Source organism: Lolium perenne, chromosome 5 (assembly GCF_019359855.2).
Source record: "Lolium perenne isolate Kyuss_39 chromosome 5, Kyuss_2.0, whole genome shotgun sequence".
Classification (NCBI taxonomy): domain Eukaryota; kingdom Viridiplantae; phylum Streptophyta; class Magnoliopsida; order Poales; family Poaceae; genus Lolium; species Lolium perenne.
The window spans coordinates 148,622,505-148,693,194 of NC_067248.2; the positions used below are offsets into that span (position 1 = coordinate 148,622,505).

At 44.1% G+C, this 70,690-nt stretch overlaps 3 protein-coding genes and 1 long non-coding RNA gene across 13 annotated transcripts; 2 read left to right on the forward strand and 2 right to left on the reverse strand.

Annotated features, from left to right (window-relative positions):
* Window positions 1-1,105: 1,105 nt before the first annotated feature.
* On the reverse strand, window positions 1,106-5,821 carry LOC127300216 (uncharacterized). 3 transcript variants are annotated; one of them, XM_051330302.2, is made up of 15 exons: window positions 5,627-5,821; window positions 5,189-5,527; window positions 4,909-5,103; window positions 4,555-4,697; window positions 4,174-4,462; window positions 3,922-4,061; window positions 3,787-3,818; window positions 3,237-3,314; window positions 3,020-3,088; window positions 2,597-2,770; window positions 2,319-2,491; window positions 1,941-2,231; window positions 1,686-1,828; window positions 1,523-1,579; window positions 1,106-1,419 (listed from the first exon to the last, which is right to left on the reverse strand). In XM_051330302.2, the coding sequence occupies exons 5-15, from the start codon at window positions 4,216-4,218 to the stop codon at window positions 1,329-1,331; spliced, it is 1,293 nt and encodes a 430-aa protein (XP_051186262.1). In that variant the 5' UTR covers window positions 4,219-4,462; window positions 4,555-4,697; window positions 4,909-5,103; window positions 5,189-5,527; window positions 5,627-5,821; the 3' UTR covers window positions 1,106-1,328. The 3 variants fall into 3 exon arrangements, with proteins under 3 accessions (XP_051186262.1, XP_071676136.1, XP_051186263.1); XM_071820035.1 differs by having other exon boundaries at window positions 3,922-4,065; XM_051330303.2 differs by lacking the exon at window positions 2,597-2,770.
* A 139-nt stretch (window positions 5,822-5,960) lies between these two features.
* On the reverse strand, window positions 5,961-19,393 carry LOC127300215 (phototropin-1A). 3 transcript variants are annotated; one of them, XM_051330300.2, is made up of 23 exons: window positions 18,951-19,393; window positions 15,334-15,832; window positions 15,058-15,240; window positions 14,885-14,976; window positions 14,505-14,778; window positions 14,177-14,390; window positions 14,000-14,070; window positions 13,667-13,773; window positions 13,426-13,475; window positions 13,227-13,310; window positions 12,830-12,889; window positions 12,666-12,755; window positions 12,210-12,286; window positions 12,035-12,119; window positions 11,852-11,932; window positions 8,446-8,549; window positions 8,218-8,267; window positions 7,569-7,675; window positions 7,267-7,389; window positions 7,101-7,152; window positions 6,913-7,025; window positions 6,644-6,784; window positions 5,961-6,289 (listed from the first exon to the last, which is right to left on the reverse strand). In XM_051330300.2, the coding sequence occupies exons 1-23, from the start codon at window positions 18,961-18,963 to the stop codon at window positions 6,188-6,190; spliced, it is 2,772 nt and encodes a 923-aa protein (XP_051186260.1). In that variant the 5' UTR covers window positions 18,964-19,393; the 3' UTR covers window positions 5,961-6,187. The 3 variants fall into 3 exon arrangements, with proteins under 3 accessions (XP_051186260.1, XP_051186259.1, XP_051186261.1); XM_051330299.2 differs by lacking the exon at window positions 18,951-19,393 and adding an exon at window positions 15,968-16,336; XM_051330301.2 differs by lacking the exons at window positions 11,852-11,932; window positions 18,951-19,393 and adding an exon at window positions 15,968-16,339.
* Window positions 19,394-35,185: 15,792 nt separating this feature from the next.
* LOC127300217 (uncharacterized) lies at window positions 35,186-40,847 on the forward strand. 6 transcript variants are annotated; one of them, XR_011745091.1, is made up of 5 exons: window positions 35,186-35,719; window positions 35,797-36,447; window positions 36,551-37,256; window positions 38,445-40,430; window positions 40,551-40,847. It is a non-coding gene; the product is annotated as an uncharacterized lncRNA (long non-coding RNA). The 6 variants fall into 6 exon arrangements; XR_007850981.2 differs by having other exon boundaries at window positions 35,204-35,719; window positions 38,445-38,520; window positions 40,125-40,847; XR_007850980.2 differs by having other exon boundaries at window positions 35,204-35,719; window positions 38,445-38,520.
* A 926-nt stretch (window positions 40,848-41,773) lies between these two features.
* LOC127300218 (kinesin-like protein KIN-5A) lies at window positions 41,774-49,163 on the forward strand. The gene is made up of 22 exons (XM_051330304.2): window positions 41,774-42,032; window positions 42,539-42,668; window positions 42,762-42,920; window positions 43,004-43,477; window positions 43,586-43,683; window positions 43,766-43,922; window positions 44,016-44,085; window positions 44,967-45,043; window positions 45,126-45,179; window positions 45,256-45,336; window positions 45,419-45,530; window positions 46,023-46,109; window positions 46,199-46,374; window positions 46,851-47,012; window positions 47,151-47,258; window positions 47,348-47,506; window positions 47,597-47,680; window positions 47,829-48,034; window positions 48,112-48,213; window positions 48,307-48,416; window positions 48,500-48,651; window positions 48,739-49,163. The coding sequence occupies exons 1-22, from the start codon at window positions 41,800-41,802 to the stop codon at window positions 48,943-48,945; spliced, it is 3,198 nt and encodes a 1,065-aa protein (XP_051186264.1). The 5' UTR covers window positions 41,774-41,799; the 3' UTR covers window positions 48,946-49,163.
* Window positions 49,164-70,690: the final 21,527 nt, after the last annotated feature.

Below are 70,690 nucleotides of genomic sequence, written 5' to 3' on the forward strand. Positions count from 1 at the left end.
TACACGCTCAGTCTTGGCAGAGACGCACGCGACAAGGGGTGGCGCTGCCGGCCTCTCCCCCCGCCTCCGTTCGTGCGTCACGAGTCACGACCATGCCTACATGACCTCCTACACCACCGTGGACACCGCGGACGGCTGCGCCTCCATCTGCGTTTCGTTCGACAATGGCTTGGGCACATACTGCTTCGACACAGCCCGCCTCGACCCCAGCCACCGCTAGGATGGAGCCCCGTAGAGGAATGGAGGCACGTCGGCGAGTGGCAGATGCCGTTCGACGGCAGAGCCGAGTACGTCCGGAATCTCGACACATGGCTGGGCTTCGAGGCTTGCAGACCCTACCACCTCTGCGCCTTGGACCTCTGTGAGATGGACCGTGGCCAGCCGCCCACCGTGGAGCACGGATGGGAGGACTCGATCCTAACCGAGAAAGAAGACTGCCCTATGTTTGTCAGGCTCGTCAACCTCGGCGGCGGCAGGTTCTGCATCGCCAAGGCGTTCAATGACTACGACGACGATATTCATTTTGCTGTGCTCACCGGCATAGAGATGCTGCGCGACCAACAGGACCAGAGCCTCCGGGTTGTGAAGCACAAGCGAGTACGTTACACGTCCAGAACTGACATGATCCGGTGGGTGCTCTGATGAATAATGATTTGTTTCATTTTCTTAGATATGCGTCGATTATACTCCTTTCGTCATGAAGATTATACTCCTTTTGAGAACTGAGTTCTAGCTCAGTGGCAAGGCAAGCGAGTGCGCAGCCAGCCCACCTGGGTTTGAATCCCCATCTCGCGGTAATTTCGCACGGAGGGGCGAACTTTAAACCGGGTTATCATCCTAGCGTCCATCCGCCGGGAGAGTCTCATCCTACCTAACAACGTATAGCCAAGGGAGAGATCATTCCTCCGTTGGTCAACGTTTTTAGACGTGAAAAGTTTTCTCTCAGCATGTGCATGTCGATCCGCAACTCAGCATTGTTAATGGTCATTCAGAGTTCTCAAGCATGAATTATTTGCCAATCTTTCAAATGCTTCAGTAATGACTTTAGACCTAGTCATCTTTTTCGAAACAGGCTGAGCTGTTAGATCCCACAGACAAGCCTGCCTTATTTTAAGATTCTAAACCAGATATATGGCCCCGAGATATACATATGGCACAACGGTCATAAGAAACTCAATGGCAAGCTTCGCCACGTTCATATATTACTGGCTTTGCATAGTACAGTCCAGAAAGTAACAGTGGTACGTTATATAGGTCAACCGGAAATAAATACAACTAATTCAAGGTCTGCAATACTTGCTACATAAGCACAAGGAGAACGGTAGCATCTATTGGAGAACCCTTCCAACATAGGGGCGAAATGGATCAAGATCATCATCAAACAGAGGATGATACCAATATGCCTCAGGCACGGGCCACCTATACATCATCCAATATATTCACCAAATGTAAGTTCATAGTTGAATAAGAATTATAAAATATAGCTATGCAACCTGATGAAACAGAAAAGCTCACGGAGTACCTGTTTTTCTCAGTTGTTGTTGTGGTGTCCATCATGTTGACTGGACAGTTCAAACCTCTGTTATCCAACATATGTTTTCAGTGTGAGCTCATTTGATTGCTTATACTAAGTTAACTGGCATTGAGACCAACGTTGCGCAACAACGAAAAATGAAACTAAATACCTTTCCGATGGGAGATCAATCCCTTTCAAAACGTCAACAATTTTACTCCGTGGCAGGAAAGGAGTTCTGTGTGTGTCATCATAGAAGTTCATGCCAACAAGACGACCATCATGAGAAGTAATAAGGGGCCCTCCAATCCCTACCTAGTAGTAAGCAGTACACAAAGTAGCAGATGAAGTTACATGTAGTAGTTCAGATGCAACTATCTATGTAAACACTAAGATGCAAGAAAATTTCAACAATGTACGTAGGTACCTTCTTTATCTTACAAGTGGACATCTTAAGGTCTTGGCAGTGGAGTTCGGTAGACATCCAACGAGGCATGTCGATCACTTTACCCATTGAGGCCAAGAGTAATCCCTCTGCAGCTTCACGTCCTACAGCTACTACTTCTTTAGGTAGCTTATGTGCTGATCTAGAGAAGATATTTTCTGGACGAGCAGAAATAAAATGCTTCTCAACGCTGATGATAGCAATATTATAGTTCGAATGGTACAATTCCAGTGTTCCATCCATGCGTTGATTTGGTGGGAGAAATACCTCAATCTGCAACATTCATTGTAAGTTAACCATGATGCATATGTAACTAAAAAGACCAAGTTTGAAAATGATTGGGATCATGCACCAACTAACCCTCAAATTCTTTTCAATTTTGTCTTCATCGTCACGAGTTCTAACCAAACTGGCGGAGGTGAGAATGACTTGGCGAGGGCGTGTGCGTTTGCCCCTACACGTGCCAGTGCCAGTGCCGGCGCCAGTATGCCAACTTATAAGCAAGCCTGTGCATGCAAAAAATATCTTGTCCCCTGCGTACATTTTATATATGACTTTCATCGTGTTAGTGAAGATGAAATACTATTGTGAGCTACGATGAAAAGGCTGTAGTAGATACTGCAAGCAAATGCACGAACCAGTGAACGAAACAACTGAGACAGCTCGTCGGGATAAATTTCTAAAAACTTTCTTGGGAAGTTCTTGCCAGACATAGTTCCCCGCAGAGCGCCACATGAGGCTGTACTCATACCCTTCCCAAGCACACACTTCACCAAAATCATCTTCAAATGTATTACGCAATTGCCCATTTGCTGGGTAAAGGGAAAACAAGTTGTTAGTTATTGCTACTACAAGAGCTAGGGGGTGTTCAAAACTGATTCCGATCCAATCTGTGAAAACCGGTATTCAACTTTTTGCACTAACTTTGCCGGGCTCCTTGAGGTTACGAAATAAATTGAACTAGATCTTGCTGGTTTTTGCGAACAACCATGGACGAACATCCTTAATGCTAGCTAGGGAGAAAAATTCAGCAATATCAGTAGCGGCGACGATCGACTTACCTTCAAGCATAAGTGGTGGTGGCATGGGATGGCCCAAAGATTTTAGCATGTTAATCTTCCTCATAAATCCTGATGCAACAATTAAGGTGATCAATATGAGTTCAGGTTGATATGCACCATGATAATATTGGCATGGTACTCTGCACAGTGCACACAGTGGTTGATATATGTAGCAATCTGCAAAATATGGCTTGTAAAGATTATATATAATTCACACCTGAAGGGACAATGCTTGATACACCAGGAGGCAAGGAATATCCACGTTTCTTATTTCTGGTTCCCCCGCTTGAGGTACCTGAAATGGAGGAGAAGATGAGACCGGGAAAAGAATGTCCGGAAAGAAAACTGTGTGTATTGTCTGAAAAGACAACACAACAAATTAAAGCATGCAGAATGCATGAAGCATGTCTACTTTGCATGGTGAAACTAGGTGACCCACATCTTATTTACAATGATGAAATGTACAGTTGTCAAGTATGACTAGAAATGATGATGATGAATCCCTTCCTTTTTTTCAGATACTGACAAGCACTGGATAATAGCTCTGCAATTATTTTTTTGAATGGAATAGTAGCTCTGCAATTAATTTATTTGGCCTATAAAAAAGCTAATTTCAAAAAAAAAATCTACAAAATGTTACGTGGTCAAAGTGACGTCAAACAGAGGAACTAGAAAAATTATGAGCATGACAGGCTCACTGCCTAGCTAAACTAGGCCCGGAGGATGGATTGATAATTAATGCACAGTGGTCTTAAGAGATCATGCACCTGCATCCTCAGTTGTATCTCGGTCATCTTGCCTGTAATACAACATATAGCTATTTAGATTAATTATTTTCGTAAATAAGTAAATACATAACACGAGTGGTAGTAGCCCAGGAGCAAAACAGCCATCATACATACGTGAGTATCCCAAAATGCTTTAAGCGTAGACGAAGAAACGTTAGCGGTAGAAACGATGTCTTCTCCATGTCATGAACATGATGGTGGATCACCCCAAGAAAGTTACCATTAGCATCAGTAAGTGGCCCTCCAAATGCAGCCTAGCTAGAACTCGCAAATTAGACCATCGATCGGAACCACAATGAGATAATTATTTGTTCTGAATTGTTCATCTTGCACGCCAATTAACCGAGAAAAAAATCGTCTATATACCTCTGAAATCTGGAAAAAGGACCTCGCGAGGTTGATCAAGATCATCACTGACAATAGAAATAACCGGTGTCAGCTCTTGTACCATCAATTTTCCCGAGTTGAAGGCACGCCCAAAAGCTATCATTTGTCCAGTAAGAGTAGTAGTAGAAGGCTGGTCAGGTGACTGATGATCGAGATCTATAGGATCGATAATGATGAGGTTGTCGAAAGATGTGACAATCGCAATATGGTCGTCATATAGTCCCAAGAAGCCATCGGTAGCTCTATTATCAGGAAGGCGCACTTCAACCTACGTATGTTTATGCAGAGATAATTAAAAGCAGTAACATATATAGAGCATACAGAAGCTGCCTTGATAAACAGATTTGTGAAGATATGTACCCTCAACTTATCATCTTCGTTTCTCTTGTCAATAAATTCTCTAACCAGACGTGCCGACGTGAGAAATCTAGTTAGGTTTCTCGCCGGTGCCCTAGACTCCTCTGGCAGAGCTACGCCCGAGCATGCGAACAACATCACATCTCCTGGACAACAATGCAAGATTAATAGTGATTTAAATCCTAGTGACAAACTGATGACTGATAATAATATGTAAAAGCAAATCGCGTACTGATGACTGGAATAGAAGACCTCCTGCCTAAAACAAGCAAAATAATTTCCAAAACAATCGAAATTCTGGTTGTCTTAAGTCAAACTTCAATTATTTTGAAAGTCATTTTGAAACTGAGGAAGTACCATCAAACAAAGAAGGCGAGACGACGCTGTCAGGCACGCTTTGAGCGGCTCCGGCAGCAAACAGGGCCAGCTCGCCGTCGTCGCCCATGAAAAACTGGCCGAATGGTTTCTCCTGGTAAGGGAGAACGACTCGGTCGGGAAGGTCATGGCAGTCTCCCTCCTCATCAGTAGCCTCCGCGAGCCATAGCTCTACCTCTAACCAATAAACCAGCCAAGATGCACGATAAGCAGCAAACAAACTAAACTAAACCTGAATTTAGCTGTGACTGGGCTAGCTCACCTCTCTTTATCCTACGTTGCCACCCTTCTTCGAACGTCTCGCGTCTCCGTTTTGTTGGGCATGTAGTGATCCCGTTCGCGATCACGGACGGCGAGTCATGGCCGCGTTTGATGTTCCTGTTAATGGCTCTTTGGTCCCTGCTGCTCGAGCAGCTTGTGGGATCGATCAACTCCATCTTGCTGTTTTCCTGCATCGTCAGTTAATTCCAGTTCCCGTGCAGTCCTGGAGCAAGCAGAAAGTAGGGAATAGGGATCCCCAAGAAGTAGATGGAAACTTGATTGGTAGTAGATTCCCTTGCTGTGATTGCCCCGTGTTTGAGTTGAAGCATCAACAATTCCCCTGATTCAGATCAATGGAAACCTCATCAAATCCATGCAAATACTATGCAAATTTATCAATGGATGGTTGCTAAGCAAGCACACGAGGAAATCAGCTTACGACTTGGGTCGCGCGGCGGCAATGGCACAGAAATCACCTCCTGTGACTTCGCAGCCACGATGAATTGAGGGAATACGCGTACCTGCGGGGCGATCTGATCTAGGTTTAACGGGAGCGCCTAGCGGTTCGGTGGCGGTATCGTCTCCGATGGGATTTCAGGTTGCTCGTTCTTTTCCTGGTTTCTCCAGAGGCCATAGAATAGAAGAAATCTGGCCTTCTCATCTGGACCTAGCTTGTCTCCTCCATCGCCTGGCCGCTGCATCTCCAGGTGTGAACTTCGAATCACCTCCCAATTTTCTTACTCCATCCATCAATTTGGTCGCACGCATAGATAGACGCATCTTACGGTAATTGATTATTTTAATATGATCCAAATACATGCAGTACTATTACATTGCGTTCAGCAACCCCAGTAGTCTACATCGATCTCAAACTAGCTTAGTTATTCCATCTCCTACCTCCCTAGGTACGCTCGAACATAAACGGCAGATAGCGATAACAAAGAAACATGCGTGATTGAGCTCGACCCAGATGCTTCTTTATCTAGGCCAGCTTCTTTATTCAGAACATGTCGGTGTGATTATCAGCAGCGGCAGTAGTTGCATCGCCCATTCCCTTGTCCATGTCATCCGGAAACAGGGGAGCATCCAGCTTTGGAGGAGCCTGCACCAATTTCATTGTTAGTTAGTACATAGAAGTCTGAATTTCTGATGTCCAAGACCAAATTATTTCTTTTTGGATCTCTTCTTAGAAGAATTAAGCTTAGAAGATCACAGGGATTAAGCTGATGAGCGCGCCATTTCATATTAGAAGATCGCAAGAAATAAGTGAGAGCTACAAAAACATAAGTGAGCTACAAAAACCCAAGACAAGAAGGCCAAAACAAAAGAAAAATGGAAAGGAACAGCAAATCAAGAACAGTAGTAGCAAACCGAAACCTAGCTACCCCTACGATTAAGTCCTATGCCGGGGAACAACAAGATGGCAAATTATACTTGTTGAGAGAGTATTCATTACCGTGCCGCGCACAAGAGCCCAGTTGATGCCACGGAAGAAGGGGTGCTCTTTTATCTCATTTGATCCCTCATACGATCCCAACCTATTCGTAGGGTCACGGTGTAGCAACCTGTAAATCAGCTGCCTTGCTGGGAGGCTCACCTGCTCATTCATACAACACCCGACCGAGTAAACTCTGTGAGGCAATATATGGTTTTTCTGATTCTCCAAAGCAACCAAAATTTTGTTTGAAAGATATCATAATATATGTTAGCTGCTTGCTTCATTACCGATATACTCGCCGGAAATCTGATGTCTTTGTGAAGGATGTTGGCGAATGTCCTTTGCCTGGTTTTACCTCTGAAGGGCGTGTAACCATACAGCATTTCATAGAGAAGAATCCCTGAGTAACCAAATGAATTCATGAGCATCACCACATGTACAAAGAAACTGCACAGGTGGTAGAACAGCTGTTTACCTAGCGCCCACCAATCAACAGCACTTGTATGGCCAGCTCCAGTAATAATCTCCTGCAACACAAGGAACGATATAAGAATTAAATTCTCTACTGGAAAAACCGGGGAAAATATGAAAACATGGCAAAAAAGGTGCTGAATGAAGAAAAACCAAGATAGAATACATACAGGTGCAATGTACTCCTCTGTACCAACAAATGAGTTGGATGCTCGCATAGGTTCAGCAAAAAAGATGGGTGAACTCCTGCTTTTCCTCCTACTTTTCTTATTAGCTTCTTCTGGAAGAAATACCTACGAATAGAAAATATAATTACTTCGCCTCTCATAACCTATGATGATACTGAAGTTAACCTCCCCTTTTTTTGTCCAGCAACACATACAAATATAAGAATGCTTTATGATTTGTTTGAAAGAGAAAAAGGTTCAAGAATTGAGTTAACTTTTGTAAAATTTTACTGTTGTCATTTTACCTGCGGTCTGCAAGATGTCAGGCAAGACAAATCAAAGTCTGTCAAGGAGATGTGTCCATCTCTATGAAGTAAGATATTCTCCGGCTTTAAGTCTCGGTAGATTATACCTGAGGATAAATAATATTAAATAAAAGGAAACATACCACACTGGATGAAGTAGACATCTCAGCTGTATTCTAAGCAACAGAATGTGATAAATTATCAAAAAGTGCCAGCTGTTCTTTTATCTTGGTAAGAAAAGACACTCATTTTTAAGGCCTTACTGACATGCTACAAGGGCTAAATACTTACTGAAGGCTTGCATTCGAAAGGTGGACATAATTAACAACAGATAATGCTCACAGGCAGCATAATCAAAGAGACTTTCAGAGTTTTTCATTTTTAAGGCCTTACTGACATGCTACAAGGGCTAAATACTTACTGAAGGCTTGCATTCGAAAGGTGGACATAATTAACAACAGATAATGCTCACAGGCATGATAATCAAAGAGACTTTCAGAGTTTTTCATGTACTCCCTCCGTCCCAGAAAGGTCCCATAAAGGTTGTGTCTAGATACATCCAAATTTTGACAAATCTCAGACAACCTTCGTGGGATGGAGGGAGTACACAAAATCAGATAGGAGGATGCTGTGTGGTGTGTGTATATACCTTGGCAATGCAAGTATTCGAGTGCAATGACAACTTCAGCAGCATAGAACCTGTCACAATCATGAAAAATATTCTTATACTCTACAACATTTAGATTAGACAAAACTGAAAAACATTGAAGTACCACGCCTGCGTCTGTGAGATCAGTGACCTATGTTGTTGCTTCAACCAAAATCATGCAAATAACCCCACCAGATTTAACAAAAAATAAACAGTTTGAATTATGACCTGACTGCATCTTCCCGCAGAACCTTTAGAGGTTGTCTATCTAGGAGCAGAAAGAGCTCCCCGCCAGGGTAGTAGTCTGTAATGAGACATATATGTGTCTTGGTCTGCAAGGACGTGAACAGAAAAAAAGGTTACTCTCTGGAAGAACATTAAAAGTCATGGTGTCAATGAAATTAAAATAATCCCACCCTTACACCAACCCCACCACCTCTCCAAAACATGATAGCAAAGATAGTATTAGATTGCAACCCAGGGCTGCTATAATAGGGTTTAACAAAGTAAGACCTAGTGTGTTGTTCTCAAACAATCTTAAATTAATACTATTTAAACAACTTACAGATTGAAGGTCTATGCAGAGCCTCAAGCCCTTGAGAACAATGAATGAATAACAGCCAGGTTTCTAAACTGTTGGCTTTAAAACAAAACTAACATAATATTGATCAGGATTACCGGAACCAATCGATATACAGTACTACATTTAATAAGGAATATTTTCATTTAATAGCGAATGGTAAACACAGAAGGAAGAAAATATACCAACTTGAGCAAGAGGAAGGTACCATAGTAGGTCAGGAGAATTTGAAAACTTATATATCGGAGTACTACAAAACCCTGTTCGGACCACCTATTTGTAACACATGTGAATTGATAGAATCCAGAACCCAGGATATTAGACAGATTTCGGATGAAGAGAATAGTTTGTTGACTAAGGGCTTTACGGAAAAAGAAATTTTTGAAGCAATAATGCAAATGGAAAAAAATAAAGCACCTGGGCCTGATGGTTTTCCGGCAGAATTTTATCAATATTTTTGGGAAATTATTAAATGTGATTTGGTAGCTATGTTTGAAAGTTTTCAAAGAGGTGAGCTGCCTCTGTTCCATCTAAACTTTGGAACCATTATCTTGCTGCCTAAAAAAGAAAATGCTGTTCAAATCCAACAATACCGTCCTATTTGCTTGTTGAATGTCAGTTTTAAAATTTTTACTAAAGTTGGAACGAACCGGGTTACGGGAATTGCGGAAAATGTTATCCAGCCAACACAAACAGCTTTCATGCCTGGTAGACATATTTTAGAGGGTGTAGTTATCCTACATGAAACTATACATGAACTCCATAGGAAAAATATGGATGGGGTCTTGTTTAAGATTGATTTCGAGAAAGCGTACGACAAAGTTAAATGGCCTTTTTTACAACAAGTCATGCGAATGAAAGGTTTCCATCCTACATGGTGTTCATGGATTCAGAGATTCATTGAAAAAGGTAGTGTTGGAATTCGAGTTAATGATGACATCGGACACTACTTTCAGACTAGAAAAGGACTTAGGCAAGGAGACCCTTTGTCCCCTATTTTATTTAACATTGTCGCGGATATGTTAGCAATTTTGATTGCTAGAGCGAAAGAAGATGGTCAAGTAGCTGGTCTTATTCCTCATTTAGTAGAGGGAGGGATCTCGATTCTCCAATATGCGGATGATACCATTCTATTCATGGAACACGATTTGGATAAAGCTTTAAATATGAAATTAGTTTTATGTATTTTCGAACAATTGTCTGGGTTGAAAATAAATTTCCACAAGAGCGAGCTGTTCTGTTTTGGGAAGGCAAAAGAGGTTGAAAATGATTATAAAATTCTTTTTGGGTGTGATATAGGGTCATTGCCATTTAGATATTTGGGTATACCAATTCATTTTCGCAAGCTGAGAAACGGTGAGTGGAAACCAGTGGAAGATCGCTTTGAGAAAAAATTGAGTAGTTGGATAGGTAAAATGCTGTCTTATGGTGATCGACTCGTGCTTATAAACTCTGTTCTTACAAGTCTACCCATGTTTATGCTTTCTTTTCTTGAGATTCCGAAGGGAGTTCGAAAAAGATTGGATTTTTTTAGATCACGTTTTTTTTGGCAAAGCGACGGGCATAAGCGGAAATATAGATTGACCAAATGGAATATTATATGTAGACCGAAAGACCAAGGGGGGCTGGGAGTAGAAGACTTAGAGCTAAAAAATAAGAGTCTACTCGCCAAATGGTTAGATAAGCTTATTAATGAAGAAGGGATGTGGCAAGAGTTGTTACATAACAAATATTTGAATTCTAAAACTCTTACTCAAGTGTCGGCTAAACCTACAGACTCTCCCTTTTGGAGAGGTTTAATGAATGTTAAAGAGGAATTCTTGGCGCGGGGATCTTTTGATATTGGTAATGGGCTCAATACTAGATTCTGGGAGGACATTTGGCTAGGACAAAGGTCGTTGGCAAATGAGTATCCCTCCCTGTATAATATAGTGCATCATAAAAATGTTACTATTGCGAATGTGTTATCTTCCACCCCAATTAATATAAGTTTCAGAAGAACCTTGGATGATACTAAATGGGAAAGATGGACAAACCTTTTGCATAGATTAATTTCAATCCAACTCTCTGATTCCGAAGATACTTTTAAATGGGGGCTTACGGCTTCACATCGATTCACTGTTAAATCCATGTACAATGATCTTCTCAATGAGAATGTTGCATATCTTAAGAAATATATTTGGAAAATGAAAGTACCTTTAAAGATTAGGATTTTCATGTGGTTTCTTCAAAAGAAGGTCATACTAACGAAAGACAACTTAATAAAACGTCACTGGCAGGGTGATGAAGGGTGCTGTTTTTGTGATCAAAAGGAGACAGTTCAACACCTTTTCATAACTTGTCCATTCATCCGTATGCTTTGGAGAATAGTTTATATGTCCTTCAATATACCTCCTCCTTTGAATATTACAAATTTGTTTGGAAATTGGTTGAATGGAGTGCCCAAAAAAGATAAAGCTTACATTAGAGTTGGTGTTTGTGCGGTCCTATGGGCGATATGGAAAGTTCGCAATGATTGCATATTTAACAAAAAAAAGTTCCCATCATTTTTGCAGGTTATTCCGTTGGCTACCCACTCGATCCGTATGTGGTCTTATCTACAGCTGGAGGACGACCGACCGGCTATGGATATTGGGTGCAACCGACTGGAAACGGTGGCTCGGGATTTCTACAGCCGGTGCGGATGGTCTGCTGACCGTCGCTTGACATGATGATGCAAAGGCGCTTCATGTCTATGCTTAGTTTATGGTGGCTCACTTTGTTGAGACCATTTTTGATCAGTTTTTTGTAATAATTCTTGAGACTTTTTGCTTGTAAGACTGGATACTTTAATAATATAATAAAAGCGGCCGTATGCATCTCTTGGATGCAGAGGCTGGGGCAACCCTTTTCGAAAAAAAACATTTAATAAGGAATTTGGAAGAACCTTAAAAGATTTCGGTGTCTATGTTGGGATGCTAGGAATTAAACAAGCTTACTCATCAAGATGAATACACATGAACAAGTACGGTGTTATTTTTAATAAGTTCGCTGCCTTATATTAATGTAACAAACCTGAAACGATGCATATAATGTCGGAAGGAATGGATGGTCCAACATATCAAGGATTTGTCGTTCGGCCGTAGCTCTATGGACCTAGAGGCATTACAATGTTAGCAGAAACATGAAGCGGACTACTACGTATTCCTATGACAATGAGTGTTGGTATAATTTCAGAAGTTGAAAGAATAGCCATACCTTATTGCGGTTAAGCATGACACTTTTATCCATAGCTTTCATGGCAAAGTATTCACCTGTGTTTAACAACTCCACCAAGTGCACGCTGCAAGTTCACATGGCTTACTATTTGAAATTGCTAATGACAAGGGAACTCAACGTAATTCTGTTTCAAATAAAATATGATAGGATATACCTTCCAGTGTCACCAGATCCCAAAGGTTTCACAGGCCTGAAATGTTTCAAGTCAATGTTTTCTCCACCCTCAAGAACCTACAAAAGAAGTAACATGATCATCGCTGAGAAAATGCCATATGTATGTCTCCAACGATCTCCTGGTCTTCGCAATATAGAAATACAGTAGACATAATCACTGTTCTCTAATGGCAACTGCAGTATACAGCAAAATGCACGGTAAATCACTCTCTCAAGTTTCTTCATAAAATGAGAATAGCGAAGAGCAACCAGGTATATATTTCCATTGAACACATGAGAGTCATTTCGAAATAAAAATTAAACACATGAGAGGCACCCAAATCTCTAGTTTCTTTTTTTTTGCGGGTATAAATCTCTTGTTTCTTTACATATAGCTAGTTTCATCTATTGAGCCTAAAATGACATGTAATTAGCACTTTGGTAAGCTATATCATACTTTTTGGATGGCTCTCCATGATGCAGAATCCTTCATATGTGGCTTTGGCAAAACTACTTTTGAGTGGTTGGCCCACAAATCCTCCGGTCTCTGGAAGCAATGGATGACTGTCAGAACTCCACACACATGTTTGACGAACTAGAGGAATAATAGTTTTGCCTTACCAAATTAGCATCTGGAAGTTCTTTTGCAGCCTCATCAATATTTTCTGCAGTTTTCTTAATCTGTCACATGAACAATTCAGGTTAGTTCTTAAACATATGCTTTCAGATAACAGGAATTTAAAATTTAAGGTGTGTGGCAAATTACGTGGTTAATTTAGTTTATGCAGACCAAAACAACATAAATCTTGCAAGTAGAATGTTAAATACGAAGACTAACATGTCATGTGCATAACAATTCACAAGTTCACTGGCAGTTGGTGTTAACAAAATTTTGTACTCCAAATACCTGGTGTTGGTAAAAGAGTAGCTATTGAAGATACATCTATCTATTTTTGTTGCTTTCCATAGCATATTTACATGCACAAATAATCTAGTTTTATGTAAAATGGATACGAACCAGCATGACTCCCTCTCTCTCAGCAGCATCTCGGACATGCTCAGTTCCATCCAACTGAACCCCAATAAAGTACTGGACATCTCCCTGATCAACAGTCAAAAGTGATGCACCTCAAATTACATGAAAAGTAGTTACCACTCAATTATATGGAATAAGCTAAAAAACATTTCCCATATGACGGCGTCCATTATTATAGTACCTTCTGATCACGCATAGGCTGCAAGTGAAACAGGTTCCAGAACTTTTTACCTGTAGAAGTGATGCATGAAAGTAAGTAATTTTAGCTGGACTCGTTACCATGATGGGATACATTTCAACATGAAAATAGGAATTTCACTATGTTAATAACTGATACAAAGATATTGTATCTGAGCCAAACATTTGGGAGAACAGAAGCATTGAATGGCATGAACATGCAAAGCATGTGAAGACTAGCATACCACTCTTTGTATAATTAATCAGCTGAACCGTGACCTCTGTTTGGTTATCTATGGCATCTCTAATTTTCCTCACTGTCGCGCGGTCAGTTTCAGGACCTTGGAGAAACCTGCAAGGAGGACACAGGGAAGTAACATGGCAGTGATGCATTATTAGTCTTTTGCATGAAACACTAGCCTATACCAATCTACAAAAGTGCAGATCAATAGAGGTTCAGTATCAGGATTTTACTACACTGCAACAGTAAATCTACAAAGAGCTAAATTTACTAAAGATCAGAAAGACATTTTCAGTTAAATTGTGCAATGCATGTCTAAGGTAAGACTGTCATTCACCTGCAGTTTCTCCCCAAAATTTCTTCACGGCAATATTCTGTCAACTGCAGGAAACTATCGGACGCAAATATCTGAAACACCGATAAAATAATGAACACGTATTGAAGAAAGTTGATATTTATATGAACGAAAAGTTGAGTGGAGTAAGAGGTACAGGTGCTTCCTGATGCATCTTACAATAGGATTATCTGGTAATCTTGGGTCAGTAATGACAAAGTTCTTCTCAATACGCTCAAGTGTAGTAGCCAAGTCCATACCCCTTCTCATTTCTTTCTTCCTTAGCTCATCGTCAAAGCTCTCAGGTCTTTCATCGTCACTGTCAAGCAGCGGATCTTCATCTCTTGGTTTCAGCATGTTCTTTTCTTCATTTCCCTGGCCCATACCAAGTAAACTGCACATACAAATTGAATAAGACAAAAATAAAAAAATGGACAGTGAAATGCACAACAGAATTAAGAGATGAGACATTGCAACTCTATCATTTGACTTGTATCAACGAGCTTACCCCATAAGTGAAAACAGACCAGATTTTCTACTTCTATTGCCTCTTTCAGGAACTTCACTGATTTTTTGCAGTGAGCTCCTTGCTCCAGTTTTTGAGTTACGTCGAGATCCACTTTCCGAGCTTCTCTTGCCAGGACGATCACCCGTCAACGCACCTACTGATTCCTGTGATTTTCTTTTGAAGGTGCTATTACTTGATTCTGACAATGAACGTGGATTCTTGATGGCCAACAGAAGCTCAGAAACTGAGCTACGGGCCTGATCCTTCTGCCTGGCTGCACAAATATTTTTACCTCTTCAGTTAGAAAACAGTTCAAGTTCTGTAAATGACAGAACCTGCTAGCTAGTAGCAAATCTTTTAAGCCAAAAGAATAGCAGTACCATCATATTTGATGAGTGACTCAGGCAGGTCATTTGGACGAACAACCGTATCCTTGTTCCCTTCAGTGTATTTACTCACTTCCACTTGCATCCTGGAATAGCAACGCAAATGGTTTAATATCTCTAAATCATAGCACTAATGCAATGAGGAGGAAGAGAAGAGGGTAGCTGACCCTATGAACTTGAGGACATTGCCTTCCTCATCCTTGATGGGAGCAATGGTCAGGAGGTTCCAGAATGCCGTGCCGTCCTTCTTGTAGTTGAGGACACGGCCGCAGTAGTTTGAGCCATCTGCCAGAGCCTTCCTGATCTTGGCAATCTCCGCCGGGTCGGTGCCGGAGCCTTGGAGGAAGCGGCTGCACAGCACAATTGCCACATTCAGTTAATTTGTGCAGAAAGCCATTTGGTGAATGAAGGAGGATGAATTCGAAAGAATGAACATTTGGTACCAGTTCCTTCCGACGACCTCCTTGGAGGTGTAGCCGGTCATGTTGAAGAAGCCGGCGCTGGCGTACATGATGGGGTGGCCGGGGCGGCTGGCGTCCGACACCACGAACGTCTGCTGGAACGCGGAGAGCGCCGCCCGGAGCTCCTCCGAGACCCGGGGGATGGCGCCCGCGACGGCCTTGTCGTCGGAGCTGCTGCGGGCGGAGCCGCCGCCGCCGGAGGAGCGCGCGGACACGCCCTGCGGCCGGCCCGTCTGCTCGTTTGTCTGGAGCACGAGGCCCCACTCTGCCGCTCGCTGCGTCGCCTTGCCGACATCCTCGATGCTGCCCGCTGCTTCCTCGATGAATGGAGATGCGGACCGGGCGGCAGCGGCGGGGCGGAACGCGGAGGGGGGCTCGACGGTGGAGGAGGAGGGGTTGAAGACCTCGAGCGAGCCGCGGGAGTCGCGCGGCAGCTGCTGCTTCGGCCGCTGGGGTTCGTCATGGCCGCCGCCTCCTGCACCTGCATCCACCACCACTACTCTGTCAAGCTAGCTATAGCTAGGTACTCCACTAGTCTGTGAAGCTAAGCAATTTTTGCACCGAAAAACGCTGATCAAACAATCAAAGGTTCGAGGTAAATCGTTGATCATCGTACTTGTAGGATACTGCAGCTTGATCATCCGGAAATCGATCAGTCGATTCTGCTGGCGCTTCTGAATTATCAGGAACTGAGTCGCATTCAGTAGCAAAGACGTATAGTGGTTAAGGTCTAATCAACACCAACTAATCTGCATTAACTTTTCGCAGCACGGATGGATGATCTTTAGCTTTCATGGGTTTCTCTATCAAAGTCAGTCAGCTGGATGAGTAGCTATAGCTCGTACTGTACAGATATAGGAACATAACATGCACTTGGTCTAGTGTCAGATATAATTCAGCTCATACTAGTATGCTGGAGCGCATTCATGGTGTTAGCCGGCGGAGATCGACACTTGTTCGTCGATACTCGAAGTAGTGGTTTGATGGAAATTGGCGGCACAAAAGTTTGCTGATACGGATACAGCAAAGGGGATGGATCCTGCAAGCTCAGAAAGTTGTGCTAACAAGACGAAGAGAGGAAACAAAGGCATGTAATTCGATTCTCTAGAGGGCATATATATGTCGATCTGCATCGCTTTATTCACGGACCATGTGATTCAGATACCACAGTACCGATTTCTCACTAGTTGGTGAGATATTTTGTGTTTGTAGCTAGAGTGCGTGCCATGCATGTCGTATTCCGGCCAAGTCGACTGCAAGTGCAAGTTGTTGGAGTGTAGTGACTAACTGGAGCATCAGTTGCTAGCAACTTCCTCTGTTTTGAGTTATAAGATGTTTTAGATATTTCAATGTAGGTTACATAGGCAACTGAAATAATTGAACGTACACACGAAAGTGCGTCTAGATTTTTTGTAAGGCCAATTGGTCTACATACGTACGATTTGAAAAAAGCTACTCTAAAACATCTTATAATTCGGAACAATTCAGAATGGGCCGATAGAAATGGGCGGCACAAAAGGTTACGAAGCAAGTCCCTCCATTTTGAAGTATAAGATGTTTTAAATATTTTAATGTGGGTTATATATGAAGCGAAATGATTGAACGGACACAATAAATACATCTAAATACATGCGATTCAAAAGAAGCTACTAGAACATTCTGAATGGATCCCTGCATGCTCAGAAAGTGGTTTCAGGGGAGAAAACAGAAGGCATGGAATTCGATTCTTTATACAGTAACATGTGATTCAGATACTACAATATCGTTTTTCTCGCTACTTGAGGAGATATTTTCAGTAGTTGTAGCTAGAGTGCCATGCACGTCGTATTCCGGCCAAGTCAGCTGCAAGTGTAAGTTGGAGTGTAGTGGCTCACTGTAGCATCAGTACTAAAGTACTAAGTACTCTCAGCTTTGTTAGATACGGTTCTAGAAAGCTGCGTTGCAACTGTGTATGTGCAAATCTAATCCGAACTATTTCCTCCGTTCAATAATGTAAGACATTTTAGATATTTTAAAATAAACTAGGTACGGATCATAACGAGTTAATCTACACGCTAAAAATAGACTAAATACAGACTAAAATAAGCGTATCTAAAAAAGGTAAAAGGTCTTATATTATTAAATCGGATGGAGTATTTTTGTTAGATTTAATCTGAAGTGTTAGTATACTAGCTAGGAAGTAGCAACAGCAAGTGGAGTGCAAGTCAGGTGAAAGGTGAAAGTGATCACGGCGAGAGAAAATGAAACAGTAGCAACCACCAGCAAGCAAGGCCAGCCTAGCTAAAAGGGACAGGCAGTGTTGAAGCACAAGTGTGTGTCTCACCCACATGCATCATCCTCATCCATCCAGCCAATGGACGCAAGCGGAAGGATCGATTCAGGACAGTAAACCTCTGCTACCACATACATACAGATACAGACAGACGACGGGCGCGCGTACGCATACACGTACGCGTATGTCTTGATCCTCCTTCCCTCGCCCTCAGGGCATCAATCACACCTAATCAGGCAATTAGTGTTGCGTTTCCACTTCGAGAAAGCAATTCCTCAACCTATAATCGCTTGGCCTGAGTGTGGACTTTTGGAGCTTGAGCTCCATGTAGCTTGTTTTCATGAATTTTTTTGAAAATCATGTTTGAAAGATTTAAAAAAAAGTCTGACAACAAATCTGGATCTAGATAGAGATCTATCCTACAAGTGTGTAAAATCTCAATAGGAAATACCTTATACTTTGAGATACACAAAAATGACAAAAGTGCACATCTTAGCATGGTGAAGAACAGACATTTTAAAACTCGTAACTTTAGTAGAACTTGACATTTTTTGTTTAGCCCAAAGTACAATGAATTTAGCATTGAGTTTTTACACGATCGTGGAATACATCCTTATGTATATTCAGAATTTTTTTTTGAAACTTGTAAATGCTGTTTTCGAATATTTTTTCCAGAAAAAAAAAAACAGCTACATGGAGCTTGAGCTCGAAAGATAGTTCCGTACTTGGCCTGCTCTACTCTACTCTTGTTTATCTTCAATTCCCTCTAGGTAATTCAGTCTCGGGACTGTTAGCCCGCTGGTTGTGGGCAACAGCAAGACTGTGCAGCTACAGTGAAATAGTAGTTTCTTAGCCATGTTGAAAGCTACATGTGTGGGTTTATCGAAAAAGCTACATGTGCGGGTGTGTAGAGTGAGATAATCAGTAGAGTAATACTAGAGGCGGAGAGTGATCGAGCTCAGTCAGCGAATTATTCTCGACCGCGCGCGTGTGTGCACAACTGAACCGAGCTGAGGATGCATGAAGAAGCAAAAGATAGAGTGAGCTAGGCTATGATTTAGAACCAATTACTGCATAACTATTTAGTTGAAGAAGTGCACGCATGTGGCAGGCGATCCGGCCTATAATCAATCAGAGCGGAGAGCTATCTAGCTAGGCTACTCAGCGGAGTAACCGCGCTCGATCAGGAGTCCTACTTCTTCTAGCTCGCTAGTACGTCTGGTCAGATTAGCGGCCGGGACCTGAATTCAACTAGCTAGACTGCCTGACACTCAAGCTAGAAGAATGGTGGAAGCAGAAGCAGGGACGAAATGGTTTCGGCATGTACCTTTGGAAGCCATCAACGGGAAGCTTGAGCTAGCAGCAACAGTAGTCGTCTCCTCCTTCTTGCTTGCCGTGCGGGCGCGTGATCCAAGAAACCAAGACGCGCGTACCTCAGCTCTTCATCTCATTATATTTCTTTATCTGGCTAGCTAGAAGTGCACTGTGGACTCTTCGAGTGATGAAGAGGCTGAGAGGGGAGCAGAGCAGAGGCAGCAAGCAAGCACTTAGCTAGCCTTGCGCCGATCTGCGAGAAGCGATCTGTGGTGTACAGTGCATGCTGCGCGCGTAGGTACGTATATGCCCGCTGGGAAGACCACGCGGCATGGCCGTCGGAATTGGGGGCGCTGGCACCGCTACTGCTACTGCTGCTGCACCGCTGCCATCATGGGCTAGTTGTTCAGCGAGAGGGGAGGGAGACGACGACGGGGGCCCGCGCGCGCCGATCTGGCCGTGTACGTACGGACTAGCGAGCTATATCCCACTCCCTTTTTTTTTTTTGAACCCTATATCCCACTCCCTTATCTTCGCTACAACGGCCGATCCATATTCCATACGGCGAGGGGAGGGGGACAGGAGCAAGCGGCTGACGGCGAGAGGGGAAGGATCCACGCCGAGCGCTGTCGCTTTGTTTTGGCGGGCTGGGATGCGGCCAATCTCGATCGGGCCATGCTTGATGCTTCCTTGCTCACACACTCTGTCCAGCCGTCGCCATGCGTCTCACCCATGTTTGATGATCGATTGATTCATGCAGGGAAAAGAAGAGTAACCGATCGATATGTGGCAAATAGTAAAAGACTACGTAATGTGTGGCAAATTATAAAGATGCTATGTAATGTGTGGCAAATCATAAAATCTCCGCAACTTTTCTGTCCGGGCTGCAAGGAAAATTTAAGGAACTTGCACAATAGTTTCCTGCAAATGTGCAAAGTCGCACTTGTCTACCAAAATGATGAATGCTGAAGTAAAAAAACATGAAGCAAATGATACGGTTATCCTGTCCATAAAAAGATCTCTTAAATTTATATAAGCTTGAATGCTTAGATTTATCTAAACTTGGATGTATTAGAACACGTCAAAGTTTAGATCTATCTAAGACATCATTTTATGGACGGAGTGAGTAGTTTAAATTGCTAAATAAAGACTCTAGGTGTAAGTGACAAGTGTAAAGTGTTGCTGCGGAATAGGTACGTCAAGAGAAATTAGTTAGCAGAGGCATGTTTGAAGTCGGGTATGGTTCCAATAAGCATTCGGCCAAGACACATGCATGATTGGGTGAAACCCCTCTTCGCCAGCGGGGTCCGTTGTTTTTCCAATGTTGTGTTTTTAAAGGGCGGATTTTAACAAATACAATAACTTTTACAAATGAAATAGGAACACCGACAAGGCTTGGTGCAGCGGTTCTATGCTGATGATGAAACAAATTCAGCATTTGCTTCTCTCTTGTCCCTTTTCTGCTCTTATGTGGAGGGCGGTGTTTCTGGCCTTCCACGATCTGCCTTGTAGTAGAGGATTTCGAAGTACAAATATGAAGGCTTGTCCCTTCGTTCCTGAAAAATCTTCGAAACTTTTTCTAGGTATGGATGAATTTACAGCTAAAATATATCATACACCTTCGTATCTAGAAAAAGTTGGAAAGCTTTTTTTAGGAACGGAGGGAGTAGTTTATGTTGCTAAATAAAGACAATGGCTGGAATACTCGGCGGCATCTGCTTACAAAGCTTAATTTTTGGGTATGACTCGCTCGTACATGCCGAAGGCCTTTTGGAAAACTGGACTCTTTCCGAGTGCAGGTTTTTTTGCGTGGCTTATACTTCAAAACCAAGTGTGGACGGTGGATCATCTCCAAAGAAAAAGAGTATGGCAAAATTGTGGGCTTTGCCAACTTTGTGAGCGGGAAGATGAAACGGCGGCACACCTCATTTCTAAATGTCGCTACACTCTTCCAATTTGAATCATGATCGTCGCTTGGCTTGGGCTCACCTCGGCTGACACATCTCGGTGGTCCAAGTTCGACACCATGAGGGAATGGTGGGAAGCCGTCATCTACAACAATGTCACGCGTCAAAAAATATTTGGCATCACACATCATGCTAATAACCTCATGGGAGATATGGAATGAACGAAACGTGAGGGTTTCTCGTCATGTCTCCACTATGAGTTTGGTCATGATGCAAAAGATTAAGACTGAGATGGTTTTATGAGGCACTGGTGGGCGCGAAGCATTTAGGGTCAAACTTTTTTGAAAGGGGGCAAAAACTTTCCTTAAAGCTTTGCCATGCCTCCAACACATACACTTTTATGCCTTCAGTCAGGATTCAGGAGGTTCCAGGTTAGGGATCGGGCCTTGATCGAAAACCTACTGAGTTTATATAGCCTGATATATGGGATGGAGGTTACATGGCACCCACGATGAGCATAACATCCAATTTCTCTGCCACTTTGAGATCTGACATTGCCTTGCCCTCCAAAAGCACAATTCCTCTTCATCCCTTATAACGTACTCTTGCATTTCTTTTAGGTAAAATACATAGTAGATCTAGGTCTACATTAACATCAAGTCAAAAGGTTACTATCCATCTTGTGTAATATTCTTCTTGTTACTCTTGGGTTAATGAAAACCCTGAACATTTGGAGTTGCCTTGTGAGCATTCAAGAGTGTGGATTTCCATGAAGGACTTTGTAAAGATTCAAAAGATCAACTCAAGATACCCATAGTTGATGTGCTCTCACTTGGTTTAGAGAGATCAAGTGGTATCATTGTGGCCTAAGTTTGTCACAACATTTCGAACAAAGATTACGGTCTCCAGACAACTTGAACTTGAAGATATATCGTTGCATCAATCCCCTCCTTCCAACAACAACAATAACATCAAAGCCTTTTTCAAGTAAGTTGGATAGGTTAGATATGAAACCCAACAGAAAAAACAAGAAGAAGAAGGGAAAAATAAACTAAGATTCCGGCACATGGATCGCTACCCTTCTAGTCTCCTTCATACTCTTTAGAATTCTTCTGGAGGCCTACGTTGGATATGTCCAAACCAACTTAGTAGGTGTTGGACTAGCTTCTCATTGACCGGTGTCACTCATTTGTTGGATGTATTGCTTTTTAGTGGGTCAACATTCTTCCCCATATAGCATTGCCGGTCTGAGTACCGTCTTATAGAACATACATTTTAGCTTTTGTGGGACCTTCTTGTCACATAAGATACCCGATGTTTCCCGTCATCCAAACTGCCTTGATCATGTGGCAAACAATCTCGCTGATATCAGTATTGCTTTGCAACATTGATCCAAGTATCGAAATGTGTTCTTCTTAGGCATTATTTGTCCTTCTAAACTAACATCTTCGTCTTCACCGCTAACACCACTAAAGTCTCATCGCATGTTCCTCTTGATCATGCTTAGTCTAAAACCTTTTGACTCAGACGTCTGCCTCCATAGCTCTAACTTCCTATGCGCCGGCCCTGGTTTCATTTACTAGCACCACGTCATTAGCAAAGAGCATACACCAAAGAATATCTACTTGTATATCCTCACCTCATCTATCACCAAGGAAAATATGTATGGGCTCAAGGCTAACCCTTGATGTAGTCATGTCATGATTGGAAAGGTATTAGTCTCACTATCCAATCTTCTCCTTCAACTTTGGTTATTTCATTCCTCGCGTTTACTTGTGCTTGATTACCGGGATGGGCTTGCATGCGTCATCCATATGACAACAAGATATATCATTGCACCGATCTTCTCCTTCCTCTTTGGTTATTTCATTTCTCACCTTTCCTTGTGCTTGTTTACCGGACGGGGCTTGCATGCGCCCTCCATATGCTTCCATCACCGAGCTCCCACCATAAATACATCATGAATAGTTGCTACACTCTCACGTGTATGTATCTCCTTCTCCCGTTAGCAAGCACTAGGTAATCAGAAGGACACCGACGTCCAGTAGGATTTTGCGTTACGGTGGGGCAACTAGATAAAAAAATCAATATCATAAGGTTGTCATGCAATTGTACGGTTATAAAACCTGCTATAAGATCAATAGAAATATCAATTAATTTGCCAGATTCTACAATTATATAGAAACAATTACACTGATGACTAATGAATCCATGCTGTAGTTTTGCAATGCAATAAGAATTAGCTAAACAAATTTACAAAGAAGAGAGGTAAAGAGCTAGACTTGACGAGAGAAATCGTGGATGAAATTGATCAGTCGTTAGCCTAGACGGCTGTTGTGATGCGTATGCGGCATGCCGGCCATGCGTATGCAGTGCTCACTCGCCCTGCTTGTTGCTGACGCTGACCCGACTTGCCGGGAGTCGGGAGTCGGGAGTCGGGACTATCATGGACAATCGAATGTGTATTACTCCATTGTCTTTGTTCCTGGCGTATAGAGATGACGTATACTGAGAATTAAGCTAGAGCTTAGTAGAATGCTAAACCGTCTGATTTTGTCTGCTTTGCGATTAGCGTTCGGTGGGTTTACTCATTTTCTTTACTATTAAATGGGAGTTGGTCGTTTGACACTCAACACACTTTGGTGGTCGTCATTAAAACAATCCGGACCATCCAATTTAATCTGAAGGTCTCTACATCGCCCCCACACTTTTCCACTCTCCCGCGTGTGATTTATGGAATCAATCAATCAAAATGATTCTTAATCAATACAAATTAAGTATAGGATGTTTAATTCCCGCAGATGTATCTGTACTTGCCCTGGTATGGAATCAATTAATCTTCCTAGATAGAGCACCGCCCCGGCAGACAAACCATCACGCCGCCTCCGCTCCCTGCGCCGTCCTACCACCCCAGGGCGAGCAGCCGACGGTAGGAATGAACCGCGTCCGGCGGGATGGGCGCGGCCGGGAGGAGCTCGTCGCAGCGCAGGCTCCCACTCGATCTCTTCCGAGAAGAACAACACCACCGTGCACCGGCTGCCGCTTGAGGTCGGATCCCGCGCAATCCGTCGGAGTGCTAAGTAATTTGTTAGATCCGAAATCCTGTAGATTCTTGTGTGCATAAGCTGCTCGACGGAATTGCCTGACATGGTCGTTTTTTCTTCTGCGTGTGCAGGGAGACAAGTTCATCCGGGACAGATCATCAGTGAACATGGACCTTGCGCACTACCTGATCATGGAGACCAAGAAGGACAAGGAGTATGCAGCGGCCCTGGAGGCTTACCCATCCAAAGAGGCCTACTGGAGTCAATGACCGCGCGCAGATCCTCGCCTTCAGGAACAAGCCGTCGAAGCGTGAGAACTTCTCGGCTGCGCCGCTGGCAACACAGTTTCTTCTCAATAGGCCAAGCCGGGGCGGCTGCATGCGCTACACTCCTCAGGTATGGACATACTTGTGATTCTAATAATGCATTGACTTTATGTACGTGGTAGAAATTGGTGATGGTTACTGATTACTGTTGTAGTCTGCGGAGAGGACTCTGGATGCACTAGACCTCATACCTCAACCTGATGGACTGTGGGAGCAGCAACCTGCTGTCCATTGTGCTGTGAGACATGATATATTTGTTGGATGACTCAAGTGGATCCACGTCTGAGCTCCTCTTAGTCGAGGGGAACAATGGTTGCATTACAAGCGTCAGCTGGGCTCCTGATGGCCGTCATCTTGCTGTTGGGATCAACTCGTCTGACATCCAGCTCTAGGAGCTCCTCCTGGTTAGTTAAACATTGTCCAACATTAAAAAAGTTATTTATGTCCTACACCAATTTCTAAAAATACCATAGTCAGATTGGTATTATGCAATATCTGTGCTTATGGATAATTTTGTTGATGTGCCAGTGTAGGTGAATTTTATACACTGAGTTGCTTAAGTATTTTGTACTTCATCACACTACATGCATCAAGTAGGTACTATCTGCAAATAGTAATTGTACATCAGTACGTGCATATTGCATTGTTTGTTGCTTCACCGTATTGATTGTCATACATGTACATATCTTTAAAAAGTTATGTTCATGTATGTTTGAGTATAGATCTATATATAGGACAAAATATGTGTTGTGTGGGGCACTGACACTGATCATCACATAAGGATTTAGACAATAACTACTTCAGATACCACAGATGTCACAAAGACCATGCAAGAGGTGTGCTCCTAATCTGAAATTTGTGTTTGTTTCTCTGGAGAGGTGCTATTCTTTGTGTCAGATGTTTTTCTGTTTTGCTAATACTGACTGATGCAGTATATCGATCACAATTTTTCAGATTACAGGGATAGCATATAAAGTGGCTGATGTCGCTTCAATAACCGCCCAGGGTAAGAAGGAGGTTGATGCATGCTTTGACATGAAGAACACTCTTGTTCAGAAGAAGTAGTTGGTCGCCAACTACTGGAAGCAGGTCAACAAGATCAATGACTACTAGAAGAGCTTGTTCAACACTATGTTCAACACTGTTGCGACCATGTTGCGACCATAGAGATTGTAGCGGTTAGCTTTACAATCACAAGAGAAGAGAGCAGCAAGCTTAATTGCAAGAGAATTCATGCCATGATAAGTTTTACAGTGATACAAAGCCTATCAAAGTATTATATTTATTCGTGCTATGAAATATTTTGTTATTTCCTCTCTGTTTCTTGACAGCGATGTCATGTCATTTCCTACAATAAATTGAATGCCATTAAAACCATTTTTTGTCCTGCAGGCTGCAACACCCTTCCTATTAAAAATATGTACTTTAGCTTCCTTTGTGTTTGTTACATATGCTTGGTTGGATGAAATTTATGCCGGTCTATGTTTGTATTTTTTTCCTCAAGTCCACTAGGTAATCCCCGAGATCGAAATGTGGGTTGCACACTAGGTGACGACTGGTTCGGAATACACTGGTTCCTTGCTAAGTATCTACGCGAACTGTAAGCCTCTAAGTTAGTACATGTTCATATGTGCACTGTAATTTTTCTTTAATTCCTAGCTCTCCAACCATTTTGTGTTCATATTTAAGCCTAACTAGATCTTTTATTATTTCGTAGATGATTGGTTAATGATCAAAGGAGGCGCTCTGGGATGTGCTGAAGGTGTTTCATAGTTCAGTAAGTATGTAACCTTGCAACTTCTTTCCAGAACCAAAGTGCATGCTTGCAATGCCCATACTTAAATTATTTGGTAGAGAAAGCTTCAGAGTGGTTACGATAAGCCCATGTTAACTGTCACCGGGAAGTGCATATTTAATTCTTCCAATAGTTACTATTGCCTTGGATGTTGGCCTTCCAACCCTTACTCTTGTTGTTTGTCATGCTCATTGTAACCATTGTGTAAATATGAATCAACAATGTTTCATCAGATATAAAATAATTATTGTGTAAAGAGAGTAGGTTGATGTATTAATCAAAGTAGATCATCATGCTCATTGTTCGTATGGATGCTTCTCTGCAGAAACAAGAAAAATAGACGACTCGTGATAATTCTTAATTTCCAAGGCCCTCGGCATATAAGCTTATATTATTCAAATTTTTTGAAGATGATTATGTACTTCAGTCTAAAGTACCACAAATAATTTTCACAAAATAAAAGGTACGACAAAGTTATGTGACATACGGCTAGGTTAACATAATCAATTGGTATGTTACTAGAAAAAACTTTTAAGGCAGAGAACCAAAATAACATCATACATCCAGGAGTGTTGCTCCTGCCAAACATGGACTTGGAGTTCCTGGGTTTACGGCCATCAGATTCTGTGCATTTTCACCGCTTGAGCAGTGACTTTTTGCAAATGTATACGTCAACTCATACTTTTTAGTTATATCTTTAGACCTATGCTTATTATCTTTGAAGCAGGGGAGGCTGTTAGCGGAGGCTAATCTGCAATGAAGCTCATCGTTGCTGTGTCAGACCCTACAGCTACCAGTGATAGTGAGCAGAACATAGTTGTTTGCTCAGTTGGCCGGAAAGCTCCCAGGAATCCTCTAGCTTAGCCGCAACCAGAATCCAACAGGATAGCCTATCTTCTAAATCCTTGTGACCCAATTTGTGTGGCAGCATGGAAGAATCCAACTAAAACAAATTATTCTTACCATTGAGTTTCCAAGCAAGAAGTCACCTGAAACACCGGAATGCAGAGTGTCAGCGAAGCTCATACGACAACTCTCGGTTTATATTATCATGGGTTGTTAGGGAACAGTGATGTGCATAGCACCTGGATGTTGTTGTCACATGGCTATGAGATATATTTGGTTGATGCAAAACACGTCGCAATGTTTGGTGACACGTCGCAATGTTTGGTGACTAATTCATGTTTAGGAATATGACTAACATGTATATCATATAATATTGATAGACCCATTTTTTTCTTCTTCCCTTCTTCTTTTAACTTATTTTCTTAGTTTAAGAATAAGGTTATCATCAAATTTCAACCGAAGTCATGAGCCTATGGTTTTTTGAACTAACATTAACTTTTGTGGTTTGTCTTCTTTTACCTACATTTTGTTTGGTTTGAAAAAGTTTACCCGTAGCAACGCACGGGCATTCAACTAGTTGGCATAGTAATCGTGTCTCGCGCGCACCTTTATTTACTGGGCCAGATTTCCGTCATCTGTTTTCACGTGGGCATTTCTGGTTATGGGCCAGCCCACCTGTGAAGCACATGAGCTAAAAAATGAATTGAATTTCGTGGATTGGGATTCGAACTAGGGTGTGAACAAAAGACAAGTGGTGCTAGGCTGCTAGCCACCGTGCTGGTGATGTGATGATGCTTGCGATTTTTTTTAATAATATGATTTTTCAATCAATTCGAGAAATAATACACGTTTCAATTTTTTTTTAATCAGTGATCCGGTTGGACACGCGGCGATCGGTGCCCAGTCTACCGAGTGCAGGTGTCGGGGGCCCCGATAGGCCGACCGCTCTTGTTGCATGGCTTTTGTTTGCTGTAGCATATGGTTGGATCCTAGCATTCTTGTGTGGGAGAGAGACACGCTCCATTTTCATTGCATAGAACACCTAGTTTTCACTTTTATTGTTCTGCGAGTGTTTTCTTTTCATAGTATTGTGTTTAGCTCTTGGTTTTCCACTCATATTTTATTCAGAGCTTGTTAGTTTTCTTTATTTATGTATGATTAGCTCTCTGGTCTTTATTAATTATTATCTATAAAAGTTGTTTCAAATAAATTGATTGGTGTTGGAGACGAGTAAAATGTTTCATGCTTATAGTGATGCAAAAGGAAGCTTGTCTAGACTGTGGCATAGACTTTGACATGCCATGTTGAATTTTATTATTATTATATGATTAGTATTTATTGTTATAATATGATTTATCTCAAATAGTTGAGAGTGCATAATGCGATATTAAAGAATCATGTGTTATTTCCATCATAACAAGCATAATATCATGGTATTCTCCTTTGATGCTTTATTGGGTTGACTTGGCACATGCTTATACTATGTTATGACTACAAACCAATCAACTAAACCCTCTATGATCATTTAGTTTTTGACTTGTAATATCAATTTATGCTTTGATCAATAATATTTTGTCTCTATGCATGATTATGGTTATTATTGCTCTCTTAGTTGGTCGCTCCCAGTCTTTTGCTAGCCTTCGTCTGTACTGATTATGAGTTCTACTCGTACATCCAACTACCAAAAACCAAAGTTTATCAATTGTGTTCACCATATCTACCTACTAGCATCATTGCTATTTCAAGTATATTCATCATGTTTTTATCTATCTTTCAAATTAAATTTTGTCATGAGAAAATTAGTTATTAAAGCTCTCACGAACTTGATGGCACATTTACTTTCTTGCACCTAATAAACTTGAGCCATCGTGACTATCTTATGAAGATTATATGCTTGCAAATTACGAGTTGGAAGTTAGCACAACTATACTTTCATGGGGCACGCTTTTAACATTGCACTTATTCCTATTTAGTTGATATCTTATTTTTTTTTTTGCTTATGGATGTCTAGCGGTGCGAAATAAAATAGAAACTTGTAAGTCCATGGAGTTTGTATATATGTTAGAGAAACGCCTGGGCGGTCAACTTAAGTCATACATCATTCATGGTGGAAATTTACAACGAACTATAGTGAGCATTCTGTGAAGCATCTTCAATAAAAAGCTATATCCATAGTAAATAAAAGGATTACTGAGATGCTCATTGTCTATTTGTCTTGTCATTTTGGTATGAGAATGCTCCTATATCATGGGGCAGGAGGTACCCCGTAGGCGTTCTCAATGATACATGTATACTTACAATGACAAGAACTTATTTGGGACCTAAGTTGAGTAGCATGAGGTTTATGTACTCGTATTTAAGGGGCACGAGATTTTCAACTTGTGATTTGTCAAGCATATAAATCATATTTTCCCTCACATTAACTTTAACCATTCAAGATGCTTATGATAGGGGTAATGAGAGCTCAAAGCTAATGAGTACCATACTTTTTGGAAGGTTTATAAAACTTGTTAATCTTGCTTCCTTCTACGACGGACCCTTCTTTTACTTTTATGTTGGGTCTTTATCTTCTTATTTTATGCACCAATTAAGAGAGCATAGTTATCATTCTGAGTATAATATGCATAGTCCCAAAATGTATCATTGATTGATTCATGATTATGCTATTGCTTGTTCTTAAATTACTTGTATCTAATCACCCTTTGAACTTTAAAGATGTCCTGGCATTTATGTTTTGCTACTTCATAAAGGACAAGCTGAGTGCCACTTTGCTATGTTTTCTCTATACTTAAAACCAAACTGTTGCTTTCAGTGCACAATTATTCATGATCCTTTGTTTAAGTTGCTTCTCATGTTATAACATAGTTGCTAAGTTCTATTGTTAGAATTATATCTATCATGCCTAAGTTTAGAGTACTTTGATCCCAGCTCGCAATGCTTTTACAATAACTTGATCAAGATTGTGTTGGCTGCATGTCATCTCAAAAATTATTTTTTTATCACTTACCTTCTCGAGAACGAGCAGGAGTTAAGCTTGGGGATGGTGATACGTTGCAAACATATCTATAATTTTTGATATTCCATGCTTATTTTACACCAATTTCTATATGTTTTGTTTACACTTCGTTGCACTTTTATACATTTTCCGGCACTAACCTATTGACAAGATGCCACAGTGTCAGTTCCCTGTTTTCTGCTGTTTTATATTTCAGAAAAGTTGTACATGAAATATTCTCGGAATTGGACGAAACAAAAGCTTAAGATCTTATTTTTCCGTAACGAAGACAAAGTCCAGAGGCGGGACGAAGAGGTGCCACAGCGCGGCCAGACCAGGCCTAGGCGCGGCCCAGGCCCTGGCCACACCTAGGGGTGGTCTGGGGTCCCATGGCCTCCACCGACCTCGCCCTTCCGCCTATAAGAAGCCTCTCGACGCGTGAATCATAAATCAATCAGCCTCCGTCCACGAAAAGTTCTGTAGCTCTGCCGCCGCCGAAGACAGGATCCAGGGGACATAAATCTTTGTTCCCGCACCCTGTCGGGACGGGGAATTGCCCCCGGAGCCATCACCATCGACTCCACCACCATATTCATGGCCTTTGCTGACTTCCATGATGACGAGTGAGTAGTTCTTCCCCGAGGCTGAGGGCTTTACCGGTAGCTATGTGCTCTATCTATCTCTCTATGTATGATCTTTTATGTGATCATGAGCATTGTAATCTAGTTGAATAAGTAGATGTTATTCTTCAACTATTGTGCTACTGAAGGTTTTATTATGTGATCTCCGGGGAAACTTTGTCCAACGGTGTGAAGGTGATAGTGTGCACATCGTGTTTGTTTCTTAAGCTTAATTTATGAAAATACTTATGAATTGTGGTGACTAGTTAGTACCATCTTTCTATGCTCAAAGTGACAGCGTGGAGCGTCCATAGATTTGGGAGTGCGAACTTTAAGGAATGGTTATGCAAATCTACGTAGTGAATTTGTGTTTATTATCAAACCGGAGAGTGGTTCAGAGTAGCATAGTGAAGTGATAATATCTATGTATTCAATTATGGTATCATTTTTTAGAGTGTCCACTAGTGAAAGTATGATCCCTAGGCCTTGTTTCCAAGCATTAAACCGTTTACAACCAGTTCTGCTACATGGTTGCTTGCTGCCATTTTTTTATATTTCAGATTGCAATTACTACTTACAATCATTCATATTACTTGTATTTCACTATATCTTTACCGAACTAGTGCACCTATACACCTGAAAAGTGTATTGGGTGTGTTGGGGACACAAAAGATTTCTTGTATCGTAATTGCAGGGTTGCTTGAGAGGGATATTTGACCTCTACTTCCCTGAGTTCGATAAACCTTGGGTGATCCACTTAAGAGAAATTTGTTGCTGTTCTACAAACCTCTACATTTGGAGGCCCAACAGTGTCTACAAGAATAGAAGCGTGTGTAGACATCACTGCCCTGCTTGCTGCTGCTGGTATCAATCTCCTTGAGACGGAGTTTATCCTTCTCAAGTTTTCTGGTGGTCTTGGGGCTGGGGAATTTGTGGGCGCGCTTGGATGTCGACCCGGAGGCAGCTGCTCTTTTACATTTGTCAGGCGGAGCAGCTTCAGTGTTTCCCACGTCAGACGCGGCCTCCGGGTTCGATGACCTAGTCTATCGATTCCGGATCAAAACCCCAAGGTCTTTCTCCTCAAGCGAGTCGAGCTACAAAGATAAGTAAAGTCCTTAGACAAAATTGCAGGCGTAAAAAGGAAATGATGATTGGTCGGAAAATACTTACCTAAGGGCCGGCGCCCTCCATGTAAATATCGAAGTTGCACGCGTGAGAGTGAACGTCACGCGCGATCCTGATCATCACCCGGAGCCGCTTGTCCAGGGCGTCAGAGGAAAGATTATCCTTGGTGGCGCACATGGTGTCATCGCGACCACTGTAGAAATTCATCAAACGATCATGGTGTTGCAGAGGTTGGATCAGCTTGGTAAACTAAGACAGGATTAGATCCTTCCCCGTCAACCCGAATCTCGTCAGCTTGCAGATCCGCCGCACCATCTTCACAATCTCCGGAGACGCGGAGACATGGGGGTTGGCTGTCTAGGCGGGGGTCTCGGTGGCGAGTCCGTCCTTGAAGGCCGGTAGCGTCTTGGAACTAGCCGGATCCTCGACGTCCTTCACATAGAAGAACCCCCGAACCAATACCTCACAGATTCATGGCGATCTGTGTGAGGATAAATCCCGCCGGGGCGAAGTTTGAAGGACATGGAGGACTGCGGGACAGTCTCCTTCTTCACAGAAAAGAAAAAATGAAATAGAGCCAGATCCGGTTTTACCCGGGGATGACCCTCACAGAGGGCGACGTGGTTGGCGATGGCGAGGATGATGTTGGGGGGATGTTTTGTGCGGCTAGAGATTGTAAGCCTCGAGGATTTCCGAGAAGAAATCACTCGGAGGCAAGGAGAAGCTGCGCTTCCACCAAGGCCTTCGTCAGCACCCACTTGCCGGCTTCGAGCGCCGGGCTTGGAGAACCTGGAACCACTCGCCAGGATCCGGGGGCAGGAAACCTTCTGCCTCCATGCTGCGGAGTTCGTCTTCGGTGGTGGTGTAGGGCCACCACTGTCCCTTGACTTCGCCTTTGCGGGATCGGGCCTTGGATTTTTTGGTGGCCACTTCCTCCACCTTCTTCTCCATTCTCTCTTTTCCGGCAAGTTCTACCGGATCAGTGGAGGTTCCCTCGATTGTCTTGCTAAATCCCTGTGAAGGATCTAACCAAACTGGGACGAGGGGAGGAGGGGCGGAAGCCAAGGCCGTTGCCGCAATAGGTTACGACTGCGCGGGAGACGGAGAGGAAGACATCTACGTAAAGAAATTAACTTGTAAGGTTAGCCGGAGGCACATCTACTTATGGTCATCCCTACGAACTCAGATGAAAAGCTCGAGGCCGGAATGCTTACCGGCAATGGTCGACGCGGTGGTCGGAGTCGCCAGCGACGAGGTTCAGGCGCGGTGGCTTGTTGAAGTTAAGAATGCCCGAAGAACACGGCGCGACGGAGCAGTTCCGGCAAAACTCCGGCGAGATTCCGGCGCGGCGGAGGAAGGAGCTCGGAAGCGGCGTTGGGCTCAGAAGTGAAGCGGGGGAGAATGGGGTGATTAGGATGAGTGGTCGTGATATTTATAGCCGTGGGATGAGATTCATGCTCCGCATCCTGTGGTCGGAATGCAAGCGTCGCGCCGTTGGATGAGTGACATGTGTCCAAACCCTAGCGGTAAAATCGGCCAAAGATCAAGTTACCATTGGAATTACCCGAGAATGGTGCCAAGATAGGCGGAACCATTTTGAACGGATCCGGGAAAATTTCCAAACACTTAGCAAAGTCGCTGCAGGGGAGTAATCTGGAAACTCATTGTGACAATGTGGTCGATGGATGAAGTCCCGCGGGATGAAGGATTTTCCGGCATACAAGCTGGAAAGAAGTTTCATGATGTCGGAGTTCTTCAAGCTTTCCCAGGTTTCTGGGAAGCTTGCAGGAGATGTTGATGGCTCAAGCAAGACGGAAAAAGGGGAGAACCTCGGAGAACTCTGGGGCTACTGTTGTGGGTATACTTCATGGGTGTACCATCGACAGTGGTCAAATCTGGCAAGCCCAGGTGGCCCATAGACATTGATGGTGACATACGGTTCATCGGACGACCCAGTTGCTGTTGATCAAGATGGAGAAAGTCTAGCCCAGGAACAAGGAACCGGATTCCAACCAACCTATCCTTGGATTCGGATCCGGCCTGGCTCATCAGGGGTAGCCGAATCTAGTACGGCGTATTAGGAATTGGCGGATCCTTGACGTGCACGACAATGTAATGTTCCGTACTTAGGAATGATTGTATTTCGGCTAGGACTTTCCGTAGAAACCCTAGATTCTGGCGCCTTTAAAAGTCGGATCCTGGGAACCCTAGAGGCACAACGACAACTCATTGTAACAACGCGAAAGCGCCCAGATAATTCCAGACGAGTAGTAGGCCCTATCATCGAGCAGGTGTTTCGAAGCTGGGTAAATCACGTACCACCGTCCCGAGTACTCTCCGCCCTATGACCCCTATTTCTTCCCCCTCCGTGAGGATACCTCCTCTAGGGTACCGTCGAATAGGCAACGACACCAATTGTGATAACCACACAAATGAAACAACAATTTGCCTGAACAATTACTCCCTTGAGTAACTTCACCCTACTCCACTTCACCTCACATCCTTTACTTTACTTGCACTAGTTTTACTTCCTACAATTATTTTCAGTACTTTGCAGTTTTGTAGTTCCTAGTAGAAACCACTTTACACAAACTCCAATCCATTGCTTTGTACGAAGGGCCATATAAGTGGGTTATAGGGTGTTAGAGAATAGATAATTTACATTTATCTTCTTATGAGTTCGACACTCAAATACTTATCGAATTGTACTACGGTGATCATCTACACTTCAGTGTTATCAACGGCTGAAATAACATATCACACACGGTATACCTTTCCATCACCATGCAAGGGTTGGGCGATGCTCGTGAAGTGCACACAGTTTATAAAACCGTATGCGATGTGCCATCCGGGCACACACATTTTTGTTGTAGAAATTTGTTTGCATTAGTGATGACGATCATAAACGTCATTCTGTACCCTACCGCCTGCATTGTTTCTAATCGCAAATGACGTGTATTGTTTCTAATCGCCCTGCTTTGGGCACACGTTGTTTTTGTCTAAACTGACATCATGTTAATTGCTTACACATCACATGTTTTAACCTGCAAAACCATGGTACAAGCAAATTACCTAGACGCACAAGCAACATATAATAGTATTGATATCGATGACATTTGATTTATAGCTGCATCATTTTTGAGCACCGATTTTATTTATATAGTTGATGAAAATATCTTTTTTCATGAAACTTGATGTGCGAACAGAGAATATCCGATGTACGCTTGCATCATTTTAGACAATTTTAAAACATTTTTTTGGGTGGATGCATCTACGTACAAGCGAGAACCAAAGTGGATTCCCCAATCACATTACCAATATGGCAACAAAATGTTAAACCAACATAGTGATATTTTAAAACGAAGTGAGCAAAATGACGCTGAAACCACACAAACATATGAAATACCATGCCAATTCGTTTTATATTAGTTATCGGTTATATTACTATATTAAACCTTAACAGTCTCGATTTTTCTCAGTTTTTTGATTTTTTTTCTAGATTAACGTACGTAGGTTACTTTGTTGTTGATTTCCGTAGGGCTTTTTTCGTGTGCACTTTCGGTGTTGTGTTGCAATTTTCATTGTTCTTTTCCGTTGTTCTGAAGTGGGATTCTTTTGGTGTGGGTGGATCTAGCATTTTTCGTTTTCTGGTCCATTGGGTCCAGGTGTCCAGCTGCCTCATCTTCATGCCGCTTTGACTGAGCAGAGCCGAACAAAATCCCACCGCTCCTCCCATTGCTAAAGTTCTTGCCGCGTCTCAGGCTCCGCCGCTATTACCCCACCTCCAAGCCCCATCGCCACCTTGGATTCCTTGGCCTGGGCTCCCTTCCTTTAGTCTTCACGGCTCACCGCGGGGAACTCCGGCCCGGGTCATACACGGCGTCAAGCTCCCGATCCTTGGCAATATGGGGATGGGGGCCTGAAGTTCTCTGGGTGGCCGTGACCGCCGTGGGCGACGAAGGGGATCAACATGGCTGGTGCGGCCGTGAGCTCCCAGATGGAGCGGCGCCGGCCGCTGCCTATGAATTTCACCGTCGGGGGAGAGCCGCCACAGCGGCTCCTTTTCTCCTCTCTTCCTCCCCACCGACCGCTGCCCGTCACGCTCGACTGCCGGCCGATCTAAGGTTCGTCGTCATTCTCATCAATTAGTTATTCGGTTCAAGGTTGCCCGACACAGCTGCATCGCTTAGCAATATAGCAGTCCTACGCAGGCGCATCGGCGGTAGTGAGGAGCCTTGGGACTACCCGGTAATCCGGAGACCGGCGGGGACGGCGCGCCAGCTTTGAGGAAGGGGACGGCGTGAAGGGATGCGCCCCCGGACCTCTACTGATTCCGCCGCCGAGGCGCGAACACCCTGGCAGTCGATGATGCGGCCGCGGCCTCACCCTGCACCAGTCCTCCAGCGTGTGCGCGTATACGCAGCCGACCCCAGCGGCGGCGACGGCGTGCACACGCGCCGGGTGCCGGCAGGGCGCGAGGCGAAGTCCCTCGGCACGAAGATCGGTGGGCTCCCGACTAGACGGCCACCTGGAGGCATTCAATCGCTCAAATCTAGCGCCCGAGAGAGGACTTGGGGAGGATAAAAAGAGGTCGTTTCACAGCGTGGTCCAGCGCTGCAGTGTCGAGCAACAATGCCCGTGGATGCCATGGTCAAGCGCTACGGTGGACGAGTACATGTACGCAATGGTTGAGCGACGCTGATGGGAATTGATTGGGGATTTTGACTGCTGCTCTGCTCCCGTTTTCGCCAGAGGCTGGATGTTGCTCTAGGATCTGCCGGCTGGGTCGGGCGGATTTGCCGTCCGCCAGCGCTGCCGCTGCTCGGAGTTGTTGCTGTGATGGGAACTGAAGGTTAGCTTTTGTTTTTTTTTTACTTTCAGTTGATCATTCATTTGTTCCTCCTTGCTCCACTTGATTGTGCTTTCTTTTTTGTTGTCTGCTCTTTTGTTCGCAGGGTGTGGTGCAGAGTTGTTGGTGGCCGCTGGCTTTGTTTGATTCGTCCATGGTTCTGCGGACGTTTTTATGCTTCAATGAGTTGTGATTTCCTGTGATTCAATCACTTGGTTAATTTTTAGTTTGCTGATTGCTCTTTCGCTGCTGTGGTTTAGCTTTTCGGCCGTGTTTGTTGGCATAGATCCTAACTGCTGCTGCAATCTTTGCCAAAGTGCCGTACGTCTTGATCTGGCCGATACTTTTGGCTGAGAGCAACACACAGAGTACAAGCTTCCAGCGACTTGCTTTCTCGCTGAACCTGGACGCAAGCTAACTAACATGATGATTGATTAATTGATCTACTAGCAACACATGCGAATCAATCTGGATTGCTAGAGGCACATGTCATGTCCTTACTTCTTTCTATTATTTTCCAATCGCACAGATTACAGGGAGGTTACATATGTGTATAATTAACCTAGCTCTGAATAACTAGGATTATAATACTAATTCATATTCCCTCCTTTTCCCACGCCAGCCCCTTCTTTGCCCCGTGCTCCTCTCTCCGTTTCTAACTAGAGTTCACTGATGCTTGGTCTCTGACACGCAGGTCTGCGTGGCTTCCGATGATATGCCAGGTCGCCCCGTGCTGCAACGCCTCCGGATCGTTATCTGTAATGTTTGCAGAGAGGGGCTGATACAGTTGGTCGGGTAGTTCTCAAGCCGAGGTGAATAAGTTCCCTCTCTCAGACATTGTTCAGTTTATATTTGCGTATACAGTATTTTGAGTGGTTGCTGATAGTTTGTATTTCATTTGCTTGCATTCCCATCGGTCTGTATCAAATATGTATCCGTGCATATAAGCTGACTTTCAGTGGGGTTTGATGGTAGATTTTTTTGTCTTCTTCTTCACAAAATGCTTACAACTTCATATCCAGATCAGTGGAATGTTTGCTTTGTGTGACTAAAGAGGAAGATTGAAGAATAGGATCACTGAACGGATCATGTGTCGTTTATGATTTACGAATGACCACAACTAACATGAATGTATTCATATGCGCTTTTTCACCTAGACCGAATGAAAATGGTCTCCTAGCTTTAGAATGATTTTTCAGGGGTAACTTTGATTTGCTATTAGTGCATCCTGATATATATGTTTCTCTTGTAGCTTATGGTGATAGTTATGCATTGCTATCAAATTAGATCTTCTCAGATGTTGGATTTTATGAACAATGCCGTAATCAACCTTGTGGATGCCGATCACATGCATCTTTATTACTTTGTAGTTCTTATGAGACAAGTTTGCTGACAGAGTTTACTTACTCACAACTACCTTGCAAGTTAGCTATGTCAAATGTTCTCCTAGACCCTTCATCCATAGAGCTGTATGTACATACACTTACCAGTACTATACATAATGTGATATTTACCTTTGGATGGAGACTATATAGAACAGAGAAGCAGATAAATCACTTATATCCCCAAGCTACTGTGGCACAGAGTGCCATTTTAGTCATTTTTAGGTGGTTGAGCAGAGGAGAAGAAAGCCGAACCATTTTCCCCTCCATTAGCTCATGTTCTTTGACCACCAACTTATTAGAATAATTGAAATGGGTGACCAAGATCAATCAGGGGTAACTATTATGCTTTTCTTCATCTCCACGGGTTTCTGTTTGTTAAACGGCACCAGCAATGCAAACAACCTTGAATAGTGTCAAAATAGACATAACGTAGCAAACTTGCGCGTGGTCGAATCTGAGAAACAGAGATAGAGAGACTGGAGGAATTGTATACGAATTATGTTCTCCTCCATGGTAGATCGCCTGGTAGAGGTTACACAAAGCGTTACATAAAGCGTCTTCGCTTCAATTTTCCTTCTTAGGAATAACTATTGTTTACTCATGCCACTATTACAGGGGATAAACCTTGGAAGGCTCTATACCAAGGAATCTGGAGTTTATAGTACACATGTACTTCCTCATAAACCAATTGGTAATTTCTTTTATTTTCTGCTCATTGGATAAAACTAATTGACCTACTGCATAATTTTCATGTAACACTGCTGCGAGGTATTTTTGTAAAAACGAACATCAGAAATAACAGGCATATTTACCTTTTCTAATTCTTGCAAATAACTGAACTAATTTGTAATTCAGTTCTTGAGCCTATTGTTACAAGGAATCAATTTATAGATCGAACAAATAAATATGATATTCAAGCTCTCTATTTGCTAGACGAACTGAACATAATATGTTGCATTTTCTGTTAGCCTGAATATTTCTAGCAATAAATGATTTCTAAAAATTGTATGATCCGTTAAATAAATTTCACTCCTATCTATACAAAAGCACCTGTAATGTTATAAAATACGTATACATAGAGTGTTGGAAAAAGTACAAATAGTGATTGCTATTTCATATTTAGGCACCTGTAACATTTTTATCATAAGATGTGCCTCATCTTAGTTCAACGCCTACTGCCCAGACCTTTGCTTTTGATTGCATTTTGCTTGATGACCTGCGTTCACAATGGGATTGAAGTATAGACATTACCATCTCTTTCGGGATTTATCTTCCTTTCACAGATATTGATCCCCTCAATTGGTCACCATGTGTTTAAACATAGATGGTTTCCTGATGCCATAAGAAGAATAGTCTGGCTTACCATAGCCAAGTGATGAGTCTCCTTTTGCAATTAGATCTGGGCTATTTCTTTGGCGAGGAATAAGATTATTTTGTTGCTCTAAATGCAGAAGGTGAATTTAGTGCACATCCTAGGTTGTTGGTACGACATCATGTAGATATCTATAGCAATGAATTAAGGGCAATATGTCTTTGTATTTTTTCCATCAGAAATAGGTGCCTGTTATGATGATAACATAAATCAATTCCTAAGTCCTAGCTATTCCTTCTCTAGGAATTTGAGAAGGTTTCTGCATATTTGTGGTGAAAGACAGGCTGCTAAATTTCATCCGGGACATGAAATAGCTCCCATGGACAGTCGCTAGAATAGAGGAGGGGAAGCAGAACAAAGGTAGAACTAGGGTAGGCAAGAAAGAAGGATAAATTAGTAGATCATTATCCCCAACTAAATTTGGTCATCCTCAAGCAACCTAGGTAAATTTATGTCAAAGGGCACAAATAATTGATTCTCTGACTAAAATCGACTCTTGCTTTTTTCCCGTGTCATGATTTTAATTCAGAAAAGGGAAATATAAAATTAGAAGGGGAAAGAAAAGAACCTTAGATCTATGCTATATGGATGAAGTTAAGAGCCCATTTAGCTACCATTGTTCTCTACATTAACATTTTCCTTGCATGTGTGTTGAAGGATGAAGAGTTCAGAAATGAAGTAGAACATACTATTTTGAGAACAGCCAGTAGGAAGTTGTAGCTTCAGTTTCAGCTATAGTAGTGGGGGTGTACGATGTGAGCTTATTACATGCTAATTAACTAATTTATTTGCATACTAATCTCTGAAATATAATAAGCATGCTCTGAAATTTAGAACTGATGTGGTGCTCCTGTGTAGTGAAATGCTTGCATGTATAGTTTTGGTTTTGAAACCAAACTGAACCCTGGGTTTTGTGGGTGCAGTCGTCCACGTGGACGTCGTTGTCGATAATGAAAGCGACGGCGTCTTCGCGGAGGCGGTCAACGGGCACGGTTTTGTCATCCGCGGTGATAGTGTCGTAAGTCGAGTCCTTTGTCCTGAACTGGACATGAATGGGCGCCAGAGCTGCGGATGGCCTAGAGTCGCTCTAGCTCGCCACCGCCTTGGTACCCCTGGTGTCCAAGCGATGTCAGTGAAGGATCAGCGTGTTGCTAGGTAGTATTCTGTTATGTATAGCCAGAGGTCCACCAAAGATACATAAAAAGATACATAAGATTGCACACTAGAAGGTATAATCATACCTTCTATATTTCTTACTTACGCTAATTATTTCAGTTAAGATTTTGACCAGATATAAAGTACCTGCCAGCAGCATAGCTGCACATGCTGATGTAGAATCAAATTTGCAGAGCTTTCATTGGCATTGTAGAAGACGATACATTGTTCTTTGACTATATTGCTGGTTCAACGCTCAAAGTGACCATCTTCAGGTACAATGGATGCGAGAAGATCTAGGACCACTGTACTTAGAGATCAACGTGAAATAACCTTTTGTTCATCGGTATAGCTATCCATGCTATCGCTTATATATAATAATAGTTCTTCTCTCTTACTCTCTGAGATTACCAATTGATCATCCATTGTAGAATGATGATCAATATACAGTACCAAGTATTATTACTAGACTAAATTATTACTAGACTAAATTTCTGTCTCTCTGATGCCCGCTTATTTGCTTGACCCTGATGATCTACCTTTTATGCACATAATTTGAGTGTATGTTGTATCAGATTTCGTTACCAACCATGTTAAAGCCCATTGTTTAAACAAGAAAGTATTCATTGCTTCTATCAATTCAAGTTTGATCTTAAAATTATTACAACTATTGTATTACACGGTCGGCGCGGCGTGCCGCCGCGCCCATCCATGCTAGTTTAGTATAAACGTTAACACTGAAAACATGTCTAGATACAATTTGAGCAGTTTTTTTTTTTGTTGAATGGAGGGAGTACGAAATCAGCCACAACGAAGTGAGTACATCATTTACATCGACTACGACATTTTTTTGTTTGACATGTACAAACGACACATTTGAAACCGAGAGACTTGATGTGTTTTGCGTTTGTTTTCTGTGCGCGCGTCGCGCGTGTGACCATTTCAGGCCGAGCTCGAGAGGGCACCATGTGGAGCGCCTCCAACGGTCGGGTCGGGTCGGAGCAAGTTTTGTTCGTGGTTATTCTTGTTTTCAAAAAAAGATTGGAGCAGGAAAAGGAAGATTGCACGCTCCGCACGACGACCACGACGTGCTCCCACTTTTCCTGCTCTTCCGTAACGGCTCCCTCCTTGGACTTCACTCCGCTTTGTATAAGGCAGGCGGCCACGCCACGCCGGCAGCTCCATTCAATTCAAACCAATTCAAACCCAACCCACCCAAACCCTCCTCCTCCTCCCCCTCCGTCGCCGGCGCCGCCGCGGCCAGCGCCACCCCAGATCCCTCCCCCCGCCACGCCCCGCCTCCCCCTCCCTCGGTACGAACGATCGATCCGTCCGCCTCCGCTCCGATCAAACTCCGTTACATTCCATTCCACCTCCCCAGATTTTCCGTTTCTAAATCCAATCCAATCCCCCACACCGCAGCTGCTGCCGGCGGGCCCGGCGATGGAGACCACCACGCCTCGCAGGGCGGCGGCGGCGGACGCCGCTGCCGCGTCCTCCTACGTCTCCATGTCCCCCTCGCCCTCCCACACCCCGCGCTCCGCCACCAAGGCCAAGCGCCCGCTCAACAGCGGCGCCGCCATCGCCGCGTCCTCCCCTTCCCCTTCCCTCGCCAAGGCGGCCGGCGGCAGCGGCAACGGCGGCGGCGTCAACATCCAGGTCCTCCTCAGATGCAGGTATGTGCCACGCCGCGTCCTCCGGCAGACCTAAACCCCTTGCCTCCCCTCGCTGTTACCTGGCTTGTACTACTGCTAAGGCACGCATCGGTGAATTACTCGGTACTTACTAGTTACTACGCAGTTGTGTCGTGCTATTCTACCACTTCTAGCTGCATCCTGCGACTGTTTACCGGTTGTTCGTTAGACAAGGATGTGTTTCCTGGGATGGTTTCCTCGCATACCAGTGTATCAATGTCTAGTGTTCATTTCCCAATTGGACAGCTTCGGCTTAAGGATGATATGTATGTGAATTGGTGGATACTTCTTTGCGGTACTGGTAGAATCTGCGTACAAAATTATGTTTGTCGAAACTGTCCACCCTCTACTTACTGTATGTATATGCAGATATTGGTTGTCAGTTGTCAGTGTACTAGCTTGTTTCAAGTAGTATTTAGGATTGCGAACAATGTGCACTGTCAGAATGCGCCGTAAACTTGTGCCTTGGATGTTTGTGGCCAATGCAGGCCTTTAAACGAGGAGGAGCTGCGCATAAACACTCCCGTGGTGATCACTTGCAACGAGCAGAGGCGGGAGGTTTCCGCTGCACAGAACATTGCAAACAAACAGATAGACCGGACATTTGTATTTGACAAGGTTTGCAAATTCTCCATCGAAACTGTTTCTACCTCATTTACCTCAAATCGTTTGGCATCCGTCTAATTACTACTCCATAACATACGGATGCAGGTGTTCGGACCAAAGTCTAGGCAGCAGGATGTGTTCAACCATGCCGTTGTTCCGCTTGTGGGTGAAGTTCTGGATGGTTACAACTGCACAATATTTGCTTATGGGCAGACTGGGACTGGAAAAACATACACAATGGAAGGAGGAGGGGGCAAAACACAGGTAATTCAGAGTTTGCAGGTTACCGATGCTGTTGATGCACTGTCTTCCTCGAATCAGTTGTAACTCCTGATGTGTTTGTGTAGAATGGCGCGCTTCCATCTGACGCTGGTGTTATTCCAAGGGCTGTCAAGAAAATATTTGATACTCTCGAGGCACAGGGTGCAGAGTACAGCATGAAGGTCTCGTTTCTCGAATTGTATAACGAGGACCTCACTGATCTTTTAGCCCCAGAAGAGTCTAAATTCTCAGATGACAAGTCCAAGAAGCCCATGGCACTCATGGAAGATGGGAAGGGAGGAGTTTTCGTTAGGGGACTGGAAGAAGAGGTAGTTTCTTCAGCCAGTGAGATATACAAGATACTCGAGAGAGGCTCTGCCAAAAGGAAAACCGCTGAAACGTTCCTCAACAAGCAAAGCAGTCGGTCACACTCTATTTTCTCGATCACCATCCATATTAAGGAATGCACACCAGAGGGTGAAGAAATGATCAAGTGCGGAAAGCTTAACCTTGTTGATCTTGCTGGCTCAGAGAACATATCCCGGTCAGGTGCTAGAGATGTGAGTTGTGCCTTTGGGGCATTTCACTTTTGTTTCCCAACCTACTATGATTAAACTGCACATATGAGGCTGTGAGAAATGCTTATGACCTGTTGTCATCTATTACAGGGGCGAGCTCGTGAAGCCGGAGAGATCAACAAGAGTCTGCTTACACTTGGCCGTGTCATTAATACTCTTGTGGAGCACTCTGGTCACATACCGTACAGGTAAAACTGCCACTGCTAGCTTTTATGATTCTTCTGTTTGAAAGCTGCTTTTTTCTTCTGACTTTTGTGTGTTGTCATGCAGGGATAGCAAGTTGACAAGATTGTTAAGGGATTCCTTGGGTGGGAAGACAAAGACCTGTATCATAGCAACCATTGCGCCTTCTGTGCATTGCCTTGATGAGACATTAAGCACACTAGACTACGCGCATCGTGCAAAAAATATCAAGAACAAACCGGAGGTTGGGCCCTTTTTTCTGACAAACTAATTCCAAATGAAATAGTAATCTTTCCTCTTGGATAGCTGAAATTAATTATGTGCACATGATTTGCAGGTTAACCAGAAGATGATGAAATCTGCACTCATCAAAGATTTATACATTGAAATGGACCGTCTCAAGCAAGGTATGCCTTTTTCTTACGGATATGCTCGGATATGCTTGAATATACAGTGTTGCCAACTAATGAAAACACAATACAACCCTCTCTTGTTTAAATCATCTGTTAATTTTAAGCGTTTTTTCTTCCTGAAACATAATTATGCCATGCGAATATTTCATACTACAGGGGGGGTCACTTGCAGGTTTTCCTGTTTTTGAGTAACATATGTTTGAAACAACATACATAGGCAATTTTAAGGAGATAACATCCACATAGTTACATTATCTTGAACATCTATGTTGTAGATTTATTTTTCGCAAGGTTCCAATTCCAGTCCTTCGATCACCACATAAATCATAACATATATACTTTAAAATGCTAGGCCTAGTAAGGTGTTACTTGATTTTGGATCTTTTTTTGGATAATATCGACATAGTTACAAATATGCTTGAAAACACAATACAACCATCTTTTATTTACATCATCTGTTGATGTTAAGCGCTTTTTTTTTTCTGAAATATAATTATGTGGTGTGGAATGTTTCATACTACAGCGGGGTCACTTGCAGGTTTTGTTGTTTTTAAATACCAACTGTTTGAAATAACATACATATGGAATTTTAAGGAGGTAACATCCAGAGAGTTAAATTATCTTGAACATCCATGTGGAATTATTTTTTCGCAAGGTTCTAGTTCCAGTACTTCGTTCACCACATAAATCATAAGAACACATTGTTAACTGTTAGGCCTAGAAAGTTGGTGTTACTTGGTTTTGGATCTTCCTTAAAAATAAACTATTGTATGCACTCATATTCTTCAACTTTCTAGTTCGATGGATCTTAGTTCATTTCAAAAGATATATACTTTAAGTTGTTATAACTATTCAGTTTGTTTTTCTCTGGGCAGAACTATATGCTGCTAGGGAAAAGAATGGTATTTATATTCCAGGGGAACAATACTTAGCCGATGAAGCTGAAAAGAAGGTACCATACTCTGAATTATACATATACACTAGGCTGTGCATATTCTCATATTCTTATTGAGTATCCTGGATAAACATTTCAGGCTATGTCAGAGAAGCTGGACCGTCTAGAGCTTGGTTTGGAATTAAAAGACAAGGTATACCTTTAGTCCTGGTGATGGATTTGCAGTTTACTATTTTAAAAACTAAAATTATGACTCAAAATGATTTCAGCAATTAGATGAGCTCCAAGGACTGTATGATTCTCAGAAAGTGTTAAGTGCAGAATTAAGCGATACGCTTCAGACATTGCAGGTACATATGTGTGCTTGTCATACGCTTGTTGAATGACTTAACTATTGTTCTTGTATTTATGTTTTTTCCCATTCCTTTGCAGAAAAAGATGCAGGAAACTGAATGTGCCCTAGCGGTCCTTGAAGAGAAGTATATGCAGGCAACTAATACAATAAAAGAGAAGGAGTATCTGATAGATAATCTTCTCAAATCAGGTCAGAACCAAATCCTCACTTCCAAGTTTCTATTAGTATAGATGCTGATATGTTATCAAGCTTGATAGATTTTGAGGCATCGTAGTAGGCTTAATACTTAATTTACGTATGTACAGTTTTTATTATGTGTAAGGACAACACATGGCATGACTCTCTGATATGCGGGTTTGGATCTCTCCATGGGAGGAAGTTCCTCAATACCTATACTATGTACATACACAAAGGCCAACACAGCTGCAGTTCTTTACACATTAGATTGTCCATGTTCGCAGTTCTTTATTCACTAGATCGTTACATTTTGTCTCCATGGTAGGAACTAGGAAGTTCTTCAATAACTATACTATACAGATACAGAGGCTAGCACTTGAAACCAGGAACACAACTTGAGCTCTTTATTCAATAGTTGTTACATTTCGCTTCAAGATATTTGCTTTAGTGTTGGTGCCTAAAGGTGGTTTTGCTTAACCATCTGTCCTTTTCCATCTTGTCTAGAAAAAGTTCTTGTTCGTGAAGCTCACACACTTCGATCTGAGCTGGAGAATACAACAGACGACCTATCTGGGCTATTTTCAAAATTAGGTTCGTCTCCTTTTCTCCCTTGGCCCACATGCTCCTCCCTTTCACTTTAGATGTCATGATTTTACATATATGTGTGTTCTGATTTTCAGAAAGGAAAGGCAAGATAGAGGATGCAAACAAAAATATAGTTGGACATTTCCATTCTCAGCTCACTCAAGACATGAGTTTCTTGCATAGAACCATCTCAACTTCGGTCTCTCAACAGGAGAGCCAACTAAAAGTACTTGAAGAGGAGATGCAATCTTTTATCACCTCAAAGAGCAAGGTATGCCAGCACAAAATCATGTCTCTACAAGTGTATTACTACCTCCGTTTCAAGGAATAAGGCGCACACGTATTCCAAGACGAACTTTGACCATAAAAATTGAGCAACAAAATTTTGATTATATTATATGTACTACCTCTGTCCATTAATAGATGACAAAAGTTGTCTAAATTTGAATGTATCTAGACACGATTTAGTGTATAGATACATCCGAATTTAGATAAATCTTTGGCATCTATTTATGGACGGAGGGAGTAATTAGTATCGTTGGATTCGTATTGAAAAGAACTTTTTAATGGTACTAATTTCATACAAACAATTTTGATCTATTTGAAGTAATTCTTGGTCAAACAAAAAACTCGTAAAACGAGGACGCCTTATTCCTTGAAACGGAGGTAGTATATATCTAGGTTGCTGGAGGTTCTTGAAGAGGAGATGCAATGTACATAAGTTTTAACCATTACAAACTTGCATAGGTTTCTGGAGGACTTCAAAAGCAGGCAAGAGAAATGAAAGAGAGCTTTAGTTCAAGGATTGCAGAATTGCATGGCTTTGTGAATGAACTCAACCTCAAATCTAATTTAAGCTCTGAGAAGCTAAATGGACAAGTTAGCTTGCACACCTCTGACCTGGAGGATGTAAGTACACTTCATTAGCACATTGTTTTCTGTGACTTGTTGAATATCTTGCTCTTTTTTTTTTTTGGAATGAACTATCTTGATCTGTTGTTAGTGTGGTAATTTATTGGTAAACTTTTTCTGATTTGGTTCCTGTAGTGTTTGAAGGGCCTGTTGGCTGATGCTGACGAATTACTCATTCGGCTACAAAATGGGCATTCTCAGCAAGAAGAGATCTTAACTTCGTTGGTGGAGCAGCAACATGAGGTTTACCATGATGCTAATTATTAATTCCCTCTAAATGACCACTCCTGTTGTTGATTACAGTTGTTTAAGAAACTTTTACACTTAAACAGGGACTCTCCAGAAATTTGGAGAGAACAAAGTCTATCTCAGCAACTACAATGAATTTCTTTAGTACAATAGATGCTCATGCAGTGGAACTCAAAAGGATATTGGAAGAATCGCAGACATCACACCAAAAGCAACTTCTCCAGCTCCAAGCAAAGTTTGAGGTAATTGTTTCTTGTAGATTATGTGGATTCTCCACCAGAGATCTGTTTGAAAGTTCATTAACTGTTTACATCAACAAAATATGGTTTTAGGCTTGTGCTGCTGATGAAGAGAAGTATCTAATGGCGAAGGTAGCAGGGTTATTAGCAGAATCAAATGCCAGAAAGAAAAAATTGGTATGCACTTTCTACTTTGTCAGTACCACCACACTTTTTTTTGCATTGCTTAATATTTAGACTGCGGCACACAATGTAGAAGCTAAAGTTGTGGAACATATATGGCTGAAAATCTATTGATGAGTGTTATATGTGGCCAATTCACTAGGTTCAAGATGATATAAGCAGCCTTGATAAGACAGCTTCTGAGCGATGCAATAATTTACAAACGGAAACGATCAAGCTTAATGATTTCACCTCTTCTATGAGAGAGCAATGGGAAGCCCACATGGAGACAACTGAAGGGGCATTTCACAAGAGCATATCCTCTATTGAACAAAAGAGGTGTTCCTTGGTGGACAACCTCCAGCAGTGGTAAGTTATTTACATTTCAGTTCCTACTTGATTTCGAGTTTCTGTAACACGACTAATGCATATCCCTTATTCTGCAGCAAGACAAAGACAGAACTATGCTCTGAACAATGGAGCAATGCTCAAAATTCAGTATTGGCACTTGGAAGAAGCAATGCAGAAACAATAAGTTCAGTAATAAGGTAATCACAACAGTTAGACTTTTCTGATTGATTTGTTTGAAAGAGAAATCTTGAGTAGTGCAGTAGTGCTAAATATGTCTACTTTGAATGAAGCGATGGAAATGAGGCGAGCACCCAACTTCACATGAGATATTCATCTTCTGTCAGCACTGCTCTTGAAGAAAATGATATTTCAAGCAAAGCTCTTGCTTGCTCTATTGATGGTACTATATTTCTCGCTGCAGAGCTGCTTCATTTAGGGATTGAGTGTGTGTATTTACATTCCTTACAAAATGTTTCTTGACAGAATCACTAAGATTGGACCATGGGATTTGTGAGGCTGTGAAACCTATCATCACCGCATCACAAGCGCAGCTCCATGACCTTCAAAGGAGTCACCATGAGAAGACGCTGGTGATATCAGGGAATGCCGACAGATCACTGGGGGATGATTACAAGGTGAGCAGATGAGTTTGGGTGCCAGTTTGTTTATTTACTGCACATGTTCTGTTAGCTTGACTAATGAGCTCTCTGTTTATTACCCAGGTGGATGAACCGACTTGTTCAACACCAAGAAGGAGGCAGATCAGCATCCCCAGCAGCCAATCGATTGAGGGCTTGGTAACTCCGCTGGAAGACCTTGTGAAATCATTCTGGGACAACAGAACTCCGTCGAAACTCGTGACTGGAAACGCGAAGCGCTTGGATTTGGCAATTGAAACGGAGAGGGTTCCTCTCACTACAATCAACTAGAGCTAGTATAGATGTATTAGGGCACGAACTTTACATGTTCTAGACATATTGCGCGTTGATTTTGTAGTTCGAAGATCAACCTTGGAGGCTGTATGGCCTGAGCTAGTTGATCTTTCTGTGGCAGAAGTATATGTATTCGAGATACCATCGACCACATGCAACAAATGAAGTCATATTATGCATATATGGTCCAACAGGAAGATCATTTCATTCCATCAGTACTATATGTTCCAGCAGATAGATCATTTCACTGAATATTTCTAGACAGGATAGATACTTGTAGATAGATACGCAGTGCTGGATAGATAAATTAGGACATCACAGTGCTAATTGGAGAACCACTTAAATCTGGCAGCAGCGCTAAATGAACAAAGGGAGATGCTTCTACATAGATAGGCAGTGCTGGATAGATAAATTAGGACGTCACAGTGCTAAATGGAGAGCAACTTAAATGTTTTTTTCAATAAAGGGAATATATTAATATCAAAAGATACCAATTATACTCAGCCTCTGCAACAACGCACCATCCTAATAGCACTACGGATGCTCACAGCGAAAAAACGAAAAGAAAACTAAGAAACAAAAGTCCCGCTACAGTATCTTGGACCTAACAACAGCAATACATCCACTGGCAAGACAACACCTGAAAAACAGACTCTCCAAAAACGACGCCTCCAAGAAGGGAACATTGCTCTAACACCGTCGTCGCCCGATCAAAGATCTTAGGTTTTCACCCTGAAGATAGTCCCCGCTCTCAAAACAATGCCTCCAACAAGGTCATTGCCGAGCACAACCGATTAAGGCGGACCTTGGGTTTTCACCCTGAAAGGTATGACTCTGAACTTCACCTGTGTTGTCGCCCCCACTTTCATACCGCTGTTGTGAAGCCCGGAACACCAAGCAAGTCCCTCAACAGCGCGGAGGCTTGAACCTCCCTTAGCTAGTCCTCCCCTCCGGCCTTCATGAAAGTCTCTTCTTCCGACTTTCATCATGGATCCATAGTCACTTGATGTCAACACAGAAAAAGAGCTTCGCACCGCTCCCTCCAGAACCAATCGGTCGGAATAAAAACATGGGTGCGCACGACCGAATACCACCGATCCAGCAAACTCCAGGCAAAAGCACTGTTACATTCGCCGACGGAGCCTTCCGGAACTCAACACTCCGGCCAGATCACGAGTTCAGGCCTCCGGTAGATCCTCCTCTTCACGCAAGAGAGGCCCTAGGACCGCCGCCTTTATTCAGGTCGGACCCCCACGTCGGCGACCACCCTGGGATGGCCACTCCAACCCTCCACCGGCGACACCATCGCCGGCTTCCAAGCCCCTCCATCTCGTTGCCGGAACGCGATGATAGATCAAGAGATCCACCACCACCAACCGCAGGCCGATCCTCTCCGGCGAAGAAGAGGGTCACCTCCACCGTCGAACCCAAGGCTGCTGCCCCGGGCGTCCTCGTACCGCGGGAGAAGCTCAAGATCATCACCCCTCACCGGCGAGAGGCGGAGGGAAAGGCGCCCGCCTCCACCAGCCACCACCGCCGGCATGCCGCCGATGGGAGGCGGAGAGGCCGCAGCGCGCAGCAGGATCGACCCCGGGAGGGCCGCCGCCGCCCCCACATCCTCATCCGGCCGCCGCCGCCCCGGGAGGCGGAAGGGCCGCCGCCGCGTGAGAGGCTCCATTGGCCGCCGTTCCCGACGCGCTACGAGGGGAGCCCCCCCCGCCGCCGCCACGCCCCGAGATCTTTGCCCCGGCGGCGCTGCCGGCGGCGGCGGGAGGGTTAATTGGGAGGAGGGGTGCGGTGTAGGCTAGGGTTGGGAGGAGGGGTGCCAAGCAACTTAAATGCTGCAGCGCTAAATGAAGAAAGGGTCCTGTGAGAAGAGTAGACTGATGTTGTCCTTGAGCGGATTGACGGTGAAGCCGTCTTCAGCAGCATCGATCAGGCCTTCGCCAAGAAGATCGTCATCATCCTGGGCCTGACAGTCTGCGCAGCCTCCCATCTTGCACATGTATGCGACGTGGAGTGCAAGCTGCACACAGGCGCACACCACGCCAGCAAGGTTTGGGTACTGCCAGTTGATCGCTTCGTTAGTATATGTGCGGATAGAGCAGTTGAAATTCGCTTTAGAATGTGACCAAGATGTACAATAGCCACACTTACAAACATGTAGAAATCGCCGTGAAGTCCAGTGAAGGTGCACCACGCGACTCCTTTGCAGAGAGACACAACCCCAATGGCGAGAGGTGGCATGTATCTAGCACGGCGGCTGATCAGCACACTGATCTGTAAACAAGATTTGACACCAACATGAACCTCAAGACAGAGACACACTGGTAGCATGGGAAGAGTGAGTAGTGAGATGCATACCACATCGTAGAGAGGCACGGCGTAGACGGCGAGGCCGCAGAAGGCGCAGTAGAAGCTGGCCAAGGTAGGGTTGATGGCGAATGCCGCCCCGCCCACGATGACGGCAATGACTCCACCGGACACGGCGATGAAGAGCGGCTTGCGTCGGCGGTCGTGGGCTGGGGAGTAGATGAAGAAGAGCACAATGTAGAGCAGCTCCAGGGCCACTCCGATCCCGTTCACCCACGCCACGCCGCTGTTGAGTTGAGGAGCTTCTCGGTGGTTGATGCATCCGCCGCGCTCTGGTTGTGGCCCATGGCCCGCCGTATGCCGTAGACGAGCCAGATTGCGCAGTTGGCTGAGGTCACGGCGTACGGGTAGGGGGTATACTTGGCTACTCCCTTGAACGTACCACATCATGACCCTGCAAGTCAATGTGCCATTGTATAATCTGAGGAGGAGAGTTATAACCAGTAATGCAGATAGGTTTTTTCAGGAGTTGATGAATTGATGTCACGCTACTTACCCCGGGGCGAGGAACAGGCACAGTGAGAAAAAGTAGCCTACAAGATGAGAGAAAGAAAGAAAGGGAATTCGATCAAATTAAGGTCGATAGATAGTGTCTTTTGACTAGACTAGCTTGCCAGTTTCATGCAATAGAAAGAATGTTATGCTGCATATGGACCTGCAAAACCAAAGGCGATCTCAGCATCCGAGGCTGCCATGGTCCTAGTCCGGCGTACAACTAGTAGAGTACCTGAGAAAATATTCTGCTAGTCAGTGACGCCATATATACAATATTCTGGCCGGTAAATCAAATAAGACTTGCTAGGTAAAGAGCAAGTAAACTAGAACAACGGTGCATCCCAAATTAATTATTGTACAGTAGTCGCGATCGATCTGAACTAGCAGATGTAGGAATACGGCTGTCTCTGGGCTAAATTAGAAGAGGAGCAAAACATAAAAAAGAAAAAGAAAAAAGAAGGCAAGTAGATCTGTTGTACACGTGATATATATATTGGACATTGCAAGCACAGCTACTTAGTATATATTTGTGATGCGGCCATATACACTACAGGAATGACGCGATACGCCGAGGGCCTTTTATACGCCGACGGCCAAAAGTCGGGACCCTCGGCGTATGGCCTGACCTGGCCAGCCTCCTCATCCGACCCTCGACGTAGCGCGGCCGTCGGCGTAGCGAGGTCTACGCCGAGGGCAGTCCTCGGCATATCTTTGGCCCTAAGCGTAGACAGGGCTACGCCGACGGCCACCCTCGGCATAGCCATTTTTCAAATTTGTCTAATTTTGTAAAAATCATAACTAATTCATATGATGTCAGAAAAATGTGTATGAGATATCAAAATGTTCAAAAAAACATCATCTATCCGTTTATATCAAAATCATGCATATTTGAATCATGTACAGTACCATGTTAATATAGAAACAATTCAATCACTTTCTTATATGTCCTCAGGTTCCCGTTTTAGCCAGATGGCAATTTAAACGAAGTCAAAAAATCTCGCGGAGCCGCATGGTATCATTTTATGTGTCCTAGTAACCACTCCAAAAGATGGAATTGGGATACGCCAATTATTTTGGAAAACCCTTCACAAACAGGGCTATCACGTCCGAAGTTCTATGGCTTTTAGGGCAAATGAGTAGGAAACGGCTCGTGACACCGCATAGTTTGTCGGAACGAGGCCATATTTGGCACGTGCGTGGTCCCTGGGATGGGAAGCAAGGCCCCGGGAGCGGATTTCCCATCCGATCCACGGACGATGGTTTTTTCATTTTCGGGATGCCAAAACGGGGTTTTTTTTTTTCTGAAGCAGCTACATGGGGCACATTTTAGTATTGCGCGAGACCTCCGCGTAGTTGTAGGACACCGCCTTCGCACCACATATCACATGCGATATGTGCGCGCTAGCTATCTCGGAATCCATACGGCTTCATGCGGTGTCCCGCCGAATCCGCTGGAAAGTGATAGGATCTCCGTGGGGGCCCGTTTTGACCAAATGGCAATTTAAACGAAGTCAGAAAATCCCGCGGAGCCGCATGGCGTCATTTTATGTGTACTAGTAACCACTCCAAAAGTCGGAATTAGAATACGCCAATTATTTTGGAAAACCCTTCACAAACAGGGCTATCACGTCCGGAGTTCTATGACTTTTAGGGCAAATGAGTAGGAAACGGCCCGTGACACCACATAGTTTGTTGGAACGAGGCCATATTTGGCACGTGCGTGGTCCCTAGGATGGGAAGCAAGGCCCCGGGAGCGGATTTCCAATCCGACCCATGGGCGATGGTTTTTTCATTTTCGAGGTGCTAAAACGGATTTTTTTTCTGAAGCAGCTACATGGGGCGCATTTTAGTATTGCGCGAGACCTCAGCATAGTGGTAGGACACCATCTCCGCACCATATATCACATGCCATATGTACGCGCCAGCTATCTGGGAATCCTTACGGCTTCCTGCGGTGTCCCGCCGAATCCGCTGGAAACTGACCAAATTTGAACTAGGGGTACACTTTTCATCGCTCAATAAATTCCGCAAAAAATGTTTTTAGGTCTATAACACATCACTTTATGTGCTAATTTTTGTCCGTTTAGCGTGTTGGTGAACAGTGCACTAGCCCTCCCGATACGGCCATTTCGCATCTCCCGAGGGGGGCGTTTTGGCCACATGGCAAATTGGGCGTCATATTTGGATTCCTCTAATTTTTAGGTTCAAATGATGATATGGATGTTATTTTAGATTCCTCTCATTTTTCTGATCGATTTAGACATATTATTTGTGGAATTTCGATTTTTCGATTTAAAGATATTAATTGTTCCATATTAAATAGAAAAAAGACCAAAAAATAAAATCATTTTATTGTTATTTGAATGCAATATTATTAATCATTGTTACTTATATATTAATTATTGTTTACTTAAGTAATTGTTTGGAATTCAAAAATAATGAGTTGTGACACCACGGTCCAAGGGTTAATAGGGTTGATAGGCTATTATTATCAGCAAGGTTTCAATTCTTTAAGGGAAGCTCATCCGAATGGAACCAAGAAGTTAAGCGTGCTGAGGTTGGAGTAGTGTGAGGATGGGTGACCGACTGGGAAGTTTGACCTAAGATTAAGTGTAGTGAGAGTTAAAAGTGTATGGGTTAAAGATAAACAAGTAAAAAAAAGGAAAAAAAGAAAAAAAATGGTGTAATAAAAATAAAATTTAAAAAAATTTAAAACTCTATGCCAAGGACTTTGCCGTCGGCATATGAATTTTTATTTTTTTTGAATTTTTTTTGAACTTTATTTTGGAAAAAGGAAAATTCAAATTTGTAAAATTTGTGTGCCGACGGTTTTGCCGTCGGCGTAGCGTGCTACGCCGACGGCAATATTATCTATGCCGAGGGACCTAAACGCCGACGCCATACGCCGAGGGCCAGGCGTGGCTACGCCGAGGGCAGCTGACCATCGGCGTATGCGTCCATTCCTGCAGTGATAGATTACGATGCTCGTTCTCGCAATAAGAAAAGAGCAAGTAATAAAATTATTAATAAAACAATGGGCACTCGATCGAAATTAGTATGCTTCCATCTCGCAAGAAGAGCAAAAGAAGAAAAAAGTGGTCGACCAAAACATCAGGATGATGATCGATCTGTTACTGCATCAGCAAACACACGGTAAAAAGCCCAACGGAGACGTTCGGGGACATGTTATCGCTCGCTCGCTCGACCACGGCGGGATCGGATCAGCAAGAAAAGCAAACGCAAGAATCGGGAAGAGGAAATTCCTGAAGCGATTTTGATAAAAATAACCCTTTTCTGAAAAAAAAGCACAAACTATTTCACCGGACTAACCCTTTTATGTGGCGCTCTTCCCGTTGAGCGTCCATGCGAACGGCGTCACACATCCATGCCGACGTGGCGCGGTCGACGCTGCGCGTCGTTGACCAGCCGACGTGGCAGAACGTGTGGCGCCGTTTCCATGAGCGCCACACATTAAAAATGTGGCGCCGATGGAAGGACGTCACCCATCCACTTATGTGTGGCGCCTCGAGCCGCCCCAACCCGACCCAGGCATTCTTCTCTTTGTTTCCTCTCAAGAACAAGGCGGCCTCGGCGGTTCCTCTCTCTCCCCAACCAAATCCCTCCCCAGATCTCTTCTATTTCTCCAGATCTGTCTGTGGATTGTGGTCACAACCCATCCCTTGAGGTATTCTCCTCCGATCCCCATGTTTTCATCCACTAATTTCATAGATTTTGTTACATTTGCACATGAACCCTAGATGTGAAATTGTTGATGTTGTTGTTTATTTTTTGTGGATTTGGAATTGCTTTAGACATGGAAGACTAGATATGAAACCCTACATGTGATTGTTTTTTTATTTAAATAACCTGTGTATGTGTGATGTATGTGTGATGGCTTATTTGGATATGAATTCTCATGAACCCTAGATTTGGATATGAATTCTCATGTATGTGTGATGGTTTATTTGGAAATGAATTCTCATGTATGTGTGATGTATATGTGACAGAAATGATAGATATATTATCATGTATGTGTTTCTCATATTTGTTAGTGGAACCAAAATTTAGAACATGTATGGTCACAAATAATGGTAGTTCTTATTGTGTGTATTTGTCATATGATGGCTCCTAGATCATGACTATGACAAAGAACACCGGGCATATCATATGACGAAAAAGGGGAAGGTACTAATATTTATTTTGTTAACACCTCTTGTTTTATTCCATTGGATATGACATACTATTATGTATCTAGATGTGCTTGTAGGTTCTTCAGCCCTTGAAGATTCGTTACCACGGTAAAATAAGTGACATGTCGTATGACGAGCGGTACACGGAGTTCATCCAGCCTACCGGTCTGCTCCCGTTCATCACGCTTGTAAGCTGGGGGGCGCCGAACATGAACGCCGCGTCACTCACCGCCCTTGTCGACCGATGGAGGCCGGAGACGTACACCTTCCACTTGAGGGCCGGCGAGATGACCCCTACTCTTCAGGATGTTTCCATGATCCTTGGTATTCCTATTCAGGACGATCCATTGTGTATGAACACAACTTCTGATGGGTGGCGCCAGCAGGCGGAGGCGCTTATTGGCATGGCTCCTCTGGAGCCAGAAGATAAAAAGGATAGAGCTCCCGCCGGCGCACCTTTCCTTTGGATCGGGACTAACTTTGGTACATGCCCGGAAGGGGCCAACCGTGACACTATCAAGACCTACACCCGAGTGTACTTGTGGTATTACATTTCGAGGACTCTCTTTGCTGACAGTGGTGGGAAGTTGGCCCATTGGTGTTGGCTCAAGGCGCTTACGGTGTTGGAGCACCAGTGAAGTTGGGGAAGCGCGGAACTTGCCTACCTCTATCGACAAGTGATGTTTTGCTATCTTTACTATTCTTCTATAGTAGTCTGCTAGACAAAGTACTAACCAAATATCTTATGTACGCAGTTGGACGAAGGTTGTCGCAGGATTGAGAGCGACGGTATTGGTGGATGCATGCTCCTACTTTCCGTATGGAGCTGGGAAACTGCTGTATGAAATTGCTATTGATATGAATCTATCACTTTGCAACCTTGCCAATATAATTCTGTGATTTTTCGACGAGGCTGCTACTGTGGCGCCCCTGCCATGGGAGCCACACTGCACTGTGTGGCGCCGATGCCATGGGCGCCACACTGCACTGTGTGGCACCGATGCCATGGGCGCCACACATCTCAACTTATATGCCCAAAACATACTGTAAGCCACGACGCTTATTTCTTAGCAGTTTTGGCAACCATCTATGTGTGGCGCCCTTGCCATGGGCGCCACACTGCACTGTGTGGCGCCGATGCCATGGGCGCCGCAAAAGTCAACTTATATGTCGAAAACATCTAGGAGCTCCGGACGCTTAGTCCTTAGCCGTTTTGGCTATGCTGTTTGTGTGGCGCCCATGGCATCGGCGCCACACAAACAGCCTCGCCAAAATGGCTAAGGACTAAACGTCCGGAGCCCCGGGAATGGAGTGGTCCATGTTCTCTTGCGTCAAATATGTATCCAAATCACCGACATTGTTGTAATTCATCTCGAAACCATTATCACCCTCGTCATGCTCGTCATACTCCTTCTCCAATGGTGGATCTTGGGCAATGAAGATTGGACAATGGGAGATTCGTTGACTTTTTCTTGGCTCATGGGTGGTGGACTCCTACCTTCAACGGGGGAGGAGCTTCGGTTAAGGTCAAGCTCGATATGAGCATCAACTGTCTTGGTTGCAAACAACTCCAATGCCTTGTCTTGTGACTCCGCCACCGTCTCCTTGTAAACAAACCAACGTTGCTCGGAGTTGATACACATGGTCTTCCAACGGGTGTGCATTCCAAATCCCACATAATCTCTTCCCTCTAGCTCAACACCATCATTTGGCTCATTCCAATTCAACTCAATCCTCACTTGTGCTACCACCTCGGCAAAGCTAGGGCTATGTTCAAACACCAAGTCAACCTCTTCCGGGTCCGGCTCTAGGTTTCCCTTCAAAAAAACATCCTTGTCCACATGATGAACATGAACAATTCTTTCCACCCCCCTAGCATAATATGAACAACACATACATACATGTGTTCATTAGTTACCATAATCAACACAAATCTACCTAGGGTTTCTACAACCTAGCCCTACCACTTGTCCTACTTCAACAAACCCTAAGATCCAACCAAATCTAGATCCACCCTCAAATCAACTTAGAGTTTCACATCTAGGGTTTCACATGTAGATCCAACCAAATCCATCAAATCATTGGATAAAAAGAAGGGGAAGGGAGGAGATTACCTCAAGGAACGGGTTGGGAACGATCTCCACGGACAGATCCAACGAAATCCATCAAGATTTGAGAGGGATTTGGATGGGTGAGAGAGGTGGGGTGGCTAGTCGGAGGAGGAGGAAGAAGAGATGGGCAGGAAATGAGAAGGGGTCGGGCTCGGGCGGCCACACATAAGTGGATGTGTGGCGTTCTTTCCATCGGCGCCACACTTTCAATGTGTGTCGCCCATGGGAACGTCGCCACACGTCCTGCCACATCGGCTGGTGAACGACGCGCAGCGTCGACCACGCCACGTCGGCATGGATGTGTGGCGCCGTTCGCATGGGCGCCACACAGTGACGTGTGACGCCGATAGAAAGGGCGCCACACAAAAGGGTTAGTCCGGTGAAATAGTTCGGCCAAAGGTCAGTCTGTGCTTTTCTTTCAGGAAAGGATTATTTTTTTCAAAATCGCCAATTTCTGAGTCATAATACTCCTGTCTCGCGAGAAAACAACTGGTGAAAGAGATCTGTTGATGCCGTCATCTCTCATGGGCGGACCACAAACAAGAAATGGGAATAAGAAATCGGAAGGCGGAACGGAGACGAGCATTATTTTGCTCGCTCGCTCATGGCCTGATTAGAAAGGCAGAAACCAAGAAAAGGGGGAAAAGAAAGCAGCAAAACCCACTGGTGGAAAAACAGGCTTCGGGTGAGCCCCATAAGTCGCGATGCTGCAGGAACCGCGACTAATGGTACCTTTAGTCGCGGTTCGGGAGGCGAACCGCGACCAAAGGCCTGGGCCCAGGGCGCTCGGTGGCCAGCCGGTGCACGTGGGGGGCTTTCGTCGCGGTTGGCCAGGCCAACCGCGACTAAAGGTGCCCGAAGGCCTTTAGTCGCGGTTGGCCAGGCCAACCGGGACTAAAGCCCCTCCCCTATATATACCCACCCAGCAGCCAACACTTAGCCATTTGGTGCCATTCTCTTCACAAGCTTCACAAGTGGGTGTTAGGTTTGCTTTTGGTTCCTCTTATGCACATAAGGTGTTTGATGAAATGCCCCAAGAGCATGAAACAAACATGATATGAAGTGTTGGAGCCACACTTGAGCTTTCTCATTTATTTTTTCCTCCTCGATCGCGGTTAGCAACTTGAACCTTTGATGTGTCGTTGATAAAATGTGCATGTGCATGTGTGTAGTTCATTGTTTAATTTATATTATTTGTAGCTAGTTAGTTTAACAAATGCATGATGGTTAATTATATATTTTATATTATAATAATGCAGATGAATCGACAATGGATGTACGGTAACCGACTCTCCGGCGAGTTCAGTGCGGGTTTGAAAGATTTCCTCGTAGTGGCTAATGCGAACAAGCAGGGGGGTTTTGTTATCTGTCCATGTGTTAAATGTAAGAATCAGAATGGTTACTCTTCCTCAAGAGATGTTCACATGCACTGCTTCGGCACGGTTTCATGCCAAGCTATAATTGTTGGACCAAGCATGGAGAAAGAGGGGTTATAATGGAAGAAGATGAAGAAGGGGATGATTTCATCGATGAAAGCTATCTTGCTCATTTCGGTGATACTTTCATGGAGGATGCTGAAGGTGAAGGGGAAGGTGAAGGGGAAGGTGAAGAAGAGGCACGTGATGATGATCCCGTTGATGATCTTGGTCGGACCATTGCTGATGCACGGAGACGCTGCGAACCGAAAAAGAGAGGGAGAATTTGGATCGCATGTTAGAGGATCACGGGAAGGCGCCGTACCCCGGATGCGATGATGGTCTGAAAAAGCTGGGCTGCACACTGGATTTGCTGAGATGGAAGGCACAGGCAGGTGTAGCTGACTCGGCATTTGAAAACTTGCTAAAAATGTTGAAGAATATGTTTCCAAAGAATAACGAGTTGCCCGCCACTACGTACGAAGCAAAGAAGGTTGTCTGCCCTCTAGGTTTAGAGGTTCTGAAGATACATGCATGCATCAACGACTGCATCCTCTACCACGGTGAATACGAGAATTTGAATGAATGCCCGGTATACCTTTGCATTGCGTTATAAGATCAGAGGCGATGACCCTGGTGACGATGTTGAGGGCCGAAACCCGGGAAGAGGGTTCCCGCCAAGGTGATGTGGTATGCTCCTATAATACCACGGTTGAAACGTCTGTTCAGGAACAAAGAGCATGCCAAGTTGTTGCGATGGCACAAAGAGGACCGTAAGTCGGACGGGGAGTTGAGACACCCCGCAGATGGAACGCAATGGAGAAAGATCGACAGAGAGTTCAAAGATTTTGCAGCTGACGCAAGGAACATAAGATTTGGTCTAAGTACGGATGGCATGAATCCTTTTGGCGAGCAGAGCTCCAGCCATAGTACCTGGCCCGTGACTCTATGCATCTACAACCTTCCTCCTTGGTTGTGCATGAAGCGGAAGTTCATTATGATGCCAGTGCTCATCCAAGGTCCGAAGCAACCCGGCAACGACATCGATGTGTACCTAAGGCCATTAGTTGATGAACTTTTACAGCTATGGGGCAGACCTGGTGTCCGTGTGTGGGATGAGCACAAAGAAGAGGAATTTGACCTACGAGCGTTGCTTTTCGTAACCATCAACGATTGGCCTGCTCTTAGTAACCTTTCGGGACTGTCAAATAAGGGATACAGTGCATGCACGCACTGCTTACATGAGACTGAAAGTGTACATTTGCCAAATTGTAAGAAGAACGTGTACCTTGGGCATCGTCGATTTCTTCCGAAAGGTCATCCAGTAAGAAAGAAAGGCAAGCATTACAACGGCAAGGCAGATCACCGGCCGAAGCCTGCGGAACACACTGGTGCCGAGGTATTTGATATGGTCAAGGGTTTGAAAGTCATCTTTGGAAAGGGTCCTGGCGGACAATCAGTTCCGAAGGGAGCTGACGGGCACGTAGCCATGTGGAAGAAGAAATCTATATTCTGGGAGCTAGAATATTGGAAAGTCCTAGAAGTCCGCTCTGCAATCGACGTGATGTACGTTACGAAGAATATTTGCGTGAACATCCTAAGCTTCTTGGGCGTGTATGGGAAGTCAAATGATACAAAGGAAGCACGGCAGGACCAGCAAAGTTTGAAAGACCCTGATGACCGGCATCCGGAACGGTTTCAAGGTCGTGCCGGCTACGCTACGACCAAAGAAGAGAAGGTCATCTTTTTGAATGCCCGAGCAGTATGAAGGTCCCGTCAGGATTCTCGTCCAATATAAAGGGAATAATAAACATGGCGGAGAAAAAGTTCCAAAACCTGAAGTCTCACGATCGCCACGTGATTATGACGCAATTGCTTCCGATTGCTTTGAGGGGGCTCCTGCCGGAAAATGTTCGAGTAGCCATTGTGAAGCTATGTGCATTCCTCAATGCAATCTCTCGAGAAGGTAATCAATCCAGAAGTTCTACCACGGTTCTGAACGATGTGATCCAATGTCTTGTCGATTTCGAGTTGGTGTTCCCGCCATCCTTCTTCAATATTATGACGCACCTCCTGGTTCACCTAGTCGATGAGATTTCCATTCTCGGTCTGTATTTCTACACAATATGTTCCCCTTCGAGAGGTTCATGGGAGTATTAAAGAAATATGTTCGTAACCGTGCTAGGCCAGAAGGAAGCATCGCCAAGGGCTATGGAAATGAGGAGGTAATTGAGTTTTGTGTTGACTTTGTTCCTGACCTTTAGCCGATTGGTCTTCCTCAATCGCGGCACGAGGGGAGACTAAGTGGAAAAGGCACGATCGGAAGGAAATCAATGATATGTATGGACGGCCATTCTCCTGATCAAGCACACCACACGCTTCGACCAATTCCAGCTTGGTGGCTCCGTACTTTGAGAAACACAAGAATATTTTACGCTCGGACAACCCCGGGAAGCCCGAATCCTGGATTAGGAAGGCCCACATGGAGACTTTCGGCAGATTGGTTGAGAAAACATTTAATGAGTGACAATAAGGTTGTAGATCATTGTACATGTTGGCCAAGACACCATCTTCGACTATAACGACTTTCCAAGGGTACGAGATAAATGGGAATACATTTTACACGATCGCCCAAGATAAAAAGAGCACCAACCAAAACAGTGGTGTCCGCTTTGATGCAGCAACCGAGAATGGGCAAAAGGTCACATATTATGGTTACATAGAGGAGATATGGGAACTTGACTATGGACCCTCCTTTAGGGTCCATTTGTTCCGGTGCAAATGGTTCAAGCTAACAGGAGGTGGGGTAAAGGTGGACCAGCAATACGGAATGACAATGGTGGATTTCAACAATCTTGGTTACCTTGACGAACCATTCGTCCTAGCGAAAGATGTCGCTCAGGTTTTCTATGTGAAGGACATGAGTAGCAAACCGAGGAAACGAAAAGATAAGAAAACGATCAGTACATCATGCGATGATCCAAAGCGCCACATTGTTCTTTCAGGGAAAAGAAACATCGTGGGAGTGGAGGACAAGACAGACATGTCAGAAGATTATAATATGTTTGCTGAAATTCCGCCCTTCAAAGTGAACACCGACCCAAGCATTAAGTTAAATGATGAGGATGCTCCATGGATACGGCACAATCGTAAGCAAGCAGGGACACAAGGGAAGAAATGATGTGTAATAATTTATTGTACCAAACTTTGTTGAATGAATCATGTGAATTATATTACCCGTGATGTGTTTGGTGTCCATTTTCGAATGATTCAATTGACTCGAGATAGCAACGATGATACATGAAATTTGGAGTGACTAAGTCATACTCCCGCATACATGAAATTTGGAGTGACTAAGTCATACTCCTGCATATAGGAAATTTGGAGTGACTAAGTCATACTCCTGCATACATGAAATTTGGAGTGATTTAGTCATACTCCTGCCTAGGCGTATAATATGCATACTCGTAGTCTTCATAGCCGCCGCCGTTGTACTGGTAGTCGTCGCCTTCTAAGTTGCCGGCGTCGTCGCTGCCGTCTTGTCGTCGGCTCGTCGGGCGGCGCTCGTGGCTCGAATCGAGGGTAGCGCAGGCGGGGGATATCGCCGGCCGTGATTTAGTCCATGACGCTCTGCGAGTCCGGCCGTACCACCATAGCCGACGGCCGGCCTCGTGGAAGTTTCCGGGGAGGCGACCGTCCTCCTCATACACGGCGAGCGCCCTCTCACGCCGATTGATGAAGAAGGCGTCCCAAGTATGCTGGTTATCGGGATGCCGGCGGATTCATCCGCTGCTCCGGCGTGAGGTCGAGGTAGTAGTGGTTCGTGATGGCCGCCCGGCGCGCGGTACACGAGGGACGGGAGGGACCGGCACGCCGCCGGCGCTTAGGCTCCGGCCGGCGAGGACAGTAGCCGGAGGGCAAGGGTAGTTCGAGGCGCAAAGCTCCTCCACCTGCTGGTAGGTTAGAGTGGGTGCGGTGGAAGCCATGAGAGAGTGATAAGAGATTGTAGAGATGATAATGCTGGCCAAGCCGGGCTACCTATATGTAGTGACAAATGGCGGGAAAAATGGGAGCGGGAAGACAGGAGGCGGGAAGAAAGAGGCGGGGAGAAAGTGGCGGGAAGAAATTGGCGGGAAAAAATTGGCGGGAAGAAAGAGGCCGGAAGAAATTGGCGGGAAACAATTGGCGGGAAGAAAGAGGTGGGAAGACAGGGAAGAAATGGCGGGAAGACGAGGAGGTAAGAGGGGGTCGGCGGAAAGAGGCGGGAAGAAATGAATTAGTTTTATTTTCCTGAATTTTTTCATACATTATTTGTATTTTTAACATTTAGAAATGAATTAGTTTTAATTTTCTGAATTTTTTGATATAATATTTGTATTTCTAAGATTTTGAATTGAATTAGTTTTATTTTTCTGAATTTATTGATATATTATATGTATTTTTCAGATTTTGAAATGAATTAGTTTTATTTTTCTGAATTTTTTGATATATTATTTGTATTTTTAACATATTGAAATGAATTAGTTTTATTTTCCTGAATTTTTTCATACATTATTTGTATTTTTAACATTTAGAAATGAATTAGTTTTAATTTTCTGAATTTTATGATATAATATTTGTATTTTTAAGTTTTTGAATTGAATTAGTTTTATTTTTCTGAATTTATTGATATATTATATGTATTTTTCAGATTTTGAAATGAATTAGTTTTATTTTTCTTTACTTTTTGATATATTATTTGTGATTTGAAAAAGAAAAGTAATTCAAAAAAGAAAAGTAATTTGAAAAAGAAAAGTAATTTGAAAAAATACCTTTAGTCGCGGTTGGCCTCGCCAACCGCGACTAAAGGGTAATTTTCCGCGGGAACCGAAAACCCGGCGAAAATACCCTTTAGTCGCGGTTGGTGTGGCCAACCGCGACTAAAGGGTACCCTTTAGTCGCGGGCCGCCTCCCCAACCGCGACTAAAGGGGTGTTAGTATAAATACGGGCGCCGCGCGAGCGGCCACTTCATCTTCTTCTCGCGCGAACGGACGAACTCCTCGACGCCGCCGAAGCCACCCCGCCGCCGTCGCCGTCGCCTCTCGTTCACGCCGCCGTCGCCGCTGCCGCCACGCCGCCGTCGCCGCGCCCGAGCCGCCGCCGAACGCGCGCCGCCCCGTCTTCGCGCCGCCGTACGTCGTCTCGCCGTCCCGGCCCGTCGCGCCGATCGATCGAATTAACAACCGCCGCCGCGCGCTCCCGCCGGTCTTCGCGCGCGCGCTGTTGCCGGCGCCACCGCGCGCCGCCCCACTCGCAGCGCGCCGGCCGCCGCTGTTGCCGCCGCTGCCCGCCGCCGCCCGCGCGCTGCGCCCGGCCGGGAGAGAGAGAGAGATCGAGGGCGCGGGGAGAGAGAGAGAGACGGCCGGCGCCCCTGCCTCTCTTTTTTTTTGTTTTTTTTTTGTTTTTTTAACTTAACTAAAAATTTGTATACTAACAAAATTTAACAAATCATCTGTAGTGAATTTCGTCCAAAATTAACAAAATTAACAAAATTTAACAAATATGTAATATGTAACAAAATTTAACAAAAATTTACACATCTGTTTTTGTTGCTATAATTAATACAAAAAAAACAAATGTTGTAAACTTATAAATTTTACATTGTTAACGTTGTTATTTTTACTTACAGTTATCTTGCATACACAACAATTAATCTCATACACAACAATTACACACATCATCTGTAGTGAATTTCGTCCAAAATGTAGAACAACAATTTCCTCGGCACCGCCACCGCCCTCTCGGTCACCGCCACACCGGTCTCTGCGTCCCCCTTTCGCCACCGCCACCGGTCTCTCGGTCACGCGGTCACTGCGTCCCCCCTTTCGCCACCACCACCGTTCTCTCGGTCACGCGATCACTGCGTCCCCCCTCTCGCCTCCCTCGTCGCCCTCTCTCTTTATATGTAGAAGAGATATGATAATGCTGGCATATACACAATTAATTTGTTTTTACTACATGTTTTCAGGACTGACATATGGCGGACGATAGAGCTGACCCGATTCTGGACAACTATGATCCGGACGCTGAAGACCATATGTTCGGCATCATAAAAGGCGATATTCCATATGTGCCGACCGGAGAAGAAGAAGATGATATCTCTTCTTATCTGAACCTTGAGTGTGAAGATGAAGGGCGCCGTCAGCAAGATGATGCCGAAGAAACGTCGATAAACGACGATCTTCAATTGGAAGTAGCAACCACCTCCGGCGCCGAGGTATATATATATACATATTGAGCGTCTGGTGATACAAACTAACTGATTTGAATAAATGTGTGTGTACTAACGCGCGACTCTCTTTCTTATTTTAGCCCTCGGCCGGATCGTCGAAAAAATCGAGTACGTCGTCAAAGCGTGGCGCAACCAAGACGATGAAACCAAACGAAACATGCACCATCGATGTTGTCGATGAACAAACCGGCAGGCCGCTGGAGCCCAGCAAGAATGCCACCAAGTTTGTCAGCCAATGCGGAGCCGTTGTTAGAGACAACGTCTCGATCACCGTCCAGGAGTGGAATGAGCCAAAGAAGGCACGTCTTGGTTTCACTTTTGTCGATAAGAGAACAAAAAAAGATTGCTTCAAGAAGCTTATGGAACATTTCGTTCTACCTCCGGAATACCGCAGATACGATGAGGCGGGTAACAAGATTCAGGAAAACAAGGAGAGGTGCAAGCTAGTCAAACAGTTCGCTCTTTCTAGGATGGCCAACGCATTCCGGAAATACAAGCAAAATCTAGCCCATGACTTTGTCAAGCCGGGCAAGACTCCGGATTTCAAAGGACAATATGAGAAACTGGAACATGATTGGCCAGAATTTGTGAAGCAAAAGAAATCGGAGCAGTTCCTTGAAATATCGAAAAAAAATAAGGAGAATGCGGCCAAGAAGGAGTACAATCATATCATGGGGCCAGGAGGGTATCGCTTTTGGCAGCCTAAGTGGCAGAAGATGGAGAACGAGCTGAGGGCGCGAGGAATCCGTCCAGGTACGGAGGGATGGGACCCAAGGGCCAAAAGCTGGTGGTACGGGCATGGGGGATCGCTGAACCCGGAGACAGGGGAGTGTGTTTATCAGGGCAAAATAATTACACCCACCCAAAAGCTTATTGAGGCAATGAGGGAGGCTCAAGAGGGAAGGATCAAGTTCAACAGAGAGAACGACGCCCTGACAAAAGCCCTCGGGAATCCTGAACACGGAGGACGTATACGAGGCATGGGGCCCATTCCGTGGAAAGTAGGGTTCCCCCAGAACGATGACCCGTACGGTTACAGAAGCCGTAAGAGAAAGATGGATCGGGATGCAGATGTTGTGGCGAAGTTGGTAACGGAAATGGATGTGATGAAGAAAACCGTGAGTGTACTAGTCGCCGAAAGAGATGCAGCTCGGGCGCAGCATGAAGATCATCCAATGGATCTCGGAAGCCAGCAGCGGAGAAGAAGCAGCGTGGCTTCCACGGAGGCCTCACCGGCTGGTGCACCGACGATCGAAATTACTGCACCGGAGCCTCTGGTGGTCGAAATTACTGCACCGGAGCCTCCTCGCTACCCCGTGGACGATATAAAGGAGATGAAAGCATGTCATCTGTATTATCCTATGGGGAACATGTCCATGAAGGTAGCCATCGGCAGTGTTTTGCCACCATGAGGACTCCACCACAACAACCCCATTCAAGATGGCTATGCTCGTGTCACGGTGGAGGAGATAGTCCAAGGGTTTGAGGACCTGGACATTGACATTGCTACACACGAAGGGGTGAAAAGACTTGGAGATGTCAAGCGCCGATTCATTCTATGGCGAAGAAATTTATCAAGTTTCCAGGCGAGGCGCCAACAAGTCCACCCCCGTACGGTGGTGGTGGTGGCGGTGGCGGTGACGGTGGCGGTGGCGGTGGCGGTGACGGTGGCGGTGGCGGTGGTGGTGGTGGTGCTTCACCTAATACACCTCATTCACGTCAGCCGACGCCGCCCCCCAGTCCTCGTCCGGCGGGTGATCAGACACCGGTACCGCCCCCCAATCCACCTCCGGCGAAGAAGCAGAAGCAGTCCTGGGTTATTAACCCGGACCCTTATGTACCTAAGAAAACAAAGATACCAGAGCCATCACTGAAGCCTCTCATCCCGAGGCCTTGGGAACTTAGTGTCGAGGAAAATGCAGCGGCCGTGGCTGCTCAGCATGAGAAATGGAAGGAGGAGTGCAAGAAGAAAAGAGAGGGCGAGCCCAAGCCAGTATATTCTGACAAGCAAAAGCAGTGGGCTAAGTCATTTTTGAACACACCGTCCCAAGCCGCGAAGAATCTGCCTGACGACTATTTACGTGAACTTCGTAGGCAAGCACTCGCGTTCAAGAGGAACCAAGAGTTGGCGGAGAAGAAAGCCTTGGAGGACGAGGCCGAGTCAAAATTAGAAAGGGGGAAAGAAGTTGCCCAGCTCGGGGAACAAAGTAAACAATCGATCGCCCCGCTCATAGTGCAAGCCGCCGATCCGGATGCCCCCGATATCATAGCAGCTGCGGCAGCACATGGATTGACTGTAACGAGTGCCAGAGAACAAGCGGCCGACTTAGGTATCACTCTTCGTGCACTGCTAGGCCTTGATGAGGCGCCAATGAAGGACGTAGTATTTACATATGTGAAGAATGGCCCTGATGTCTACTTTCCCCCTCCTTTCCTGTAGACAGTGTTGGGCCTCCAAGAGCAGAGGTTTGTAGAACAGCAGCAAGTTTTCCCTTAAGTGGATCACCCAAGGTTTATCGAACTCAGGGAGGAAGAGGTCAAAGATATCCCTCTCATGCAACCCTGCAACCACAAAGCAAGAAGTCTCTTGTGTCCCCAACACACCTAATAGGTGCACTAGTTCGGCGAAGAGATAGTGAAATACAGGTGGTATGAATATATATGAGCAGTAGCAACGGTGCCAGAAAATAGCTTGCTGGCGTGTAGTTGATGGTGGTAGTATTGCAAAGAGTAACGCAAAGAAAACAAGAAACAAGCAGTAGTAACTCAGCAGTATTTAGGAACAAGGCCTAGGGATTACACTTTCACTAGTGGACACTCTCAACATTGATCACATAACAGAATAGATAAATGCATACTCTACACTCTTGTTGGATGATGAACGCATTGCGTAGGATTACACGAACCCTCAATGCCGGAGTTAACAAGCTCCACAATTTGTTCATATTTAAGTAACCTTATAGTGTAAGATAGATCAACATAACCAGATAGATCACATCAATACCATCATAGTGATAGTTAACTTCACAATCCATAAGAGATCATGATCATAGCCTACGACAAGAACCACACGGTGCACACACTAGTCACCTTTACACACGTGCAGGAGGAATAGAACTACTTTAATAACATCACTAGAGTAGCACATAGATGAATTGTGATACAAAACTCATATGAATCTCAATCATGTAAAGCAGCTCATGAGATCATTGTATTGAAGTACATGGAGAGAGATTAACCACATAGCTACCGGTACAGCCCCGAGCCTCGATGGAGAACTACTCCCTCCTCATGGGAGTAGCAGCGGTGATGAAGATGGCGGTGGAGATGGCAGCGGTGTCGATGGAGAAGCCTTCCGGGGCACTTCCCCGCTCCGGCAGCGTGCCGGAACAGAGATCCTGTCCCCCAGATCTTGGCGTCGCGATGGCGGCGGCTCTGGAAGGTTTTTGTGGTTTTCGTCGAACGTCTCAGGGTTTCTGATCCAGGGGCTTTATATAGGCGAAGAGGCGGCGCAGAAGGGCTGACAGGGGGGCCAAACTATAGGGCGGCGCGGCCCCCCCTCTGGCCGCGCCAGCCTGTAGTTTGGTGGGCCTGTGGCCCCCTCGACCTCCTCTCTCGGTGTGTTCTGGATGCTTCCGGGGATTCTAAGATCTTTGGCGTTGATTTCGTCCGATTCCGAGAATATTTCGTTACTAGGATTTCTGAAACCAAAAACAGCAGAAAACAGGAACTGGCACTTCGGCATCTTGTTAATAGGTTAGTTCCAGAAAATGCACGAATATGACATAAAGTGTGCATAAAACATGTAGATAACATCAATAATGTGGCATGGAACATAAGAAATTATCGATACGTCGGAGACGTATCAGCATCCCCAAGCTTAGTTCTGCTCGTCCCGAGCAGGTAAAACGATAACACAGATAATTTCTGGAGTGACATGCCATCATAAACTTGATCATACTATTTGTAAAGCATATGTAGTGAATGCAGCGATCAAAACAATGTATATGACATGAGTAAACAAGTGAATCATAAAGCAAAGACTTTTCATGAATAGCACTTCAAGACAAGCATCAATAAGTCTCGCATAAGAGTTAACTCATAAAGCAATAATTCAAAGTAAAGGCATTGAAGCAACACAAAGGAAGATTAAGTTTCAGCGGTTGCTTTCAACTTGTAACATGTATATCTCATGGATATTGTCAACATAGAGTAACATAATAAGTGCAATAAGCAAGTATGTAGGAATCAATGCACAGTTCACACAAGTGTTTGCTTCTTGAGGTGGAGAGAAATAGGTGAACTGACTCAACATTGAAAAGTAGAAGAATGGTCCTCCATAGAGGAAAAACATCGATTGCTATATTTGTGCTAGAGCTTTGATTTTGAAAACATGAAACAATTTTGTCAACGGTAGTAATAAAGCATATGCATCATGTAAATTATATCTTATAAGTTGCAAGCCTCATGCATAGTGTACTAATAGTGCCCGCACCTTGTCCTAATTAGCTTGGACTACCGGATCATCACAATGCAAATGTTTTTACCAAGTGTCACAAAGGGGTACCTCTATGCCGCCTGTACAAAGGTCTAAGGAGAAAGCTCGCATTGGATTTCTCGCTATTGATTATTCTTCAACTTAGACATCCATACCGGGACAACATAGACAACAGATAATGGACTCCTCTTTTATGCATAAGCATGTAACAACAATTAATAATTTTCTCATTTGAGATTGAGGATATATGTCCAAAACTGAAACTTCCACCATGGATCATGGCTTTAGTTAGCGGCCCAATGTTCTTCTCTAACATATGCATGCTTAACCATAAGGTGGTAGATCGCTCTTACTTCAGACAAGACGAACATGCATAGCAACTCACATG

Excerpts from the sequence above, each read along its gene's own strand:
- LOC127300218 (XM_051330304.2), top strand. The coding sequence starts at position 41,800 with ATGGAGACCACCACGCCTCGCAGGGCGGCGGCGGCGGACGCCGCTGCC. Across the intron at positions 47,259-47,347 it reads TGGTGGAGCAGCAACATGAG|GGACTCTCCAGAAATTTGGA; the intron begins GTTTACCATGAT and ends ACACTTAAACAG. Across the intron at positions 48,652-48,738 it reads CACTGGGGGATGATTACAAG|GTGGATGAACCGACTTGTTC; the intron begins GTGAGCAGATGA and ends TTTATTACCCAG.
- LOC127300216 (XM_051330302.2), bottom strand. The coding sequence starts at position 4,218 with ATGATCTTGATCAACCTCGCGAGGTCCTTTTTCCAGATTTCAGAG. Across the intron at positions 2,492-2,596 it reads CTCAGTTGTTTCGTTCACTG|GGGACAAGATATTTTTTGCA; the intron begins GTTCGTGCATTT and ends AAATGTACGCAG. Across the intron at positions 2,232-2,318 it reads AAATTGAAAAGAATTTGAGG|ATTGAGGTATTTCTCCCACC; the intron begins GTTAGTTGGTGC and ends TGAATGTTGCAG.
- LOC127300215 (XM_051330299.2), bottom strand. The coding sequence starts at position 15,992 with ATGATCAAGCTGCAGTATCCTACAA. Across the intron at positions 12,287-12,665 it reads CATGGAGAGCCATCCAAAAA|GTTCTTGAGGGTGGAGAAAA; the intron begins GTATGATATAGC and ends CTTCTTTTGTAG. Across the intron at positions 6,785-6,912 it reads GATTTCCGGCGAGTATATCG|GTGAGCCTCCCAGCAAGGCA; the intron begins GTAATGAAGCAA and ends ATGAATGAGCAG.